At 37.3% G+C, this 72,089-nt stretch overlaps 1 protein-coding gene across 1 annotated transcript; it reads left to right on the top strand.

Moving 5' to 3' along the window:
• The first annotated feature begins 19,026 nt into the window (after positions 1-19,026).
• Positions 19,027-53,643, top strand: ROR2 (receptor tyrosine kinase like orphan receptor 2). The gene is made up of 9 exons (XM_070934525.1): positions 19,027-19,044; positions 19,466-19,613; positions 26,947-27,234; positions 29,194-29,224; positions 41,577-41,704; positions 46,698-47,012; positions 48,467-48,712; positions 51,586-51,788; positions 52,152-53,643. Exons 1-9 carry the CDS (start codon positions 19,027-19,029, stop codon positions 53,592-53,594), a joined length of 2,820 nt encoding a protein of 939 aa, XP_070790626.1. The 3' UTR covers positions 53,595-53,643.
• The last annotated feature ends 18,446 nt before the right edge of the window (positions 53,644-72,089 follow it).

Genomic DNA, 72,089 nt, shown 5'->3' with positions numbered 1-72,089 from the left:
GGGCTCTCGACAGGCGGCTCCCCCTACCAGGGCTGCTCCTGGAAGACAGAAACGGAAGTGTCAACAGCAGTTTTAAGGACAGACACCCCCCCCTTGCGGTCCGGGTTTATGTGGATGGTGAGTATGGAAGTGCCTAATTAACCGGTTGGCTCTCACATTATAAAGCAGATGTTACTAAACTAAGCCAGCTAGTTGTTAGAATTCAAAAAGGACTTGCTCTGAATAAGAGAATGAGAACAATGAGGTAGACTGTAGACAGTCTTTCACCATCAAAGTTTCTTCTGACCAAGATTCAGTGACTCCGAAAACCAAAAGCAGACTTAAAATGATCACTCTAATTTCCGTCCTCAACTTAAAATATGGAAATCAGTTAAGTCCACTGAGTTAGTTCTAGCTCTTATATATCATAATAGCAGTTTTCTAACAAATATTTTACAGTTGATATGTAAAAATTATATTGTTTCATTCATACATGAGTGTGGATAAGCTTATTTGATAAACCAAGATAAGTTATAAAAAAGCCTCGTTGGGTTGATTATGCCTTCTTTTTTTTTTTTTAATTTGATTTATATGCCGCCCTTCTCCAGAGACTCAGGGCGGCTTACAATGCGCTAAGCAATAGCCTTCATACTTTTGTATATTTATACAAAGTCAGCTTATTGCCCCCACAACTGGGTCCTCAATTTACCTACCTTAGAAAGGATGGAAGGCTGAGTCAACCTTGAGCCTTGGCGAGATTCGAACCTGTAGTAATTGCAGGCAGCTGTTCTTAATAACAGGGTACTTTAGACCACAGTACTACCAAGGCCCCTTTAAAACAGGAAATGCCAAATGTCAAGTTACAAAATCAAAGTACTATAAACAATTTAATTTAAAATCTTGAAATTAATATAAATAACTAATGATGCAAAACATTCTGCTTTGAAATGATCTAGCTCCAGGATATTCTATTTTTCTGCCATAAGGTCCTTCTTTTCCTTTAAAATTGACTGATATGTAATTCGGTACTGTCTATTCTGCATTTTTCTATGTTATCAAGAAGTAGGCTGTGGTCTATTTTGTTAAGCACCTTACTGAAGTCCAAATATATTATGTCCACAGCATTTTCCTGTTTCACTGATGTATTCAACTTTATAAAAAAAAAGGCAGATAAGATTTATCTGCAATGATCTGTTTTTAACAAACCGATGCTGGCTTCTAGCAATTGCCATGTTCATCTCTAGGTGCTCACAAATCTACTGCTTGTTTTATTTTTTTCTCAAGATTTTCCCGATATTGAGGTCAAGCTGATTAGCCTATACCGTAATTTCCTGGAACCATTTTTTTCAGCAAGCAGTTAAAAGTTGTCGATAGGTGTTACCACAAACCTTGATAGTATAGTGGTTTAATGCACCCTGTTATTAACACAGCTGCCTGCAATTTCTGCTGGTTCGAATCTCTCCAAGGCTCAAGGTTGACTCAGCCTTCCATCCTTTCTAAGGTAGGTGAAATGAGGACCCAGTTTGTGGGGGCAATAAGCTGACTTTGTATAAATATACAAAAGGATAAAGGCTATTGCTTAACGCATTGTAAGCCGCCCTGAGTCTCCGGAGAAGGGCGGCATATAAATCAAATTAAAAAAAAAAAAAAAACCTCTGTGGGGAAAGCATGCATAAAGAGGGCACCAATGAGCAAACTTCTTACATGTAATTAACTATAAAATGATACTCTTCAGTTTGGTGTTTACATAGCAGGACCTATTGGACCAATCACTCTCTCTCAATCCAATTTACTTCTCAGGATTGAAGTTGTGGGGGAAAAACAGGAGAGAGTAGTATATATGCCTCCCTGAGCTCCAAGAATAAAAACAGCAATTAAACCTTAACAGTCAAATCAATTAAAGAGATTAATAGAAAGTTGGTAGAGATCAGTGATGGCTAACCTTTTTGCCATCACGTGCCAAAAATGGGGGGAGCACGGTGGGGTCACACGCACGCGTGCCCACATCCATAATTCTATGTGCCCCGCCCCCCCTGCTCGCCCCACTTTTGACACGCGATGGCACGATGGTCCTGGTAGTTCTGTTTTTCGCTCTCTCCAGGCTCCAGAGCATTTCTAGGAGTCTGGGGAGGATGAAAACAGCCTTCCCCACCACCCCAGAGGCCTCCGGAGGCCAGAAACAGTGTGTTTCTTGACTTCTTGTGGGCCCAGAAGGCCCAAAAATCAGCTGGCCGGCGCAAGCATGCATGCCGAAGCTGAGCCGCGTGCCCACCAATATGGCTCCACGTGCCGCCTGTGGCACCCGTGCCATAGGCTCACCATCATGGGTATAGATGTTTCAGTAACTGGAAGCTTCAGATAATGGGAATATTAATAGCCAAAATATTGTAGGAAAATAAAAGTTTTTAGATACAAGTTTTAATGTGTGCATGTCTATCACCAAAAGTTGTACTTTCAATAATCTTTCTGGAATGATGCTTCTTTAAAATGTAACCTGACAGTTGCTGTGGCTTAATTATTTTAATTGTGGATTTGCTGTTTTTTTTCTTTCTCCTTCTCAAAATCAGAACCTCTTTATTTTATAATAGAAAAGAGGAATGTCTGCAGTGTGAGCTGCCTCCTGTTAATCTACCATTGTGGGGTGAGTTTGCAGTAATAGCACCAGGTTAGCTGTTGCATGGTGAGGAGGGGACAGCATCTCAACTAAAGATCAGAAGTAATAAAAGCTTAGTGGGTTTTTCAAAAACGTTATCCCAACATCACCAAGGAACGTAATGCTCAATAAGATCAGGAGCTGGCTTAAGCCCCTTGATGCATCAATGAGGGTTTTAAAGATCTGTTTCATTCTAAATTGGCAGGAATTTTCCATTAATATATTGTCAACTTTAGATGTCATTTATAATATCATTTTTTTAAAAAATAACTTATATTCAAATACTTTGGGATAAGCATTTGGGAGAAACTTGCCTAGCTCTTCTTTTTGGCTGGATAACAAGTTGAATAAATCTTAGATGTAATTAATGTAATTATAGTCTAGGATGCTGCAGTGCATCCTATATTCCAGACCAAGAATATTTTAGATACTAATTTTCTCCATGTAGAGGAGACCATTGCCAGCTAGGTAATTTTAGGCTCTGTTTCTCTGTCTCCTTTTAATGGCAGTTATGATTTACTTTGCTCATCTATTATATTTGGAGGTTCTTCTCAGGTTTCTGTATGTAGAAACTTGGGTTTTGTTCCCAGGTCTTGGCCTGACTTGGCCTGTACCATATTGCCTTTGGTGATCAAGACACCTGGTAGTTAAAAACATTTCCCTCATTGCACTCGTTTAAACAGTCACTGTTTTCTAGGGCTATGCTTGTCAGCACTTTACTGACAGCTGCACTAGCTTTTAGACAGAATAGTCTTTAATTGAATGTAAGTTGCTATTCCTTTATATCAGGGTAAGGCATATTGTCATAGAATGTCTGCCTAGTCCTCTGCAATTATTTCCCAAGGCATTTCACAGCATCTACAGTTCATCAAACCAGACTAAAACAATTCTATAAACCCTATATGTCTTCTATTTTTATATTGCATTGTAATTTGCAGCAAAGCTTTATTGCAATTTTATTACAAGAATTTAGGTCTGTAATGAAAAAGTACTTTTTAGTTGTTGATCATATAATCCAGGGCTATCATACTCCCGGCCTGCAGGCAGGATGCGTCATGTGCTGGCCACGCCCATGCCCAGGTTAGCAAAAGGGAGAAAAGTCCCGATACGTCACGTGACACCGCTGTGACAACATGAGTTTGACACCCCTGATATAATCCTTAAAAAATCCATTTTATATATTCCATCATAAAGATCAATTATATTAAAGCTAAACATAATTATAGATTTCATTTTTTATACTATATTTTCTATTCTTCCCTATGAATATAAGTTACTTTATCTCTGTGGAATTTAGTGTGCTTTTTATCTGCCATTTCTTATATGGGTGAAAAGAGAAGCAGATATACACAGAAACAAAGAACAATAATGTCAGAGTAATAATTATTTAAAGCTGACCAGCCACTGTAAGGCTGTGGACCAGGATGAGTCAGCAGGGTTATTGTTGCTTTAAGACTGAGGATGAGTCAGCAGGGTTATTGGCACTTTAAGAACCTGTCTATATAAGGAAGGCCATGAAGGGTCTCTCTCTCTCTCTCTCTCTCTCTCTCTCTCTCTCTCTCTCTCTCTCTCTCTCTCTCTCTCTCTCTCTCTCTCTCTCTCTCTCTCTCTCTCTCTCTCTCTCTCCCCCCCCCCCCCCCCTCATGTATCACTCTCCTCATTGCGTTCCATCTGCATTGAAGTTCTCCATGTAGAGTTGAAGATTGATTGATTGCCTGGTATGTGCCTATCACATGTATTTATGTATATAGAAGTCTTGTATATAAACCACTGTTTGTGAGATAGATTTCTGTGTCCTGTATTTTGCTCCTGGGTTGTCTCAAAATAGTAGTTATGCTGTAAACACTTTGACAAATAACAAAAAAATTATTTTAAATTAAAAAGTTTGAAAAGATTTAGTGTCAGAACTGCCACCTCACACCTGTGCTCTGCAATTGTTCAGTACCAGTCTGCCATGAACCCTGAGGAGAAAGCGAAGGGGAGCCCTTGGGGTGAAAGTGAAAATTGAGAAAGGGAAGGCGCCTTACCCAAGATATGCCTAAGGAGGGAAAAATTTTCACTTGAGGTTTTGGCGCGCATCTTTCAGTTCTGGCTTTGCACTACTATATTTCACTTGGCTTTTAGTAAAACATATCTTTCTCAACTCAGTGGTGTTAAGAATTGTTTTTACTTAGAAACCTAAGTTGAGGCAAGTACGACAAATAGTATACGTGTACAAATAAATATTTCTGCAAATGTTGTTCAGTTTACCATTGTTGTGCTAAACTATTTATAAATTATTATAAATTGGAAAACTTAGTCTCACCTTAGCTGTGAAAGCCAGCTGGGTAATTTGGGCCAGTTACTCTTTCTCTCTCTGTCTCTCAGCCCTCGGCTCAACCCACCTCGCCTGGTTGTGTGGAGAAAATAGGAGAATTAGATATGTTTGCTGCATTGAGTTATTTATATAAAAAAAATAAAGACAGAATTTTAAAAATGGATTGTAAATATAAGATATTGCAAGTCCATTAGAATCCTCTTCTAGCATCTCTGAATGTGTTATGCTATAGCTGTAGCATTCTCAACTTCAAGTGATGTGACAGTTGTGGATAATCGGAGTTATAACCACAGAAATCCGAAGAAATAGAAGTAATTTTGAAAGCAGTAAAATTCTTTATTTTAAATTCTCTATGTATGCTGTTGTTATATTTTATACAAAGTCAGCTTATTGCCCCCACAATCTGGGTCCTCATTTTACCTACCTTAGAAAGGATGGAAGGCTGAGTCGACCTTGAGCCTGGTGAGATTTAAACTTGCAGTAATTGCAGGCAGCTGATGTTAATAACAGTGCTTTAGTCTGCTGCGCCACCAGGGCTCAGATTTTCTTTTTTAAATTGTAGCATGTCAGTTAACTTCTGGTCCTTCAAAAAGTTTGAAGAGAGCATAGATACAGTGTTACCCCTCTACAATCAAAATTCTTTTTAAAAGGCTATGCTTGTTAATAGTGGTTTAGATGTTAAAGAGTATGTTTAGATAACTACTGTATTATTTGTAAAATGTCACTTTGCAGTGCCATCTTTATTTTATGCACTTTTAAAAGTATATTTATTTATTTTCACTGAAGAGATTCTGTGGTTTAGGGACACATTTCTATATTTTTAGTTATATCCCCATACTGATATCAAGATAATATACAATGGATTTGGGAAGAGGGTTCTTTTATCTGGAAGTTGATTTCATTTGCATCTGGTTTAACAAAATACATTGCTTTATCTCAAAAAGCATTTATTACTTCCATTACTTCAGTCCCATTTTGGCCAGAATAATGAGTTAAAAGAAATTCAGTACTTAAGCAGGGTAATAATATTTTTTATTGCTCCAGGAGTCCAATTCTGAGATTAATACTGGGGGAAGGGGCAGCTTTGTCTGTATTGATCAAGAACACTTCCTTATGATACATTCCCATATTGGAGTCAAAATGAAGTGAATTTAAATGACTGCTTTTGTAAAACAAACTCAGTTCAATTTATAGAACTATTGTGAATACATGGACTCCTGTATCTCCTCCCTTTTCAGAACTTTGGCTTCATACATGAATTGGTTTTGATATTATAATTCACTTAAACTCAACATGGCAGCCTTCTTTAATGTCTTCTCTACAGCAGTCTGATTAGCCTTCTCAAGGAACTTGTTTTTGTAAACAATAATGAAAACATCGTTACATGCTCTGCCCATTTTGTAGATGCATATGGTATTGCAATGCACATATTATAAAGAATGGGGCTTACAACATTATGCCATAGTGCTATTTTTGTATTCTGTCTTTCCCTTGCCCTCCCCATGGGCACTACTGCCCATATTGTTGCTTGACACTTTGTCATTTTACAGAGATGCATGACGTTTGATTAAAAGGCTTATGAAGACTTTTGCTTTGTAAGAAAAAGGGTGCTCAAATAGGAACATTTGAAGGATGCAAATTATTTCCCTCTCTATTTTTAAGCATTTTAAAAGGAAATTAGTACAATTAAGTTTTAAAAGTGTGATTTTAAATTGTTGTCTTCTGAACTTTCAGGATATAAAAAGAAAGGAAAAGCTGCTTATACTGATTTGTAGTGCTAGTCCATGTAGCTCAGTATTGCTTATCATATACTGATTGATAAATGAAAGTATACGATATCATCAAAAGAGTAAAAGAATTGAAATGTGCTGGTCACATAACAAGAAGAACTGATTGGACTAAGGAATGGATTCCACTTGATTAAAAGTGTCCACAAAAGAGACCCAAAACAAGATGGATCGACGACAGCAGCAAGTATTGTGGGCCCAATTGGCAAAAGCTCATATAGGTTGTAAACATGTGGAAGAGGCATTCATCCTGGAGTGGATTGACAATGGCTAGAATGAGGATGATGATGATGATAATGCTGATTGACAATAATTCTCCATATTTTTAAGCAAGAGTTTTTCTCAGCCTGTTTTAGAGGTAACCTGAATTGATTTTTGGAATCTACAACATTCTTCATTGGAAATATTTCATTTTACTCAGTGTGCAGAAACTGTTGTCTCTTTTAGGACAAGCAAAAGTGAATATATTTTTTGGATTAGAAGATGGATTGTTGTGATCACATCAATTCTTCATCACAAAAAGCGTTATTTATATTGTAAAATCCCAACAATCCTGGGATAATTTTTTCCCCAAACAAATCCAAACTGTTTAAAGTTACAACAGCACTGCAATCCCACGATCATGTGATCAAAATTCAGATGCTGTCAGATTTATGCAGTGTCCCAAGATCACGTGATTACATGATCACCTTTTGCAATCTTCGACAAGCATAGTCATGGGGAATCCAGCTTCATTTACAGCCATGTTACTAACTCAATAACTGCAGTGATTCATTTAACTATAGCAAGAAGGGTTGTAAAATGAGGTGAAACTCACTTAACAAATGTTTTGCTTAGCAATAAAACATTTGCACTTGATTGTGGACATAAGTCAAAGACTACCCATATAGCATGATCATACTCATTCCTCATTGCAGACATTTACTCAGGAGCATGAAAATTCTTTCTTCACTTTTGCTACTAGCACCACCAGGAAAGGGGATGAGGCCTGCTGACTGTTCCACAGATTCAGATTAGGCAGCTTCTTCTTGAATCTGGACTATAATAGTCACTTTCTCTCTCAGAATTTCTAAGACAAGCAGAAAGATAAGTGCTAACATTCAAGAACAAGTTATATGTGAGTGGAAAAGGAAAAATTGATTGGGAGCTAGCTAAAGTTGGTTATTAGATGAACAGCTATATAAATCTTAAGAAAGAAAAAATGAAAAAGGAAGGAAAGGAGAGAGGGAGGGAAGGAAGGAAGGAAGGAAGGAAGGAAGGAAGGAAGGAAGGAAGGAAAGAGAGATAGACAGATTTGGATTAATTATTCTAAATAATTGAATGATTTTATGTTGGAACACAGTTATTCAATTAAAACAATTTTATTTATTCCTTTGGATTTGGACTCTGGCTCATGAAAGTTTATATTACAAATGTTCTGTCTTTATAAACATATTTCAGTCAGCCATGAATGTTGTGCCCCTAAAGCCTAACTAATCATTAGGCATTTATTCCTTTTATCACATTTTTAAAATATTACATACAAAGGACAGCTTGAAAATTTGGGTGCTTCAGCCTGCCTAGTAATTAACACAATATCACAATTCTTGAGAAAGGAACAAAATTTTTGCTGTTGTATAACTGAAACAGGCAAGTTCTGCTTCAGCAACAGTGTTCAGTTTGTTTATCTGGGGATTAGTGAAAATCCCATAATTCATCACTGGTCTGTCAGAAGCAAGCTTTAGTTGATTTAGTGCTTCATTCTACATTGGAAATGTATACATTTTTACTTTAAATGTTTAATGTTCTTTCTCAAATACTACTTTGTGGCTTCATGTTCTGTTTCAAATGGCTTCAGTTTACTTTTTGAAATGACAGCTCATATTAATGAACTAAGGAATGCTGTATAAAGTATTGCTAGGGAGATAACTGCTAGGACCTAAGAAATGAATGTAAGAGATAGATCTAATACTGATTTTTACTGATATTATAATTTATTTTCACATATAGACTATGATATTGTAATTTACTTCCACATACTGTGTATGCTACACTAGTTCTGTACAAAAATGTTTTGAGGTGATTATTGTCTAAGATTCAGATTTTTCCCCCCACAGTGGACCTTACAGTTAAGGTTATTAAACATTTTTGTTCCAAGAAACTTCTCCTGCTTCCATTACATTGTAATATTTCAGTGTATATATTTGGTGTTGCCCTCTAAATAAACTGAACTACAACTTCAACCATTCCAAAGCCCTATATTTTCTGGGATTTTTAGAATTATGATCCAATTTAAATAGGGCTTCAAGTTAGAAAAGTTTAAAGGAAAGTAAGGTAAAAATAAGTTTTATGTTGTGATTGTGGTGTACCACAGATTTGTCTTTTTGTTTTCTTAGGACACTTGACTCCTGTGAAAGAAGCTATATTACCTTGTTGGGCTGTAGATGAATCATTTGTCATCTCTCTTTTTCTTACCCAATTGTATTATTATTATTACCATTATTATCTTTGTTCTGTCTTGACAAATATTTTTTCTAGTCACTACTTCTGTTTAAATGTTAAGAACATTCCCATTAAATCTTGGCTTTTCAGAGAAATTCCCATCCCACTAAAGTCATAAACACCTCCATGCTGGGTGGTACACCCTACTGAGTGTAATTATGAATTTGATGGCATCTGTAGTAGACTAAGGCCAAGTTCATAAAATCTTGCCTTATGGGATGTTTAAACCACTGGGTCAATTTAAAAGATTTCCTTCCCATCAAGGTTTCAATGTAATAGCTTACAATGTTAGTTCTAGGGTTATTTTTTCCTATTGTGGAATTACAGAATTTATTAGTTGTAAGAGGAAGCAGAAGAGTAAATCCAAAGAAAAAAAGAAATAAACTTTAGTACTACTGTATAGTTAACTCTGCCAACACAAAGGAGAATAGTTAATTTGTTTTAAATCCTGAAAGCCTAAAAACAGCTAGTCGGTGATAGCTCTTTGGTGGCATGCATGTAATGCATGTAGTGTCATGGTTTTTGCTGTTCATTGGCACAACCACAGATTCAAAGGAACATCTTGTATATGGTTTATTTGAAAATGTTTTCACATTCAAAGTCACAGAGTTTTTTCTGTCCTTGCAGCTGTTGAGGTTTAATCTCATGTATGCAAATGCACAAACCTTAAAACAGGCATATTACTGTTTAAACAACTAGTATAAATAATGAGCCGCTCCATTAAAAAGAACATAAATAAATCTAGACAGGTAAGAGTTCTCTAGAGTTGAAAGTTTAGGTTATGCAAAAATTTCAACAGCTGTTATTTGTAGGTCCTTGTAGGCTGAGAGGTGTGAGTGATATGAACTGTGGAAGCCAACATTTAGTGAATGTATATGTTGTCACTTTGCCAAAAGACAGGCATTTTGCTAATGCTGCTTTTGCTGGGTCCTATTTTTGAATAAGGATGCATTTCATAATGAACTAATTGTTTTTAACATATTCATTTTTATTCATTGAAAGGCAACGTTCATGGATAAGAGATTTTATAGATAATGTTATAATATTACTAATAAGATAGTAAATGGTAAAAGACTTGTATTGTTATATATATAAATACAGAGAGAGAGGGGGGAGAGAGAGAGAGAGAAGAGAAAAAAAAATAACAAAAAACCATGAAGCCAAACTAAGGTACATGGAATGTAGCTGGATGGCAGATAGTGTCAGAAATGGTTACCTGTAAACTATCCAGAGTCATTCTGTGAGTGAGATGGGTGGTATCTAATTTTGATAAATAAATAAAATGATCCTGATTCTATAGAACCCTTTCCCCCCCCCCAAAAAAAATAAATAATGTGGCCCTTGTTTTTAACTTCCTTGTTTTTAACAAGGCCATGAAGATTTTCCATCATGAATTCTGTCATGAGTTCTCCTGGATTGATAGTAGCTAAATATTGGGTTAGGTATTACCTACTATAGTAGTTTGATTTTATTGGCTGCTTGTATCCTACTGAAAGTTGATAAGGCAGTTCATAAATATGATAAAATAAAATATGGTGTTCAAAGTCACATTTTGTGTTGCATTGTATACATGAAAACTTCTCTGTTGACTTCATATCTGAATGTATTAATATTTTTGTAGATTAGTTATACTATCACAACTTTGGAGGGATAGAGTCTATATCCATTACTTGCATGTTAAATTTTAAAACATTTTGTAACACATGATCAGGGCACCTGGCACATAGCTGAATTATTGCATATCTTTACTTCCAATAATTAGTATTATTTTAAGTGCTTGCTTATGCACAAACAGAATTAATAGCATAATATTTACCAGCAGATGTAATAGTTCATTGTTCACACAGACCATCTTCATACTGTTTCTTTTTAGAAAACAAAAAACAAAAAAATGCCAGAGTTTGAGCTCACACACTGTACTTCTGGAATTCTTGATGACAACTCAAGGTTTAAAATATTACTTGGGCAAAATTTTGTATGTTTGTTTGTATCACGTTCTAGCTGATGTCTGTTCCCGGCTGATCTGGCCAATAGTCACAGTTGTTGGAAGCAGAAGTCAAATATTTTTCCAACATGAAGGCCATACCTTTTCCATCCCTATAATTGATATAAATAGTCTTCAAGTTATAGTCACAATTGGGTCTGGAATTTCTGTCATTAAGCAAAATGTTCATAAAGTACAACTGATTTGCTTAATAATGGCAACCTAGGCAGTTCTGGTTGCCATCATTAAGTGTATGCCATACTTGTTAGACAAGGCAACTTCTTGCTGGCTTCCACAATAAAGCCAGTGGAGAAGCTGGCAGGCAGTTAAAAGCCTCAGCTGCTGCCAGGTGGGGGAGTGAGTGAGAGGATATGTGTGACGGTCAGGAAGAGTATGCGAGGGCCTCTGTACTGCTTGGCTTTTCAGTTTCAGAGTTGAGAGGTTTCTGAAGTTTTTCTGCCCTGGGTCTGAAATTCCACCCTGACTGAAAATCTTGTTTGGATTTCAGAACAGAGAATTTCCAACTCCAGAGCAGAAAGGTTTCAGAAGATTCTTGACACTGGGGCTGAAAATACTGCTTGGATTTTGGCAGAGCCTTTTTAGCCAGTGGTGAGAGAGAAGCCTGTTATGACCATACGCAGAAGATAGAATGGCCCTCACACTCTTACAGAAGGATCATCTCCCTGAGAGGATTTAACTGGAAGACTCTCAAACAGGGAAAGCAGCATTGCTTAGCAACAAGGAGAGACAGCTGTCACTAACCTCAGAAGAGGAGGTATAACTAACATTTCCTGCCAATCAAGGCCTACCGTGAGAAGAGGAGGGCTGAACAAAGGTCCTAGGCACGATTAATGGTCAGAAAGAACTCCGCCTTGCCACAGGAACAAATCAGAGTCATGCTGTTCCTATATAAAGGGGGGCTGCCCAACACAGAGATCTGTTGGCAGTAATTTTCTCGTTACCTTATCCATCCTGTTATTCAGTTTCTTAGCATTCTCTGCATTCTGCAAGTAATGATTCTGGACCCTTATATCACATTTGTTTGACTCTCTAGTATCTATCTTGTTTACAACTTGAATTCTCTTTTGTCTCTAATTTAAGCTGTTTGAGTTTTGGTGGGCTGGGTATTTGGGGCGTGAGAGACTATGGTTGTTCAGTTGTTTTTGCCATTAGGATTCAAAACCATTTTAGTAAAGATACAATATTTAACTATGTGTCTGATTTCTGTAGGCAAGGCCAAATTTTTTTACTACCAGTTCTATGAGCGTGGCTTGGTGGGCTTAGTGTGGCTTGGTGGACGTGACAGGGGAAGGATACTGCAAAATCTCCATTCTCACCCCACTCTGGGGTCAGCCAAAGGTGGCATTTGCCGGTTCTCTGAACTACTCAAAATTTCCGCTACCGGTTCTCCAGAACCTGCTGGATTTCACCCCTGCCAGGCCAGGACAAAGCCTTTTGACAGATGCAATAGCTTGCAGCCTTCCCTCCTGGTTTCAATTTCAGGCATAAATTGTAAACCCCTTCATTTAGCACTATCATAACTTTGAATAGTCATTTGAATGAATGGTTGTAAGTTGAGGACTAGCCTTACCAATATTTTGTAAAGTTGGGAACTGCTGATCTGGTCAAGAGAATGTGTGTATGTATTTTTAAGTTAGAAATTAGGCAAGTTCTATTAATAAGTGGATGCCTTTGCCTTATATTGAAATTAATCCATTTCCCTTCAAGTGAGAGGTCTTAGAGTTCTAAATTCTTAGTGTTCTAAATTAGTCCATTTCACTTCAAGTGAGAGGTTCTTGGAGCCTAGTAGGAGTACTGAATTACCGAATTACAGCCAACTATTTAGTAGTAGAGCATTCAGTGCCAAACCTCAGTCTATCATATTTCTTTTCCTTTCAGTATTAACTTTTTAATAATACATTTTGCCTTTTTTTAAAAATGGGTATATTTTGTGGAAGTAGATTTCTGTAAACTTTTGGGTTTCCCTAAAAAGGCTCATTCTTTGTTATCTTACTGTGCTGTATCATTTGGTATCATTTGTTTACAATCCTACCAACAAATCAATCCTAAATCCTTTATTGGAATAAATTATGACAATGAAGAAAACTTTTGAAGTCTATTCGAGAAATAACCAAAGAGAAAAATAGCCATTAAATACAATCTCTGATTTCAATGTAGCATTATATATTTTTTTTCTGTATTTTTGAATTTAATATAATTATATTAATATAATTATTACATTATGAGATTGCTTTTAAAAACCCTCTTCTTGGCTACTATAAATTGAGGCCTATCAGATCTAGGCCACAAAAATATGGATGGTTTCTTTCTTTCTTGGGTTTCTATATTGCTCATTCAAATCAACTCTAAACAATCTACAGTATTTCCCTAAGTACAAGTACTTAGGGAAGTACTTGGAGAGTAGTTCTCTAGTTACTTCCATTTGTACAATGTCTGTTCCACATTACAGTGTGACTAAAGAAATGGACTTCCAACTGATACTTGTACTTATGACCATTGCTGTGTTCCTGGGGAAGGACACAGGAAACCATTAGAAATTAGAAACCATTATCCAAGCCCAGCATTTGGCACACTAAATGGAATTGTGCAAAGACTTTTCTGCCTGGGTCCTTCATCTGCTATTTTAGTGGGAGTTGTGAGTCCAAGAAGGCCCTCAGACTGTAGACTTGATTAGCACAGGAGTGCAGATGAAAAGATGGACTTTTACTGAAATTAGCTGGCTTCTAAATAGAGACTTGCTGTGATTCCATCTAAACCTGTCTCTCCCTCCAGTCACTCTTTTTCTTTCAAACATGGAAATGGAAGCTTGCAAAGCAGCCTTTCACAGAGTGACACTGGTGTTCTATTAAAGCCACCTCTGACAGAGCAACCTCTGCATACATTGTAACTATGATACCCAGAAGTTGTAGCATCGTGATAAACTTGAAAGTTGGAGTTCCAACACTGGAGTAGAATAGAATAGAATTTTTTATTGGCCAAGTGTGATTGGACACATAAGGAATTTGTCTTGGTACATATGCTCTCAGTGTACATAAAAGAAAGGATTCATTCATCAAGAATCATAAGGCACAATACTTAATGGTAATCATAGGGAACAAATAAGCAATCAAATCATATTAGGAAACAGTCAATATAAATTGTAAGAATACAAGCAACAAAGTTACAGTCATACAGTCATTAGTGGAAGGAGATAGGTGATAGGAACGATGAGAAGATTAATAGTAGTGCAGACTTCGTAAACAGTTTGACAGTGTTGAGGGAATTATTTGTTTAGCAGAGTGATGGCATTTGGGGAAAAAAGTACAACAACGTTGTGTACTGGACTACACAATGTTGATCAAAAAGGCTACCAATATTTTGCTATGCAATATCTTATTGTACAATTTCCCTATGTTCTCTGGGAATGTTTTATAGAATTTTATGTTGAATCATAGAATTGTAGAGATGAAAGATATCACTAGGATTATGATACCATAAGGAAGCCAATTAAACTGTCCACAAAAGATTGTTTTCTAGGCTCCTCATAAAAATATGGAGACCGCACAATTTCCAGAGTTTTCTATAGGATGCTTATAAATGCTGGGTATTGAATGTGGGAATGTCTGCATATAGCACATGTTTTATCGCTGGGCTGCAGCACACCTAAAAGTATCAGTACTGAAGCTTTTGTCAACAAGTCAAAAGTAGCATCTTGATGACATAGGGCAAGCTCTGCCCCTTTCCTATGTTTATACATTGCCACTACACATGTACAGAAGAGGTGGAGCTTATGTTACAGTGAAGATACTTCTTTCATTATTACCTCTATTCCTCTTTCTTGTGACTTCAAGGACATGTCCATCTAGTTCTTCAGTGTGCTGAGGTAGAGAATCCAGGGAATGGGTGTTAACTCTGCTTCTCTGCCTGGAGACTGAGTCTGTCAACATTACCTTGCCATGTATATGCTTGGTTAAGCATTGCTAATTAATGCCATCTTATAGAAATGGTTCTCTGTGAATATATATTTCAAAGTGCTGTTCATTTTAAGGCATTTTAAGTTGAATAGGGAATTTTTCTTTCATGGAATAGTTTTTTGTTTGCTTCTTTCTATAACTTTATAACTGTGGACATTTGGTGTGGGAATCACAAAATTATTTCAATTTATTAATTTCTATTCTCTTAAAAATAGACAGGAATCCTTTAAAAAACCATTTGCTTGCCTGATTTATGCAGTGCTAGGCCCATAAATAAGATTATTTTCAGGGGTGGGTTGTTGTTTTTTTTTGTTTTGTTTTTGAGAAAGACTGGATTTATGTGTGTTCCTGTTGTGTTGCTTTCACAGCCAGAAGCAGTGAAATAATCAATCACACAGTAATGTCATGGATAATGATTATGTTGCTGGGTGCACTTTAAACCGCAGGTGTGTTCATACTGTTCTTGAGTGTATTTCGGCAGTGATATTTACAGCTGGAGCTGTGAAATAGTTTTTGGAATGTGTCCTCATTTTCAGGAAGTATTTTTATTTGGTATAATGCTTTATTGACATCTACCATCTGTTGGCAAGAAAGTATGTGTTTCACTGTGTAGCTTAATGCTGATCCTCATTCATTAGCTTCCATTTTTTTAAACTATCTTTTTTCTAAACAAAAGATTAACAACAGATGGAGTTTACAAATAGATGTGTGTAATTGTTATCCAGACAGTATATTTAATACTTGGAAAGTAAACTACAAGAATCTTGTCCTGGAAATGACTCAGAATGTTCTACCGTTAACCAGATTACCATTTCTGTTTAAAGAAAATAATATAATAAAATCCCCTTTTCCCATTATTTATTAAGTAATAAATTAAATAATTATATAAATAATTAAAAAGAAAAAAAGAAAACTTTTTTTTGTAAACCGCAGGACAGTAAGAAATAATTCAGTCATCTGCTATTTTCCAATTAAGGAAGACTGTTTTGGAGAAATCTAGTTGTTGTTGAAGTTGTTAACCATCTTCCTCCAAATCCAAACATCTTTTTAAAAGGGGATCAAAACTCTGGGAACAGCCCAATTTCTTAAGTTTATTTTATCAAGACTTGATCAGAAGAGGTCAGAACATTTGGACTCTGCAAACCGCTCCAGAAGTCTCTTGAATCTTCATTTTACTAGCAGTCTCGGTCAGCATCTTCTGTGGGAGGCACACACAGGCTCAGTAGAATGGGAAAAGCTGTGCCAAGCCTTCCAGAGAAGCTCATTGATTCGGCATTTTGAATATCAGGGTTTAATAGCTGTAGTTGTGGCTTCATTTGTATTGTAATTTCCATCATGACACTCAGTTCTGTGCACATTGAGTCTCATAAAATATATCTAAAACCCCTCTTACATCTTTAGCAGATTTAACATCCAGGGTGGCCCTAGCTATTCCTTTAATATTTATTAGATCCCATATTCTTCCAGCAGTTTAAAGATAGCATACTAAACCTTCTTTCTGAAGACTTCCACATAGCCTGGAATTGTGCAATTTAAAATCTTTGTATGTCATGTTCTCTTCTCTCAACAGGCAGGCAGGGCTATTTTTTGTAGTCCTAATAGCCAGTTATGCCCTCAAAAACCTGAAATATGAACGACTGGTTCATTTGCTACAAATTTTCATTTTCCAAATTCCTGCATAAGTTACTTTGTTTCCCAGATCTGAATTTGTTCTGCCCCAACCAGTTTGATTTTCAGATATACATACCCATAACACTGTTATTTTCAAGATTAACATTATGTTAAAGGAGGGCTCCCCTACCCCTAGGCTGCGCACCGGTACTAGTCCATGGCCTGTTAAGAACCAGGCTGCACAAGCAGCAGGTGAGTTAACATTCATCTGCGTATGCACAGGAGCTAGGTTGCATGTAAAACCATCCCCTCCTCTCCCCCCCATCCGTGGAAGACAAATTTTTCTTCCAAAATTGGTCCTTGATGCCAGAAAGGTTGGGGGCTGCTGACATAAAAGACAGAAAAGGGAATGCAAATTAATAAAATAAATGAATCAAAGACATGAAATAAGATAAACATAGGTAAAATTAGTCTTTAATTTTCTAAAATTAGAAATTACATCATTCACTAAACCTCCCAAACCTTTCTACTCTTGTAAATCATCTTTGCTTCTTCCACATCTACACACCATTTCCTACATTGCCTTTAGTTCTTTTCACCTTTCCCTGTTTGATAATGTTATTTATCCCATGCAACAATATATTTCTCAGTCTTGCTCTTGATTTGTTCCTCCTTCTTCAATATTTGTTTTGAAATCCAGTCTCCATTCATTTCCTTTGCATGACCAAACTATGTACTATTGTTGTATTGATCACTGACATTTATTCAATTTGCATATTGATTCAGCATTTTCATTCCTGCCATCATTCCTTTTTGTTTTATTTCTAAACATTTATTTACTCCCTTTCCACTGCATTCAATGTGCTTTTCCACAATATACTCAACTTGTTTCCACACAACAAAGTAGAGAGAAGCATGTTGGCCTACATAGCCACTTTAGCTTCTGCATGTGTGAAAAGATCCATTTAAACAAGTAACATATGTTTTGTTTAAACTAACTGCAGCAATGAAGAGTAGTGCTAAAGTGTTACAGCCCTGTAGAATTTAGCTATATACTCTTTTCAGTTGCCTAGGTCAAGAGTTCACTTTGCATAGCTGTCTATGTATAGACTTTATGACCATTGTATAAATCAGCCAATGAAGGGACAGAATGGTCTTATCCCACAGTGCTATCTTTCAGATAAAGGTCTGAAAAAGAAATTATCAGTCAATTGTGTTTGGGATACTTTGATGGGTTAATGTATCGACCCTTTTGGTTTGAGGAATCTTTTTTTTTTTTTTTTGGTACGATTTTCAAAGAGATTTATTGACTTCTGGATACCAAATTCCATAGCAGCATTTGTGCAGTTCACACAAAGAATTGTTTCAATTCTTTCAGTTCAATTCTTGCATTCGGGTCACTTTATATAGTATTTAAGTGTTTGGCATTATTCTAACAAGTATGCTAGACAGTTTGTGTTATTTATAATTATTTAAGGCTAAATTTCAGTTACTAATAAGGTAGCTTTTATATTACAAGTACTGTTCTTCGCATCTCATTGTGCTCTAATTTATATGAAAGAGTAATGAGTAGTAAATCATTGCATTGCTGAAGAAGTAATGAGAATAATGCTTCATTAAGGCCTGACTTTGCTTAAATTAGTATAAGTTAGTATACTAATTTATACTAATTTAGTATGTTAGTATATAGAATATACTAACTGAAGTTAGTATATTCTGATAAGAAATAATTACATATTTTAAACTTTAATTTGAGATGAAGCTGAGGTGGCGCAGTGGTTAGAGTGCAGTACTGCAGCTACTTCAGCTGACTGCTAGTTCAGCAGATCAGTGGATCAAATCTCACGGCTCAAGGTTGACTCAGACTTCCATCCTTCTGAGGTAGGTAAAATGAGGACCCAGATTGTTAGGGGGCAATATGCTATTTAGTATACTGTCTTTGGTGTAAGCCGCTCCCCCACCACATCTGAATATAGTTCAAGATCTTTTCAAGATCTAAATAGATGTGTGTGTGTGTCAATGTCCATTGGGACTTGTACAGCAGAGAGCACACAACGGTTGATGGAATTCATGAGTTACAAGTGATGGAACTAATGAGCTCTAATTTTCTAATCATATCCTCTTTTGAAACATTGTAATCAATGTTAACCATTTGTATTACACTTATATAACTTGCCTTCTGAAAAAGCATCTTCGGAACAACCATGACCTGGATGACTGAGAATCTCCATAGACTGTAAATGGGAACAAATGCAAAGGTATGCTGGGGAGAAAAGTGGTTTTTAGAAAAGAAGATAAACTGAACATCACATACCTGGGTTCGAAAATTTATCAGGGTCAGCATTTTCCACTTCAACAAGTTTTAGTTTCACTGTTTTTGAAGTTTAAATTATAATTGGTCTAAAAATTGTATTTCTAAAAGTACATTGCAGTTGAATGTTATTGTATTGCCTTTTGCCAAGTATTGGCCCCAGTATTCCATTAAAAGCCATTTTTCCCCCCACAAAAGCTTTTTGTTACTTTAAATGTACTCTCCAAACCTCATAAAATAGTCTACATATTTTTTGATAAAATGTTGCCCAAATTCTTGTGCAGATTATTGGATTTTGATAATTTAATTTAATTTAATTTAATTTAATTTAATTTATAATAATTAGCATAGGATTCAAAATTTTCCAGAAAATACAATTGCCGATCAGAACTCAGTTTCATGTTAAGTACTTTATATTGTTTTCATTGTCTTATACAGGTGAAGTACAGTTCCCAGATTCTGATGATTCTTTGGGCCAAATGGATGGACATGTTAGACCCGTTCCAACACACAAAGGTATTAGAAATAATTTCATTTTTTAATGACTATGTTGTTAAAGTATAAGATCTGAATGTTTTATTTTTATTATCTACTATTATCTACTATTACTAGTACTTATTTATATATTCATATGATCTATAAAAATAATATACCTTGAGAAGTTCTATTTCTATTTGTGTGGTTGCTAAGAGTCAGCCCAAACTTGATGCCATAACTAATTTATTCTACAGTGGTACCTTAGTACTCAACTGCTTTGAATCTCATCAGATTTGGTATTCAACACATTTTGATATGAAAATTTTGTCCCGGTACTCACCACTTGTTTGATACTCAATACACAATCTAGAAGTTGTCGTTGTCAACTGCCTTGTGACTCACTATATTATTCCTTATGGGAAAAATTGTTTGGGACTAATTTTTTTTTTGTACTCATTACACTTCCCGGAACCAATTAACGATGAGTATTGAGGTACCACTGTAACTGAAAATTGCTGTGTGTTCAAAAAAGAATGGCATATCAAATAAAGCTATTGTTTCTTTATTTCAAATAAAGCTATATTTCTTTATTTCAATAGTAGCTTTCAAGCTTTTGGGTCCGCAGGGAGGCGGACCCAATTAGATGGATCCGCCCCAGGCGTCTGATGGATCCTGATAGGTTCCAGACGGAGCTTGGGCCATTTCCTGAGGATCTAGCACATGACTCGGCCGAGGACCTGGTAGCCGCCTGGGATCGGGCGGCTGGTGGGGCCTTGGACCGAGTTGTGCCTTTGCGGCCTCTGACCCGATGCCGATCCCGTGCGGCTCCTTTACTGAGGAGCTGAGGGAAATGAAGCACTGGAAAAGACGCCTGGAGAGCAGTTGGAGGGCCAGTCTCGCTGAATCTGATCGAACACTGGTAAGGTCGCATATTAAGGCCTACCTAGTGGCGATAAAGACGGCAAAGTCTAACTACTTTTCCGCCTCTATTGCGTCATCAGGGAATCGTCCGGCCGCCCTGTTTAGGGTGACCCGCGCCCTGCTCCATCAGAAGGCAGGGCGGAGGATTTCGGACAATACCTGTATGACAAAATCGCTCAGATCCGGGGGGATCTGGACTCTGACTGGGTAGATCAGGGCTGGGTGATGAGGAACAGTCTTGAGAATGTTATCTGGGAAGAGTTTGATGCTGTGACTCCCAATGATGTGGACAGGATTTTGGGGAGACTTAGTGCGGCCACATGTTTACTGGACCCATGTCCCTCCTGGTTGGTACTGGCTTCCCGGGAGGTTACACGAGGCTGGCTCCAGGGCGTCATTAATGCTTCGTTGAGTGAGGGTCACTTCCCCGCTGCCCTGAAAGAGGCGGTGGTGAGGCCTCTCCTCAAGAAGCCGTCCCTGGATCCAGCAACATTTGCCAACTATTGTCCTGTTTCCAACCTTCGCTTCATTGTTGAGAGTGTGGTCGCGCAACAGTTTCCGCAATTCCTGGAGGAAACATCCTATCTAGATCCGTTCCAGTTGGGTTTCAGGTCTGGGCACAGCACGGAAACGGCATTGGTCGCGTTGGTGGATGATCTCTGGAGGGCTCGGGACAGGGGTTATGCCTCTGTTCTGGTCCTATTAGATCTCTCAGCGGCTTTTGATACCATCGACCATGGTATCATGCTGCACCGGCTGGAAGAGTTGGGGGTGGGAGGCACTGTGTTGTGGTGGTTCTCCTCCTTTCTCTCCGACCGGTTGCAGTTTGTGTTGGCAGGGGGGCAGAGGTTGACCTCGAGGCCTCTCATCTGTGGAGTGCCGCAGGGATCGGTCCTCTCGCCCCTTCTGTTCAACATTTATGTGAAGCCGCTGGGTGAGATCATCCGTGGCTTTGGGGTGAGATACCACCAGTACGCTGATGACACCCAGCTGTACATCTCCACCCCAGGCCACCCCAACGATGCCCTTGAAGTGATGTCCCAGTGCCTGGAGGCTGTGCGGATCTGGATGGGGAGGAACAGGCTCAGGCTCAACCCTTCCAAGACTGAGTGGCTGTGGCTCCCGGCATCCCGATATAGTCAGTTGACTCCATCGCAGACTATTGGGGGCGAGTCTTTGGCCCCCACTGAAAGGGCTCGCAATCTGGGAGTCCTCCTGGATAGGCAGCTGTCTTTGGAGGAACATCTAACGGCTGTTACCAGGGGGACCTTTTATCAGGTTCGCCTGATTCGCCAGTTGCGTCCCTTTCTTGATCGGGATTCCTTGTGCACAGTCACTCATGCCCTCGTCACCTCTCGCCTTGACTACTGCAACGCTCTCTACATGGGGCTCCCCTTGAAGAGCACCCGGAGGCTCCAGCTGGTCCAGAATGCAGCAGCGCGGGTAGTGATGGGAGCAACATGGCGCTCCCATGTAACACCGCTCCTGCGCGAGCTGCACTGGCTCCCGGTGGTCTTCCGGGTGCGCTTCAAGGTGTTGGTTATCACCTTTAAAGCGCTCCATGGCATAGGGCCTAGCTATCTTGAGACCGCCTGCTGCTACTGACGACCTCCCATCGACCCGTGCGCTCCCACAGAGAGGGCCTCCTCAGGGTGCCATCAGCCAAACAATGTAGGCTGGTGGCCCCCAGGGGGAGGGCCTTCTCTGTGGGGGCTCCCACCCTCTGGAATCAGTTGCCCCCGGAGATAAGAAGAATCCATGACCTCAATGCCTTCCGTCGTTCCCTGAAAACCTATCTTTTTCAGCAAGCAGGGTTGGCTTAGAATAAATTTTTAAATTCTTTTAATGAGTTTGTGATTCTTAACTTTCGGGCCAAAATTTATATATATTTTTAAATGTTTTAATATTTGTATTCTATGTTTTTTATCTTGGCTGTACACCGCCCTGAGTCCTCAGGGAGAAGGGCGGTATATAAATTGGAAATTAAATTAAATTAAATTAAATGTTTATTATTTTGGTCATTGAATATGACTACTCAAACTCTATCCTAGGCCAAGTCCTAAATGGGTTTTGTTTCCCTTCGGCCTCATTTTCCAAAATATAGTTAATTAAAATGCATTATCTTCTTTTGGGAAGAATTAAAGCAATATTTTTCCTTATATATTCTTGTCTTTCCCACCTTTTTGTGAAAAGGGAGAAGCAGTTACCTCTGTCGTAGAAAGTAAACCAAGATATCCCCCCCCCTCCTTCGTGCATGTCAGGGGACTTCAAGAGTTGAATTTTTTGAGGTTTGGGGAAAGGATTGTTGCCAGTAACAAAAGAAGCAAATACTGGAAACTGGGGGAAACTCTTTGATTACGATAACGTTGGCTCTGAAGAACATTAGTTATAACTTGGTTGAACGTTGTTATGAAGCATGCCTTTTAGTTTTAAAGATGTTTTTAACTTACTTTGTTTCATCCAATCTAATATCTGATGCCCCATGAACAGCAAGTAGCACCTTTCTTAATAAAAGACCATCAGAGTTTGCTGCTCTTCCTTGCAGTTATTGGCAATTGACTAATAATTTATCATGTCTGTCTCCATAACAATAGCAACTTCAGTTAAACTACAGTTACATTGTGTTATATCTTTCAAAAAAAGTATGTCTTACTCTGTTCAGTCACCCACTTGCCCAACAGATCATCCAGATCAGTTACTTCAGTATAAATATCACACTGGAATTTTCTCATGTCACTAATCAAGAAATATTTTATATGTTGACAATCTGTGTACAAATCAGCCACTATCGAAATCCCTGGGAATATTTATGTTTTTGGCAGTGAGTCATACTTAAATGTTGTAGTGTTTGGATTATTTTACATGAAGGAATAAAATAACTCCAAAATAGAGCCATGAATTTAGGTTATTATACTAGAACATCTACAGTAGTATCAACATCCACAATCATTTTCCATTTATCTGGAATTTGAACTGTTTAAACTTTGTATTCCTACACTATCTCTGACATGCATTGGCATGGTTCTAGCGTCTCAGAACTCAACTCAGCCCTTCTCTTTATAAACTATTTTGAGCACATACTACAATTTGGAATGTTGTTCTATGGAAATTATGCTTGGCTATATGCCAGCCAACTTGCCCTCTCATAGCATAGTCTGCACTGACCCAGTTTAAAATCAACCTGCCAAGAATCTGAGCACTTTAGAGTAATGTGTAATGTATCTAAAATTTTGAAGCACATAATTTGAGGTTATTATTCATACAGCTCAATATTTATTTAGAAATTCTGGTAAAGATCTCTTGTTGTGGAATACAATATTTTGTCATCCAACTTGTTTGTTTCCAATGCATAACTGTTAATTCAATGCATTCCATGTGTTGAATCCAAGACTTAGCTTAAATTCACATTTGGGCACCTGCTGTAATTTATACCCCTTCGTGAGTTTTATAGTCTGCTTTCTCTTAGGTACCTCATTAAATAAGTAAACAAACCATAAATGCAAGAACAATATGTCAAATTTGTAACAAGAACAACAACAAAAGAAGAAGGAAACTGAAACTGAATGCAGCAGACTGTGAAATTAAGTTTTGTGGATAGTTGTCATGGAAGAATCATTGTGTCTGAGTATGAATATATACATTGGCATATCTGCCTAGATAGAAAGGGGAATGATGAAATAGATCTAAGTGAAGGTGGTTTGATCTTGCCTAGTAGAATTGATTGATACATGCACAGAAGTGAAGGTGGTGCTGTAATTATGAAGGAAAAGACTAAAATGTGCAATTATAAGGTAAAGGTTTCCCTTGCACATATGTGCTAGTCGTTCCCAACTCTAGGGGGCGGTGCTCATCTCGGTTTCAAAGCCGAAGAGCCAGCACTGTCCAAAGACTCCGTGGTCATGTGGCCAGCATGCCAAAGGCACACGGAACGCTGTTACTTTCCCACCAAAGGTGGTCCCTATTTTTCTACTTGCATTTTTTACGTGCTTTCAAACTGCTAGGTTGGCAGAAGTTGGGACAAGAGTAACGGGACCTCACCCCATTACGCAGCACTAGGGATTTGAAACGCTGAACTGCTGACCTTTCAATCGACAAGCTCAGCGTCTTAGCCACTGAGCCACTGCGTCCCTGTGCAATTATAGTTCTTGCTTAATGACCACAATTGGGATTAGCAACTCCCTCGCTAAGCGGCGCAGTTGTTAAGCAAAGCACCGCATGACTACACAAGACTTATCACTCACAGTGTGGTTGTTAAACGAATCATCCACAGTTGTTACGTGAGATGTAATATGACCACAACTTCCAGTTTTACTGCCAACTTCACTACTGTGCCTGTTGGAAGCTGGTTATGAAGGATGCAGATGGCGATCATTTGTGTAATGCTATTATTATGGCCATAATTTTTTGCAATTCCACAAAAGGTATGAGCAAATTATCTATCTGAGAGGCTACCATAATTGGGAGATACCTTGTATTTGGCATGGAAAGCTACAAGTTGTTTAGACTTGCTTAAAATTAATGGGCATTGTGTAATTGGGACGCACCCTTTTCTTCAGTATTTAATATAAGCAGTGTCAAAACAGCGTGAGAATGTTTGGAATTTCAGCAAGTACTGCACCATTTGCTGCCCCTTCCCCTGCAACTATGTCAGAATTGTAATTTCTAGAATTCTGGATGAAATTTTTGGAATCGAAGCCCTGACTCATTTTGAAAACACCAAAATCGGGAAACTTACACTATACAATTCACCTTTTAACATACATGTTACAGCTTTTCAAATTAATATTGCCTGCACCCGACTAACTCGGGCATGTGCAGTAGAATGACATGTATGTCAGTAGATTGACATGATTCAGCTGTAGAGAAAGAAAAAAAGTCTGAGTAAGTTTGATACAGAGAACTTAATTATTGATTATGCATACTGTATATTAAAGAATAATCAGATATGTTACATACTAGTAAAGAAAAGGAATGTTGTTGGTCAAAATATTTATGAAGCCAATTCAAGTATTGAATTAAACTTAACCTTTTTTTCAATAACTGCAGTAGTTTACTAGTTCTACAAAAGACATCCCTTTCTCATGCTACATGAGAAAGCTCAAAGGATTTAAAAATACATTTAGGTATGGAAATGGAAATTGAGATTGTCTGCCCTTAAAGAACTAATAAGTTTAATATCCAAGCTTTGGAATGCTTCTAGAATAGCTTCTTGGATTTCATCCAATCAAAGTTCATAGTCAAAGTAAAAGCTGTTGTAATATAACTATACTTGATGCTCACTTCTGACCAAAAGTTAATTTTCCACAGAAATATAACTTATGTTTAATAATACTTTGTGTTGTTTCAATTAAGGTATTAAATGTAACATTAATGTATTCTTCCTCTGTATATATTTAAAATTATAAAATTATCTTATGCCTGTTAATTCATATTTTTAATTACTTTTTTTTACAGAAATTCTTATATATTTTGTATTATAATAGTACAAAATTAATTAATCCTGAAGAAAGCTAAACAGTACTGGGTTTATTTAATACTTGGAGGACGTACTAAAATTTCCAGAAGTGCTTTGCCCTTGCCTTTTTCCATGGGTTGAGAGAAAGGGACTGGCCCAAGATCACTCAGCAGGCTTCATGCCTAAAACTCAGAGTCTCCCAATTTTTAGCCTGGGGTCTTAGCCACTACTCTAATCCAAGGGAATTCTTTACCTACTATAAGTTTATTTTAGAAGTATCATGAGATTATAAATGTAATTCAATGTTCTGTCTCTTTTTGGTTTTTCAAAAGTGAATAAACATCAAGATATCACTTGGGGCATCAATTTTTTTGGGATGAGTTAAATATGACATTAATTTGATTGTAATTAATCTGATTCAGTATGGCTCAACAGCTGCTACAGAAAGGCCAAAGCAGAATCAGAATAATTTTCTTCCTGGGACTAAGAGCGTTTGTTTGGGGTTTTTTTGTCCATACAATGTGTGTTTAATTTTGCACTTTGTAGTACAGATATACTATATATGTAGCAATATCTAAGAGCTCTTTTTAATTAATTTCATAAACATGCATCTTACAAGTTATACATTTCATAGGGTTTTTATATTGTTGTGATTTGATACCTTGCTATCAGATGTGCTGGAGGATACATTTTTCTCTTATATAGAAAGACTTTCCCCCTTGTGGGGACAGGAATATTGAATCACAGGCTCATGTTTTATTTCAGTGCTAATATCTCTTTTTAATTTATTTCCTGAACAGACACAATATTTTTGCATGGTTTTTTCCAGCTGAAAAAGATGCTAAAATAATCCTTACCATGCTCAGTTTGTAACTGTAGATGGTACAATTTATGCTTGGCTAATGGTAAAGTAGACTAAGTGCAGTCACATAAATAGTTATCTGCTCATCTCAGCTCAATTTTTAATGCTTCTGCTTTCTGTTTAATTTCTTTTAGGCTACTTTTTGACCTTTTTGGAACCAGTAAACAATATCACCATTGTCCAGGGCCAGACAGCAATTCTACATTGCAAAGTAGCAGGAAATCCATCACCCAATGTTAGATGGCTAAAAAATGATGCACCAGTGGTTCAAGAGCCAAGAAGAATCATTATAAGAAAAACAGACTATGGCTCACGATTACGGATCCAAGATCTTGACACAACTGATACCGGTTATTATCAGTGTGTAGCCACAAATGGGATGAAGACAATAACTGCAACAGGAGTTCTTTTTGTAAGACTAGGTGAATAACTTTATTTTAAAATGGGGAATTTTGTAATGAGCTTTGTTGTTTTATAAACTTTTAGTTTTCACAATCACAATATTGTGATTATTGTGATACTTCTTTCTCAGTATGTCTATGCTGAATTTGATACCATAAATTAGCAATAACAGAAAGTAGATAGAGATGGAATAGTTAGCAAATGTGAAGTTTAGAGAATGTGCAGAAATGTGAAAGATGGTCATGAAAATATCCTTGTGAAAGATACAGACAAATAGCCTTTCATTACTTCATTTTTCGTAGAATTGTTTGAAATCATTATCTTTTTGTGCTCAGACCAATAAGTACCATTTCCTATCTAGAACTTACAACTTTGATCATGTGATGTAAAAGTTGCATAACTTGAAAAAAAAACTTAAGTAATTCACTTGGACAATGGATCATATTCAGCCACAATGCGGTTTTGTTGAATTTAGTGATGGGCTTAATCTCTGCATCCAAAAAGTGCTGGGTTTAATTCTTTACATCTAAAATAATTTAAAATACGTCATTTTGAGTTTGACAATTAGATGGCTACCGATGAGCTGCTCTCTGTCAGAACAGAGTTGGATTATAGCAATTTATTTCTTCTGGGAAAGCTCACATATAGGTTCCCTTGACTAGGGGATTGTGCCTCTTTCTGAACAAAGCAGCATGCAGGAAATCTGTCATTAATTAGTTCCCTTCTATGTCTTCTAAATGGGTTGTCCAGGGGTGAAATGCTCCCAGTTCGGACCGGATCACTCAATCCGGTAGCGATGGTGGTAGATGGTTCGGAAAACCGGTAGCAAAAATCCCTGCGCCCCTACCCCCCACCATGCCCAGCTAAGCTGCAGGATCATCAGAGGCTTTTTTTTTTTACTTTTAAAAGCATTTTTTCCACAACCTCTTCCGATGAAAAAATGCTTTTAAAAGTAAAAAAAAAAACCTCTGATGATTGCGCGGCTCAGCTGGGATAGTCATAGGTTTTTCAAAGCATTTTTTTCTGTAACCTCTTGGCCGAAGAAGTGGTTAAAAAAAATGCTTTGAAAAGTCTCTGACGATCCCAGCTGAGTTTCCTGATCGGCAGAGGCTTTTCAAAGCATTAGAAAAAATGCTTTGAAAAAAAAAAAAAAGTTGGCCACGCCCACCCAGTCACATTACCCCCCCAAGTCACGCCCACAGAACCGGTAGTAACAAACCGGCCCACAGAACCGGTAGTAACAAATTTTACATTTCACCCCTGGGGTTGTCCCTTTACTGTCTTCTACGCTTTAGAGAATTCTTCAAAGATTTGATGTGCTTGCATAAAGAAATTGGGGAAAGAAGGCTCTAGTGTGCTAGAGATTTTTATTTAACTGATATATTTCTAGTTCTACATATCTAGGGATAATTTTCACAGTAAGAGTATGTCTAAAATATAGCCAATCCTTTAATTCAGGAGTCTCCAACCTTAGCAACTTTAAGCCTGGAGGACGTCAACTCCTAGAATTCCCCAGCTTTGCTGGGAGTTGACGTCATCCAGGCTTAAAGTTGCCAAGGTTGGAGACCCCTGCTTTAGCTGGCAATAGTTTAAAGATAGTTTGCCAATAGTTTGATAGGTATTGGACCATGCTATTTGGGGGATGAGTAGTCTTCATTATAGTATCTCTAGACATTCTTGCTCATTAAATACATTTAGACGTGCTTTTATAAATTGTAAGGTTTGAGCCACAATTCTCTGCAGTCATTATATAGATCTTATCTTACAAAAATCACATTCAAATTGAATTTTCTGATTGAAATAAATAAAAATACAGTATTTTACTGGTTAGTGTAAATTAGAAAGTTGAAAAAAATTACCAAAGATGGCAGTAGCAAACTAATTCTATACTTTTATCAAAAGCCTTCATAGTTAAGTTCAAGTAGTTAGTAGTAAGTAGTAGTAGTTTGTTTCTTTAATTATTGTTTATTTATTCCCAGGTCCAACACACAGTCCAAATCATAATTTTCAGTAAGTATTGTTTAAGATTTATTTATTTATTTATTTATTTATTTATTTATTTATTTATTTATTTATTTATTTATTTATTTATTTATTATTCAACCCATTTATTTCTGGATTTGTAAGTTTGCTCATTGTAACTGAAAGATTTTGGTAAAAAATGTTGAATTTTAGAACAAGTAATATTTTCTTATGTTTGTTTTTCTCACATGAAGAGAGTCTATTTTGGAAGAGCAGTTCAATATAACATAGTGATAGCATTTTGTGTCATCATATCCAAACCAGATTTACCAAAAAAATGGCCTTCACTCACTACAGTTTTAATTTTCACCAGATTTAGTGTACAATATCTCTAAAAGTCAAGAATTGGAATGATTGTTGTAACATAAATAAATTACATCCCAAGGTCTTGGGGTTTTTATTTTTGTTGTTTCTCTAAGTTTTAATTTTATGTGTTGTGTTATAATTGTATCTGAATTTTAGACTGGCTAGGAATTAATATGAATGTACTGTACGTTTATGCTGTTTATATAATTTATTTATTTGTCTTAGACGCAAAAACTATGCAGATTTGGAAAGTGAAGAAGTGATATTTGGTGGTGTAAACATGCTATTGACAAAACTGTTTTAGGACATACTGAATATTGAAATAATAGAATGAGACCAACGAGTGCATTTACTGCATTCAAATATCATATCTTGCTTTACAGTATTATACAGGAATAGGAGTTGAATACAGGTGTCCTTTTTCAGCAGAGCTATTAAGTAGGTTAGATTTCACTTTTGATTTACTGCAGTTGAGTGTTCTGTTCCAACCCTAAATTACAACTAATCCTAACAAGACAGTTTCATTAATTTATCATAGTTTTAAGATTAAGCCGTTTGTCAAGTTCATAGAAAACAAATTGTGATGAATCTTAACTGTAACAAAAGCTTCTTTTCCAGAGAAGAGAAGAGCTAATTACAAAAATGTTATGAATGGAATTCAACTCATGAAATGGCCCTGCTGCCAGATAAGGAATGTTTAAACTTTCTTATTCTCCTTTTGCATACTGAGGAGCAAGGCTATGGTAGACTTCCTCAAACTGGGAACCCTCCCAGAAGATGGTTTTCCCAGAATGATCATCAATGGCCATGTTGGCTGAGGAATTTTAAGAATTGAAATTCACACTTCCGTACATGAGAAGGTTATCCAGATTTGAAAAATATATGCTAGAGACAAATAAAACCATGTATTTTGGGGGGAATAAACTTCCCTTGTAAATCCCTTGAATGAAAGAAGTCCAGATTTCCCTTTCCAATTCCAGATTTCAAGAAACCAAGATGCTCAGTTTTTAGTAAATTACGCTAATAAAAGAAATCAGACAGACCATTTAGAGCTGCACAAGTTGCTCCAAATAATTTTGGGAATGTTTTGACCTGCCTTACAGGAGCAATGAAGATATATTTTGATGTGTGAAAGATATTTTATACCAGAATTGTTATAAATATTCTTGAATGCAGGTCAAAGAGGAAGTATTTCTAGTTTATTAAACTTAACTGAATTGAATCTTCTCAAAAATAAAAGAACAGCAAAGAGACTTTAAGGATTTCAGTGTTGTTGGGGAAACAAAAGAGGCTGAACGGAAAACTCCATTTTTTTCCAATTCATAAATAAGATTATATTACTCCAGCAACAGCAATTACTTCTGGAAATGAGCATTCAATTGACACAAGAAATTAGTCTTGTATCTCAAATAACAATCCTGGTAGTCAAACAGAAAGCAAGCAGGTACAAGAAAAATTGCTTTTCCATAGATTATCATGCCTTGAAAAAAGTAGTTTAAGATTATCTCAGTTGATTGTACTCAGGACATTGAGAAACCATGTGAAAATATATGTGGTGATGGTAATAAGAATAGTAGTGAATCATTTTAATTGCTACAAAGGCTCTCTTTCCAAGTTGTATTATTCTTCATAATCAGAATTTTTGCGCAGCCTGTCCCAAATATCCTGTTATGATATCAATTACAATAGAAATAAACTCAAAGTTGATTAATGTTATAATCTATTTTCAACAAAATCAAAACAATTGTATTTATTTTCCATCAATGTTGTACTCTCCTCATGAATTTCCACAAAAGGCTGGTTGCAAATTCAGCAAATTCATTGATTAGAAGCAACTTTTTTTTCCAACAATGAAATAATTTTATCATGTATGTTAGGCTAATTGTTTTTTTAAAAAAAAAAACAATTTGCTATTCCCCAACAGCAGGAAAAAAAAAATAGTGCCCTTTATATGGATGCATAATGCAATATATTGCATTATGTTGCTGGTTCTAATTAAGACTTATTACTCTGAAAGAATATTAAGGCATTTTCTTGTATTGTAGCAAAAGCAACATTTCAAAGATGGGAGTTACAGTAGGGACAATGAAGAATTATCCAAAACTAAATACCATGCCAGAGGAGATGACATGTGCAATGTTTGGATGTTCTTCAAGTTATGGCAGTGAGATTCATAGTACTACATGTGTGCCAGTGTGGGTGAAAGTATGTGAAGAAATATTGTAGTATGCCTTGTATCCAACTACAATGTGCAAACTCCAGCAGATGGCCCAATGGAGTTAAGGACTTTCAGAGGAATGAATCGTTTATTATAAAATATTATCATAGTCCCCAAAATTGTTAAATCAGTAGGAATCAAAATTGAAGTTTCATTACAACATAGAACCATGATAATGAACCTATGGCACACATGCCGGAAGTGGCACACAGAGCCATCTCTCCAGGCACGACAGCCGTCGCCCGTTGCTCTTCCAGGTTGCAGCGTGCTGGCCAGCTGGTTCTTGTGTGCATGGGAGCGCCGGAAACCGGAAGAGCAGCTCCGTGCCAGGAAGCTGAGTTTCTGCTTTCTGGTGCGTGTCGGCCAGTTGGTCTTTGCGTGCGCACGCGCACCAGAAACAGGGAGACCAGGCACCCATGCACACGCCGGAAACTGGAAGCTCAGATTCCCTGCACGCATATGTGTGCCAGGGAACTGCTCTTCCAGTTTCTGGCACTCCAGTGTATGTACACCGGAGAGTTGCTCTTCAGGTTTCCGCTGCTCCCCCACGTGCGAGTGCTCCCATTTTGGCACTTGGTGTCAAAAAGGTTTGCCAACATTGACATAGAGCTTTCAAGTACTTCCTATGCTTCGTACATGCAAATTTTAATTGAAATATATTCTGGGAATAGTTATTGGAAAATTAGGTTTCAGAGGCTTAGTGTTTTTAAATACATCTTCATAGCAATATTAAACAGTTAATAATGTACCACAAAACAGAAAGTTTCTGAAAAATTTAAGAGGTCCTTGTCTGTTTCACAATCTTTTATAGAGCAGTGTTTCTCGCAACTTTAAAATATTTGGACTTCAAGTACCAGAATTCCTCAGCTAGCAGTGCTGAAGTCCACACATCTTAAAGTTGCCAAGATTGAGAAATACTGTTATAGGGCAGCTCCTTGGGGTAGTACTTTGATCCATAATCTATGCAAGAGAAATGAGAAAAATGCTCATAACTGATTAATTGAAGTCAGAGAATACATATAGATACCTGTTCACTAATGTAAACTATGATGTGGCAGTGGTTCAGCCAATCAACAACCTGTCTTTGTCTAATTTTTATTCGATTATGCAGATATTATACAAGCATTGATTATAGTTTATATCCTTCATAATTATTCTTACTTATATCTAAGTATTGGTAATAATTTTATACTTTAAGATGGCGGTCCCCAATCTTTTTGGTTGGGATCAGTTTCTAGAAGACAATTTTTCCATGGACCATGAGGAGGGCGGATGGTTTTGGTTTTGCTCACTCACACTCTCCCACTGCTCACCTCCAGCTGTGTGGCTCAGTTCCTAACAGGCCATGGACAAGTACCGGTCCATGGCTTGGGAGACCCTTGCTTTAACATACTTTTGTTTGTTCAACAAGTTAGTTATACAAACAAGGATTTGTAATTTATTTTTTTTTACCAATTATACTTAGGTTTCAACTATCATTATGATTCATTCCTAACAATGAGCCTGGAATAATAAAAATTGAAACTAAATCCTGGTTAAGCCTTTCTTCTAACCCTTTTGGAAGAGAATAGGGGAGAATATGAGCCTGAGGCGTTGTTTAGTCTCACAGAAGCTGATCCACACAGAGCTAAATCAAGGCTTAGCTTTGTATTGCCTTGCTTGCACATAAGGCTGTTTGCCTTCTTTGTTCTTTCTGAAATTAATTCATCTTGCAAATTCTGTTCTGCAGGTACAGTTGTAAACTAAGATTGGAGAGATTCAGAGGGAGAGTGTATAGCTTTCCAGGAAGTTTCCTGCTGCTTTAATTTACCAAAAAAAGAAAAAAGGCTTGTGTCATGATAGGGAGCAAGTAATAAAAGCAGGAAGCTTTTTTTTTTTTTTAATAGAAAATACAGAGGAGAAGGTCACTAGGAAGAGCTAAGCAAGTAATGTTTGTCAGTAGAAAAATTCTAAACCTATTATTTATTTATTTTATTTTTATTTATTTATTTTTATATGCCGCCCTTCTCTGGAGACTCAGGGTGGCTTACAATGCGTTAAGCAATAGCCTTCATACTTTTGTATATTTTACACAAAGTCAGCTTATTGCCCCCACAAACCGGGTCCTCATTTTACCCACCTTAGAAAGGATGGAAGGCTGAGTAGACCTTGAGCCTGGTGAGAATTGAACACGCAGTAATTGCAAATACTTTTTTAGGTCAGCTATACGTAGAGCATATTACAGTGATCCAGTTGGGAAGTCACTAGGACATGAGTAAGTAGGAACAGGGTCTGCTGGTCTATGAACAAGCAGGAAGTTGTGCAAAGGCTTTCCCAACTATGGATGCCACCTGTTCCTTTAGGAGGAGCTATGAGTCCAGTAGAACATAGTTTAAAATATAATTTAGGTGTAAACTATTCCTGAAGATCAGTTTTATAAATTATCTAGATTATACAATCACTTCTAAGAAGAAGCAGCTTGTAAGATTTTTAAAAAATGATGTTATGTATGTTCTCATTGTAGAGTTCAGCCGATAACTGCATTCATATGCTCTTTGATTTGTTGATGACACCCTGTTACAGTAGATGTGTTAGGCAATTAGCAAGCATATGGTCCATCTCTGTTTAATCTGACAGATAATTTATTAGATTCATAATGCTTAGTTCTATTGTTAACATTTGACAGATATTTCTAAGGTAGAATTTCCATCCCACATATTTAATTCTATTTAATCCTCTGATCTTTCTGGCATAGACCTTTGCCAACTTGGTACCCTCCAGACTTGTTAGGACTGTGATTCCCAGATTTTTTTAGTACAAGAGCATATTTTTAAATCAGAGGTGAGTACATGTTTGATCGCTGTTCCATGTTTTATTGGACCATTCTTAAATTTCTGGTTGTAGGGAGTTAATAAGCTAATTAGAGAAAACAGAATTGCTGCCTGCAAGCATTGCATTGGCAGGGATTTTGCCATATACCGGTATATATTTTATTATTTCTTAATATAATTTTTTAAAAAAACTTTTAAACAAGAAGATAACTAATAGAAACTAATAGAAAGTAAGTAAAGGGGGAAAAAGTAAAATCAAAGAAAAAGCCAAACATGCAAGAAATTTTTTAAAAAATGAAGAAAAATATAAAAGAAAGTAAAAAGATATAAAGAAGAGGCTTCTGGTATTCTTCACAGTAGTTGTACATATGAGTAATTTTTAAGTTCCCTTTCTAAAGTTATATCATATTGCTCTTCTTCCTACAAACTGTCCAATCTAATCAGCAAACCCATAAATCATAGATTCCTTTTTTTTTTTTCCATTTTTATAGAAAATATCCACAGGAGGCTTCCATTCTCCAATAAATATGTGTTTTCTCTAAATGAAAGAAGTTGATTAATCCATTTCAGAACTTCATCAACCATTTTTGTCTCTGTGCATACAGCAATCTCAGTAATCATAGTTTAAAATAATATTCCATGGCTTTTTTCTAACTGTTTATCCATTAATCCTGAAAGGAAAAGTTGTGGCTTCAATTGAATATTGATCTTTAGAGTCCTCTGTATCAAAGTATGTATCTGAATCCAATTTTTTTAGCTTATTTATTTTTTTAGCTTATTTATTTTTAATCAGACAAGTACTCTACTTGCATGCTAAAGTATTTGAGTACACTTAAAATACAGGTAGTCCTTGTTTAGTGACTCCTTGTTTGGCAACCTTTTTCATAGTGATAAAAAAATAACTTTACAAAAATCCTCACATTTGCAAGCTTTGTAAGTCTGTAAAGCAAAAGAAAGCTGAAATAAGATCTTAAGCATAGTTTCAGTTTCACTTAATGATCACTTCACTTAACAACCAACTTGTGGATCTCAGTTGTGGTTGCTAAATGAAAACTCCCTAGATAGTTACCACAGGCTGATTTTTAACTGCATTAGTACATATAAATATGCTTACCTTTGTTATGCTTCATTACTTAGTACATGGCGCACCATACAAACTAACCCTTTGTAAGCTGCCTGAAACTCTTTAGTTTAACTGCCAAGACCATTTCCACAAGCGACTGTTCAATCTTTCTGGATTTCCTGAATCTAATAAGTCTTTTTCATTCTCTATTTCATATTAACAGCCCTTGCAAGAGATGTATTTCAGGCTAAAAGTATTCTTTATGCTAACATCTTTGAAGTACGTCCCAAGGATAAGAAATGGTATACGTGTAAGAAAAATTAACAGTAACAAAAGCATTTCACCACAACATAATAAGTGCAAGTAAAAGTTCGTGCCATTCGTAATGCAATAATTAAAATATTCTTTAGGTATCAGTGCATAAATTATTCGTAGTGTAAAAATTCTCATGTTTGAAAATTTAGCTAAAACTTGAACAACATGACTCAATTATAGTGTAAAATCCATTTCAGTTTGCACTCTGAATCAGTATTAAGGCAACATGAAAAATAAGTTTGTCTGGAAAGTTTGAGAAGTGTTTCCTTTCTTTTTGTTTCAGCTTTGGATAATTTAGTCCTGATCATGTTAATGAGAGTTGTGTATGCATCCTGCTTTGTACTTTTACACACACACAACACACACACATATAGCTCTGTTGGTAAAGGCAGTGGAAAGAATTCCAGGAAGCATGCTTTGTGTTCTTTGTATTTTTTAACACTTTTAATAAAAAAAATATATCATAGAAGTAGTCCTAGTCAAAACGTGCAAAATTCTGTAAAATTCTCTGAATGTTCACGTAGCAGGGAAAAGAATTCAAAATGAGTATTAAACCCACAAGCATTCTTCCAAATATACTATTTCAATATTAGGTATGGCTATCTTTCTATGTTGTTTTCTGATTAACAAAACCTAAAATGTTCTGTAATATTATTTACCTAGTCTTCTGAAACTTCGTTGGTTTTCTATGCAAAGGCAAGCATTTTAGGTGACTGAATGAATCCATCTGACACTGCTTTGTTAGGATTCTAGCCAGTGATGGGATTCAAATAATTTAACAACCGGTTCTCTGCCCTAATGATTTCTTCCAACAACCAGTTCACCAAACTGCTCAGAAAGTTAACAACCGGTTCTCCCGAAGTGGTGCGAACTGGCTGAATCCCACCACTGATTCTAGCTCACACAATAACTAGGCTTGGGTTTAAACAAAGTGAATGCAACTCTTCTATCCTGCTGAATGAGCACATGAATTCAGAGACAGCAGGACTTGGGTTACCAACTTTCAGACTTTTATATATTCAGAAGAAGATTTGGTGAAGTCTTGTATCTTAGTTACTTCCTCCTGTTTTTGAATTTTCCAATATTTTAAAATTTTAACATGCAGAAATAGAACAAAAAGAACAAAACAACCCACAAAAAAGACAGAAAAAAAGAGAACAGAGTATATTCTTAGACTTGCAGAAAATAGCTCATTTTTAATGTAGCATTTACCCTTACCTACATAGAGTACTATTGGTCAATCTTTTAAATATGTTAATAAAAGAAGTAGTTCATAAATAGAGAGCAAGCATTATCGTCTTCTTAAAACTGTAAATCCAGTCTGATCCTTTTTTTAACTGTAACAGAATAAATGTCTTTGCTACATTCCATATTAAATTAATTTAGAGTTCTTTGTATATTAATAAATTCCACATTTTCAGTATTTAATTCAATAACACATTTTTAAAACCCATTCATGTCCCCAAAACCAAATTAACAAACTTAATAATATTAAATTAAAACAGGACAATAGTGGATCGAGCCCACATTATAGATGAAAAGAGTCTTCCCCATTGCTTTATATTTCCGGCATAATGAAGTTGACAACCAATTTTGCCATCTCCATAAACAATGTACCAAAGGTGCTTTTCAAAAGGCAACTGGGCTTTCTTTGTTTTTTTCTTGAAGACGTTTCGCTTCTTATCCAAGAAGTTTCTTCAGTTCTTCCTGAAGAATCCAAGAAGCTTCTTGGATGAGAAACGAAATGTCTTCAAGGAAAAACACCTTTGTCTTTTGAAAAGCACCTTTGGGACAACCATAATCTGGATGACTGAAAATCTCCACGGATGTCCATAAACAATGTTCTTGTGCTGTTAAATTAGTTTCATTTTTAAACCATAAATTAATACATAATCTTTAAAAACCTATAAGTACATATAGTCTTTGACTTATTTGAAGCTATAGTGGCACTGAAGAAATGATGGTTATGACCAGTCTCCTGAGTTCCAGCCCTCCCAGCACCTCTGAAGTCATGTGATAGCGAAATTGGTTGCTTGACAATTGGGATACACTTATGACCAGTTGCGGTGCCCATGATTATGTGATCACTATTTGCGACCTTCCTTGCCAGCTTTCCCAGAAAGTCAAAAGAGAAGCTGGCAGGGAAGGTCCAAGGCACTGGGAAGACACACTTACCTTCACGCCCTCCTCTAGTCCTTCTGTGCTTACATCATGCTGGCCCTTGCACACCCCTGCACACCTTCCCCAAGTCTAGCCATGCCTCCTTGTGTACCCTCCCTGCAGCTCCCCATGCACCCGTGACTCTCTTGCATCCCTGTGAATTATCTCCAAGCCTCGTTGCAACTCTTTTGCATCCTCAGTCATTTTTGCAGGCCCTTATAAAATATATTTCTATATAATTTTCAGAATAGAATTATCTTAGAATGTAAATTTATATTTCGGTCCCAGCATCTTCCCAAGTACGTCTTGCAAACTTTATTATTGGAAACACAGCATAGTTATGAACTAAAACACAAACAACATGATGCCAAAGGTATCACATACTAAGAAAATATGGCCAACAATAAAAGTAAATAAGGGAAGATAGCAATTGTACCATTTTAAGGTAAGTGTAATAGTGATTTTTTTTACAGTACATTGATAATGATTCAAGATGTTATGTAAACAAGCAGATGCAAATTTCTGCATTTCATAAGCATAGGAAAGATGTTAGAAAATGAGAAAGTCTCTATTCGAGATACATGGAAATTTGGGGTTTCTAAACAGAAAATTATTCAGTTGCTCTAATTCATGTAACTTCATTTATCTTAAAACAGCTTGCTAAAGAGCGCACTGTGAAAATTATGCTTGGGAAAAAAATTGTGTTTAAACAATAACCAAAGTGGCCAATAATAATTTGGGATAAGGGAAATATTTGTTCTTTTCACAAAGAGTTTCTTAGTAACTTACACATTTTAAAAATATACTACTGTTATTAACATACGAGACATCTGAATTATTAGAGTTGCGTAATAATTTCTTGGTGACAAGAACAAATTTGATACTTAAGTTTAAACAGAAATCTTTCTAACAAACTATTTTTTGAATAAGCTGTAATCAATTTAAATTCACTTTTATAGACTTTTTATTAGAACATAGGATATAGCGGTTACATTTTGCATTAGAGGTTCCCTGAGCAGGAATTTCAATTATCTTATCAACAACTGCCACCTAGCACTAAGTATGAGAAACTCAAAGCAAGCTTTTTAAGATATAGAGCATGTGAGAAAAAGAAGCATCTGTTTCTGTGGCTTTAAACTGCAGAGGGCATAATAGGGGGAGGTGTGTTGACAATGAGCCATCAACTGCTTAAAGCATCTTCATTCTAATGTGCAATAAAGATCTTTATCTAGCAATGCCTTGTTGAATGTCTGGGTAACTTCAATTGAGTTCAGGCAAGAGTATCCTGACAGCAAGAAGCAACTGATTCCTTCAGCTTATTGGACTATTTACTTTTTAAATCTTTTAGATGAATTATTTTATCCTAACAGTTTGAAAAAGGTAGATCCTCAGCTGCTACCACCTAGTGTGGCTCAGGTACAACATCTAAAATCATTATTAGTACAGGTAGTTCTTGATTTACAACAGTTTGTTTAGGGATCGTTCAAAGTTCCAACAGCACTGGAAAAAGTGACTTATGACCAATTTTCATACTTATGACTGTTGTAGCATCCCCATGGTCACATGATTTATATTTGGATGCTTGACAACTGACTTTATGACTGTTGCAGTGTCCCCGAGTTATGTATTCCCCTTTTGCAGTCTTCTGACAACCAAAGTCAACAGGGAAACCAGAGTCACTTAATAACCGTATTGCTAATTTAACAACTGCAGTGATTCACTTAACAACTATGGCAAGAAAGGTTGTAAAATGGGGGGAAACTCACTTAACAAATTTCTCACTTAACAACATAAATTTTAGGCTCAATTGTGTTTGTAAGTAGTTGAGGACTACTTGTACAACCTATTATTAATAAGAGGATCAAATGGGATTCTTTCTTGGAACAAAATACCAACAAAATACCATCCAGAACTAGCCCCCATCCTCCCCCCATAAATCTTTCACATGCCACTATTGATTGCAAATACCTTGGGTTAGAACAGTGTTTCCCAAACTTTTGACATATGTGTACCCCTTCTATAGTTTTCGTAACGCTGAGTACCCCTCATAAAAAACATATGCTTTAACTCTAACTGTTAGATAACACTGCAATTCTCCGGCGTTTAAACAGCTCTGCGGCTCAACTGTTAATGTTCCCGCAGTTTAAAAATGGCCGAACCTGAGCTGCGCGAAGGATGCGCAGAAGTTCCCGCCATAATGAGTTGCGATACGATGTACGATGGCCCCAGTTCCCGTGTAAAAACTGCGATATGCGCCTATTTCTTTCCTTGTTCTGTGGGCGCAGTTAAGCACGGTGCAGTGGATATTCCCATGTGATCCCCACCAAACTCCGGTGCAACGCATACCCCCACCAAACTCTTCCCATACCCCTGGGGGTACGCGTACCACACTTTGGGAAACACTGGGTTAGAATATAGCAGTGATGAGGCCAAAGGCAAAAATATCATCTAATTTAATAGATAAAGGTAAAAAAAAAAAAGGAAGGATTTCCCCTGCCAATTCTAGAGGGTGGTGCTCATCTCCAATTGTCAGCTGAAGAGCCAAAAATGCCCCACAATACTTCCATGATCTTGTGGCCAGCATGGAAAGCTACTGTGTGACAAAGTGAACTCCCATTACTCACCCCAGCGCTTGCAAACATAGCAATTTGAAAGCATGTAAATGCAGTTAGATAGACAGATACCACTTCAGTGGGAAGGTAACTTAATGGATATTCTGGATGAAATGGTAACTCCTAGGTATGAGGGCCACTTGTCTTTCCAGTTCTCAATATTTGGCTGTTCAAGACATTGAGAAAAATGGCTTTTAATCAGTGCTGTCCTGGAGCAACTTAAATTGACTGTGTTAAACTCATTTTGGAAAGTTGGACAGAGTTCAGCCAAGATACTAACTCAACATATCACTTAGGTTCTGTAACAGAAAAAGAATTTGGCATTAGTGTAACTTAATGGGAATGGGAGAGAAGGAAGTTAAGCACTGATTTCGTTCCATTTACCTAATCCCTAGTTCAGAATTATGCCATATTTTAATTACATCTTGACAAGATCTATTTTGCTGTCCATTGTAAGAATTGAAGAACTGCAGGACAAGGTAGGAGAAGAGAAACAACTGCTTGCCTAATTGCTTAGCTTGTCATTTGATACCAGCATGATGGGTGAAACATGACACATGCTGCTATCTTTTTAATAAAATAATCTGTCATGTTGCATTAGCTTAGTATTTCTAGGATAATACTTGTTTTCACTTCGCAGATGTCTTTCCCATCCACCCCTTCAATTAAAATGTTCCTTGGTGCCTTTTTAATTTCCGAAACAATGTCAAGTGAATCTGAAAAGAAAATTGATGTCTCAGAGAATTAATAATGTCAGTTTTACCACCCATTTCCTTTAAAAAGCATACTTTAAACTCAGTAGGGACATAGAAATATCTGTAGACATAGTTATAGGCTTCCAATTTGTGTCTTGCAGAGAAGATTACCATGAAGATGGGTTTTGCCAGCCTTACAGGGGAATTGCCTGTGCACGAATCATTGGGAACAGGACTATTTATGTGGACTCCCTTCAAATGCAAGGGGAAATTGAAAACCGAATTACTGGTAAGTCAGTTCTACTTCTCTTCATGTCAGAGAATATTGTATTTCATGCAGAAACTTAAATCCAGTTTAAACACCATCATAAATGGAAATCAAGCCAGGCAATTTTTGGAAGAAATTGAGGCAATGTTGCTTTTTTATTATGAAGTAATTTTTTCAGTAGTCACCAATTTGATATTTGTTGGAAAGCTTTTTGAGGATTAGGGCTGCACTTTTTAAAAAAGTTTTAAAAACATCCTTTTTTATAAAATAAGTTATATTTACTTAAATAATGGTTGCACGAGTTATTGTAGGACATTTATAGTCTTTGGAAAAAAAATGAGTGAAGAAATGGATGATGCATCTACTTTGTCTTTTACTGTGTCTGAAAAAAAGAAAAGAAAAATGTGTTTCCAAACACTAGAAGATCTATACATGATCTTTTGGCTCTTTAAACCCTTTGACTTTATAACTTTTATAGAGAAGAGGATTTTTCTTATCTTGTTAGTCTCCACTCTCATGCATAAGGAATGCAAATGACACCCTTAATATTAACATATGCAGATTAGAAAATTAATTCTCTTTCTTTGTTCATAGTCTGATTGCTATTTTCAGAGTTGTGAATTTTAAGCAAGGAATTCGATGCTTCATTTTTGTAAAGGATCTTTGCTTAGTTAGATGATACTTTGATGCTATCTCTTTTGTTGATCACTTAATGGAATATAATCATTTCCTGTTTAGAGCTTGTTACATGCATTCCCAACATGAAATCTGTGGATTACATTTCAAGTGTTGTGGTGTTTATATTATATCAAATGCTTTTTTTATATGAAAATATTTATATCTATGTGCTTGGAAAGGGGGTTACATTTAGTGGATAAATGAGCGTGATATATCGGCCTTCCTATCTGATTTTTCCAGCTTTAAGTTCATTTCATCTTGGCCTTGAATCTGTTTTCTGAGGTAGAATGGGGCTTTGTCTCCACAACACTGTGTGTAAATATCATTGCAGTTCTCTTCTTATTTATGGATTGCATTTATGTGCAGTACAAAAATTTGTATAATGCACATTTCCTGCAAACAGTTCTCTATAGATTTATTCTGAATGTTGTTGTCATTAATATGTGGCCTTTATATGCACCTTTTTGTTATCTAAGTATTAAGTAATATAATTCCCCCAAAAGTAAAAGTATAACTAAATAAAGTTGTGGGTAGTTACCCAAAGGCTGCTATTTTGTGATAATTCTTGAGGGTTTATAAGTAACTGCAGCTGTTCATAAAAGTCTGTGAATGCCAGAGTTCCAAGTATCACATATAGTGCGCTGTCATCCATAAACATGTGCTGATAATTTTGTTAGTTTTTAAGATGCCACAACTTAATTATTTCTATCAGGATAAAAGTTTGCTGTTTACATTTTTAAAATTATAATTTTCCTAGTAATAGATGAAGATTACAGGCACAAAAGGAGAGCTGAAAATGAAAAGACTAGTAATTAAAAAAAAATACTGGATTTCCCCTCTACCTGAAAGTTGTAGTGATTCTGTGAGAGCGGTCCTTTTCCTTTCAGTCCAGGAGACCAGAATATTCTAAATCTTTATATTCTAAACACACTGTTACTATATGGTTTACAATATTTTTTTTTTTTGTTTGCATGTATATTTAATGCTTACGATAAGAATTATTTTATAGGAGACACTCTTAGATTTCTACTTATTGTCCTTCCTCACTTGCCACCCTGATGCATTTGTAAATACAGTTATTGTAGCTATATTTTGGTACTTTTCATCAAAGTGAAGTTCTGTTTACTAACAGATGGACTATTTTCACTAAATTTCCATTCTTATGCAACTCTCTGTGTCAGCTTCCCCACCTCTGGGATAAATTTTCAGGAAAAATGGAATGGTAAATCAACAAAACTGCATACAGGAGAAGCCTACTATAATCTAAAGAAGTTTTATGTCTGTGATAAAGAAACGAAATATAGGCCTTAAATCATTGCCATTGCAGGTTCCACTGATAAGCAGACAAACAATCTTTGCAAAAAAAAAGTTAGCACTATATAGGCACAGAAAGATCAGTTGATTATTTGTTCTATATCTCTTTGGATATATAAAATCTTCCTCACGTGGAATCGGGGAAATTTCTCAAAAACATTTTTGTATGAAGGGAAAAAATTATCATAAGTGAATGTACTCTGTCCACTAATTTCTTTCTTGGTTAGCCCAGTGAGATATATAATTCTGAGAATGGAAATTAGTGACATCTACTGTCCAAATAGGAAAATTAGCTAAAAGATATTACGTTGAGCTTTATGGTGTTAAAACATTTTAGTGGGCAAGTGAAACAGTCCTAATAGCTTTTGGAAACACAAATATAGTTTAAATTGTACATGGGTTTCTTTTCTCCTTGCCTACTTTGCTATGTAAGGATGAAGCTTCCTTTACTCGTCTGTAGTTCAAAACGTTGTATCCGGTGATGAGACTTGGTATCTTCATATCATCCAAACCTGTAGAATTCATTTGTATAATATTTCTTTGAGGACTCAACTGGAGTCAGCTCAGCTTCTGGGGGCTCCTACATCATCAGGAGGATCTGCAGGGTATATAAAGTCAGTGTTTAGGAGATTAAGCCATGGAACTGGTCCTCGTTCAGATTTTTCCCCCCCTGGATTTCTATGTTCCACTGTCAAACCCACCCTGCTCAGAGTAGTTAAGTAGTTTCAGGCTAACTTTCAGAGATAAATATACATCTTTCTGGTTTAACTCAATTTAGGATTTAGAGAAAATATCGAAATCCTAATTCACATTCTTTCATGAAGTTACATAGGCTTGAACCAAACAGTCTATGGAAAGTGTCAGTAGCAGCATCATGACTGAAGGATGAAATTGCTACTAGCTATGCATATGAATTATGCATTGATTCCTTCATATGACCAACAATCATTGAGGCTGAATGAAGGCAGTAACGGTCCCAGCACTTACAGTCACAAAATTGTTTATCAATTTCCTTTCTCTGAAAAAAAAAATCAAAGTTGATATATAGTTTCTCAGGAATCAAATTGTCTGACAGAATATTTTTATTCTGTGGTGTTTATGTGTGTGCGTGTGAGAGAGAGAGACAGAAGTTATTTTCACCTGTGTTGGCTTTTTCCTTATATGCATTTTTAAAGTCTGTTTTGCTCAATAATGTGTCATCATTGATTAAAGTGAGTTCAGTAGCCCATTATACTCTTTAGTTCAGATTACAGAAGTCATCAGCAACCACCTAATTCTTTTGTATATGCTCATTTTTAAAAATTCAGTACAGTCATAACTCTTGCAATTAAAAAATCCATAACAGAGAATGCTAAATAATGCAACCTAAGCGCTAACAACAATTGCCTTTATTTTACTTAAATAGTAGATTCAGGAGCTTTTAAATTCAACAATTAGTTTGTTTGAAACCTGCCCAAAAGTTTTTGGACTTTTTATGGAGAAGTGGTATTTATGTAGAAATATTGAAAATTCAAAAGGGTTCACAAATGTTTAAGCACCTCTGTATGTATTCAAAAAAAACATCAAATAATAAATACCAATATTTGGTATGCAGTTGTTGCTGAAGCAGAAGAGGAGGCAAAGTATGTCAATATTCAAGGCTATGGCTTTAAAATATGAATTAATGTTAATAGTATAATTGAGCTTAATAATACCCATCCCTTTTTAGCAAAATGTGGTGTCCACCCAGTGCTTGAGGATTTACTGGCTTCTGTTTTAGAGTAGAAAATGCATCTTTAATACTAATCCAGTGTAGTAATGAAAATAAACAATTTAATTTTAGCTAGAATTAACTATGGCTTAGTCCTAGAACTTGCAAAAACTCGGCTACAAAACATGTCAAGTGAGACTACAGAAATGCATGCTTTTAACAAACACATTGTGCTTTTTTCTTATGACTCAATGAGCACAGTTCATTCCAATACATTTTGGATTAAACAAGTATACACACGTGGGATTTTCAGGCAGGTTTGAGCCTCTTTATTTCCAATTAGTAGAATATTATAAACCTCTTCCTTTGTAATTCAAATCAGTGAAAAGCTGTATAACAGAATCTTACAGTGGATTATTTGTGAGCTATCAATAGGCCCTGGTAAACTGACAAGTTTTTGGAATGAAAAAAATCAATATAGTAGATTTCCTGGGAAGTCAAATTTATGTAACAGACATCTAATCTGATAGTAAATTGCCTCCTCCCCTTTGCTGTGAAAGCAAGGCTTAGAATTCTGAAAGGGATTAGCCACTTCCTCAGTTCTAGAATGATGCCACAAAACAAAAGACTTAACAAATTAAAAATATTTGAAAACTAGATAAAGTTTGTTCTAGTTATGTATGAATCCCTGAAATATTTCCTCATCTCGATACTGACTGGGTTGACTGGATGCTAGAAAATTGATCTTCGCAGTTAGTACCATATACCATTTTCCTACTGCAGAATCTTGTTAACCTTATGTGTCAAACTATGTATGATGCGGTGGCTCAGTAGGTAAGACGCTGAGCTTGTCAATGGAAAGGTCAGCAGTTCAGCGGTTCGAATCCCTAATGCCGCGTAATGGGGTAAGCTCCCATTACTTGTCCCAGCTTCTGCCAACATAGCAGTTCAAAAGCACGTAAAAAATGTAAGTAGAAAAATAGGGACCACCTTTGGTGAGAAGGTAACAGTGTTCCGTGTGTCTTTGGCATTTAGTCATGCTGGCCACATGACCACGGCGACATCTTCGGACAGCGCTGGCTCTTCGGCTTTGAAACAGAGATGAGAGTCAGGAACGACTAGCACATACGTGCGAGGGGAACCTTTACCTTTACCTTTACCTTTATATAAAGACTTTGACAGTGTATCTGATCTCTGTTGCAGATAGATTTTTTTATTAATGCCCTTAGTAGTTTGGCTTGAAGTCATTTCAAATACATAAAAAGCAGTATTGATGTTCCTTTATTATAGAAACTGGATCTTGATTATTGGCTTCTCTGTCTGTTTTTTCAGCTGCATTTACTATGATTGGCACATCCACTCATTTATCTGATCAGTGTTCCCAGTTTGCCATCCCATCTTTTTGTCACTTTGTGTTTCCACTGTGTGATGAGCGTTCCCGGACACCTAAGCCTAGAGAGCTGTGTCGTGATGAGTGCGAAGTTCTAGAGAACGATCTCTGTCGGCAGGAGTACAACATTGCTAGATCCAATCCTCTCATTCTGATGCAGCTCCAGCCACCTAAATGTGAAGACTTGCCACTGCCCGATTCTTTGGAGGCTGCCAACTGTATAAAAATTGGAATTCCTGTAGAACGGCTCAATAGATGTAAGTTATTATCACGTTTCCTTTCTGCTTTTGTCGTCTATTGTTTAATGCAGAAATGGGGAATGATGGCCCCCTTTATGACTTGTGGACTTCAACTTCCAGAATTCCTGAGCCAGCCATGTTGGCACAGGAATTCTGGGAGTTGAAGTCCACAAGTCATAAAAGGGCCATAGTTCCCCCCTCCCTGGTTTAATGCAAAATTAGTATGGATTTTTCATCAGAGTGCCATTTCTGAATGTATGTATTTGCTTGATTTCCAAAACAACACATTTCAATGTTTTGCCTTTTGACTGCTTAGAATTAGCTTGGAGGGAGGATACAATGATGAGAAAGAGTGAAATCTTTCCTCCAGCTTCTCATCTATACAATGTAAAGGAATATTGCCAGAAACATGCAGAGGCTGCCTAAAGCACCTGACCAGACCTCCCTGAAAGCAAGGAATGTCCTTCTTCAAGCTAACTGCTTTAAGTTGTGCCTGCTTCAAACCCTCCAAACCCAGTGCGGTGAGGGTATAAGCTTGCAATGTTGTTAAACAGTGAAATAAATTTGGTGAAGAAAGGAGATAATCTTTTGTAACCAGACTAGATACAATATACCCGTGATGGCAAACCTATGGCACACGTGCCACAGGTGGCATGCAGCGCCGTCTCTGTGGACACACAAGCTGTCGCCCCAGTTTAACTCCGCCGCGCATGTGTGCGCACCTCCCGCTAGCCAGCTGGTCATCGGGTCTCTGCAGTGCATGTGTGGAGAGCGGGGTGCATGTATGGGGCTGCGCGCACATGCGGGGGTGCTGCAAGGACCACGTGCACATGGTTGGGGTGCGTGCAGGGGCCATGCACGCATGCGGGAGGCGGGCATGCAGGGGGCTGTGTGCACATGCACCGGGGTCACACACTTGCATTTTGGGGGTTCGGCCACATACTTTGGGCACTCGGTCTGGAAAAGGTTAGCCATCACTGCAATATACAAATAAAAATGGTGCTCGGTAGTTAATACATTAGCAAGACAAAGATCTAAGAGGAAAAAAGCAGAAGAGAAGGAAGAAACTAAATGGGGCAGGAGGGAGGAAGAGAGCTTCAAGGTGGTGAATCCTCTAGAATACTTTGAGCAAGTCAAGCAGTTGAGACAAAGCAATGTTGACATGGGCGTTCTAGTTAATTTCTGGACTCTTCCTTAGGCATAAAGCTTATCGGAAACTCATACTTCCTGGCTAGGTTACTCTAGCTTCTTTCTACAGGCTTGATTATTTTCTTTATTTTCTACTTTTAGAAAAAGCAGCTGACCTTATCCCAAACCAAAGAAAGGAATACTGTAGAGCAGAGGTTTTATTGTAGAGTTACACATTGTACATAGCAAAGAAGCACATTTACGATGCAGAGAGAGAGAATGGGAACATTTCTTATTGTTTCATATGTCTCTTGTTAAAAATACTTTTTTTTTTTTTTTTGCAGATCACCAGTGTTACAATGGCTCTGGTGCTGATTATAGAGGAACTGTCAGTGTCACAAAGTCAGGCCACAATTGTCAGTATTGGGAGTCCCAGCATCCTCATCCCCATGATTTCACAAGTACAGAGTTTCCCGAGCTTGGAGGTGGGCATGCTTATTGCCGCAATCCTGGAAGCCAGATGGAAGGACCTTGGTGTTTTACTCAGAACAAAAACGTACGCATGGAACTGTGTGAAGTACCTGCATGTAGTATGTATTACTATTTTTTTTTACCATTTCTAGAATAAAATTATTCAAGCATGAATTATTCTTGCTTTGTGTGAAGTGCAAAAAATGCTTTTTATTGATGTTTTTATAAATGAAATCAATTCTTTTCCCATCAATGCATAATGTATGTATTCATTGACACTGATGCTAAGACACCTAAGGACTTGGCGATATGTGTGTGTGTGTATGCATTTCTGTCCAGTAGATACAGCTATCCACCTGTTTAATCCAAGTATTGCATTCTTATTCATAGACAAATGTTAAAGTAAAAAAATATATATGTGGGAACAAAACATGTCTATTATGCCTTTAAGATGTGTGAGAGGAAATATGATTAAGTTCAATATACAATTGTTCATCTCAGAAATATAGGACTTAGGACACAGCCACTTCTTTGCATTTTTTACTTATGTACTGTTTGGATGAGTATACTGACTGTTGCCCTTCAGCATAAGAGCACTATATATATTATGCAGGCAATTATAATATTTTATGTTTTTTAATTTCTGCTAGTTTTATTAAAATGAGTTGCTGGCCCTAAACTGAAAATAGATGGAAATGGTGGAATATGACGTTACAGACATTTATATTGAAATAGCCTCTTACACTGAATGTTTGCTGCTTTTAAGTTTTTCACTGGGCCCCAAATGGGTGCCTGTGGGTAGGACTACGGAGAGATTAAATTATGATTTAATGTTATTTCCAAATGCGGTCAGGACCGATTCTTTGTACTGTGACTTTAAATTAAAGATTCTTTGTGTGATGTGTGCTTCATATTTTATTTCACAGATACGTGAAATAATAGGAAAGTCCCATCAGCTGCCATTGATTTATTTTGATGCTGAATTAGACTATCAGATCTTTGGGAATAATAATAATAAAAATGGGAATGAGGTCAAGGCTTTGAACAATGGGTCATTAACGTTCATTATGACTAAAATCAATTTATTGTTTTGAACTTTGATTTAATTAAATTTTTCCTTTTTACATCCTGTTTGTGGCATCTTTGCTCTTTCCTAACAAAACAGGATATAAATATTGAAGTTGATGTGGGTCAAATAAGGTTGTACCACTGACATTTATTTGAGTGCTGGGTTTGCTGTAGCCCAAGATCCTCTTAACTTTAGGAGAGTATAACCAGATATCTCCCCAAAATCTTCACCTGCTTTCCATTTACTTTTTGCCTCCACCCATTCTTCTCTCTATCCTTTCTTCTTCATTTTCTGCTTTCTCTTCCACACTCTGGTATTGTGCAGTACAAAACAAAGAGCAATTATTCCCTGCTCCTGTGCTTGGGAAAAGACACTCTGTGCAGGGAAAATAAAATGTAAAATCAGAGTTTAAAAAAGGCCATTTAGATCATTAAATCCAAATCCCTACTCAGTGCAGGAAGTCCAAGCCATTCACTGAAGGGAATCTCTCCACTTCTTAAGGTAATTGAGCTTCACTGTCAAACTGTTTTAACCAATAAAATGTTTTCTTAAGGTTTGGTTTTAACATGAACCTGTTTTCATTCTGCACAACAAGATGATAGAGAACAGATCAGAGTTTGTTCCTGTTTTCTCCAAGCACAGTATGCCTTCTGTTTTATAGGAGGATAGTGAAAGGAAGCAGTTATTTTCTTTTCAGTGCAGAAATGAATAGAGGGAGTGGAATCAGGTCTAATTGGACAGCAGAAGAAGAGAACAAGTGCTCCTTCATTTTACATGGAGGAAAGATTAGGAGAGGGGGTACAACTCCATCCTACTCTTACCGAATCATATACTGTCATTGGGAAAGACAGTTTGGCTCATAAGCAAACTTCACTTCCGATTCCTGTTGTCTTTCCAACATTCTATTTACTTCAACAGGTTGACCCACAAGTCTAAGCTAAAAACTAGATCTTAGATTTTGTGTGTGAGAGAGAGATAAAAGCCTTTTTTTCCTAGCCTTTTCTACTTTTTAGCTTACTGCTTTTACTCTTATTGTATCGCTTTTGCTTTTTAATGATTGTACTCCATACTTCTTATGGACATTCTCTCCTTATGCTGATTTATGACTGCAATGAAGGTTTGATTTGATTTGATCTAATACTTTCACTGCGGATCAGTTTTGGATGCTTTTCCACTGTGCAATCTGTGAGCAAAAAAATTATGTGTGCATCATAATCTTACAATAAACCACTTGACCCCAAGAAAGGTCTATGACTTAATGATGTATTAATGGTAACACAATCCATATAGATAGTGTTAAAATTCATACTAATCACTCAATCCCCTGCATTTTATAGGCTCTTTGTGGATTACACAATGTAATCCATTGTGTAATCCATTGTGTAATCACACTGTGGATTACATTATATAGATATGTATAAATTCGTTCTCGATTAACGACCACAATTGAGCCTCAAATTTCTGTTGCTCAGCAAGACATTTATTAAGTGAATTTTGCCCCATTTTACACCCTTGTTTGGCACAGTTGTTAAGTGAATCACTGCAGTTGTTTAAGTCAGTAACAGGGTTGTTAAGTGAATCTGGCTTCCCCATTGACTGGGCTTATCAGAAGATTGCAGATAGTGACCACATGACCCTGGGACACCCCAACGGACATAAACACATGCCAGTTGCCAAGCATCCAAATTTTGATCACGTGACCATGGGGATGCTGCAATGGTCGTAAGTGTGAAAAAGTGTCATAAGTTATTTTTTCAGTGTCATTGTAACTTCCGGAAGTTACTAAATGAATGACTGTAAGTCGAGGACTACATGTACATATTGCAGTGAGCTATATACATTGTCTCTAGCCTTGGAATATAAAATTATTTGCATTGCTTTTGAACTGAGTCTGAAAATCCACAATCCTTTTTAATCTAACAGGCCCACGTGACAGCAGCAAAATGGGAATCCTCTACATTCTGGTTCCAAGCATAGCCATCCCTTTAGTTATTGCCTGCCTTTTCTTCTTGGTCTGCATGTGCAGAAACAAGCAGAAGGCCTCTGCCACCACTCCACAGCGTCGTCAGCTGATGGCCTCTCCCAGCCAAGATATGGAAATGCCTCTCATTAATCAGCACAAACAGGTATCTTACCCAAATGTATGCATACAGTACGCACAGGTTATTTTACATCATAAACATAACATTTGATATTCATTACTCGAGAGTCTTCTGCTTTGACATTTTCATTTGGATTTTCTTCACCATATCAAACCTTCCAATATATTCTTCCAGCATGTATTCATTTCTCAGTTGTTTGACTTCAGACCAGGTGCAGAAATATCGCCAAGGTAATAAAAGCCCTTGAAACAGATGTTGTGCATTTAAGCAGGTTAATATAAATGTGACCAAAGCCTTTAATTTTAACTAGGATTTTTATCGCTGATTTGCTGCTAAGGGTTTCTGATATAGTCGGCCATCTTATCCCGTTACTCTTTTTACTTTCAGAATAAACTAAAAGAAATCAGCCTTTCGACTGTGAGGTTCATGGAGGAGCTGGGTGAAGAGAAGTTTGGAAAAGTTTATAAGGGTCACTTATTTGGCACGGCTCCAGGGGAGCAAACACAAACCATTGCCATCAAAACCCTCAAGGATAAAGCAGATGTAACTCTCCGAGAAGAATTTAAGCATGAGGCAATGATGAGATCAAGATTACAGCATCCCAATATAGTTTGTTTACTGGGAATAGTGACCAAAGAACAGCCGATCAGCATGATTTTTAGTTATTGTGCTCATAGCGATCTTCATGAGTTCCTTGTGATGAGATCTCCCCACTCTGATGTTGGTAGCACCGATGATGAAAAGACAGTGAAATCAACATTGGAGCCAGCTGATTTTTTTCACATTGTAACTCAGATAGCATCCGGAATTGAATATCTCTCAAGCCACCATGTGGTCCACAAAGATTTGGCCACCAGAAATGTGCTTGTGTTCGATAAACTCAGTGTGAAAATATCTGACTTAGGTCTTTTCAGGGAAGTTTATTCTGCTGATTATTATAAACTAATGGGAAATAATCCTCTTCCTATTCGATGGATGTCTCCTGAAGCAATCATGTATGGCAAATTTTCAGTTGATTCAGATATCTGGTCTTATGGCGTTGTGCTGTGGGAGATTTTCAGCTATGGCTTGCAGCCTTACTGTGGCTATTCCAATCAAGATGTCATTGAGATGATTAGAAATAGGCAGGTTTTGCCATGTCCAGATGACTGTCCTGCATGGATGTACTCACTGATGTTAGAATGTTGGAATGAATTTCCCAATAGAAGACCAAGATTCAAAGATATCCACAACAGATTGAGAACATGGGGAAACCTGTCGAATTACAACAGTTCTGCACAAACCTCCGGTGCAAGCAATACTACACAAACCAGTTCCCTCAGTACAAGTCCTGTTAGTAATGTCAGCAACACCAGGTATGTTGGGCCAAAGCAGAAAAGTCAAGCGTTCTCTCAACCACAGTTCATACCAATGAAAGGACAAATAAGACCAATGGTGCCACCTCCTCAACTTTACATTCCTGTCAATGGTTACCAACCAATGCCAGGTTATGGAGCATATTTGCCAAATTTTTATCCTGTCCAAATCCCAATGCAGATGGCTCCTCAACAGATAGCTCCTCAGATGATTCCAAAACCAGCTTCCCATCATAGTGGGAGTGGTTCCACTAGTACAGGATATGTAACAACTGCTCCCTCCAATGCTTCCATGGCTGACCGGGCTGCTCTCCTGACCGAAGGAGTAGAAGAGGTACATAATGGGACAGAAGACATTGCTCAGAATCTGGTCCAAGAAGAGGAGGATGAAGAGGGCTCTGTGCCTGAAACAGAATTATTGGGTGATAATGACACTCTTCAGATGGATGACACCGAATTTCAGTCTGAACCCTAAGGACGTTGCCTTAGCACAGCGACAATACGGGACTTCTTTTTAGTTTGCTGAAGACTGTAGTTCTTCTGATTTATACAACCAGTGTTTTACTTCAGACTCCTATCTACAACTGCTAACCCAAGATCTACATAAAGGCAGCAGTATTGAATACACCGTTTTGATGGATTATTTTTCCAGAAGAAATTTGCAAACATGATGTAGAATAGCTATTTTAAAATCTAGGGTTGATTACAGCTCTTGCAGGGAGGCTGCTTTTATAAAATACTGTTGCTGTGCAACATATAGTAGAAATGCATTGCACCTCATGTATATCTTGAACTCTGATTGTATTTTTAATGAATTCTGGTTAAATTGATAACCAAGCAAAGTAGCTGACATGGAATTGATCTGTATGTGAAGAGATGGCCAAAATGCTTCTTTAAAAAAAAAAACACAACATGTTTATCTTGCTGATGCATTAAACTTTCAAAGGAATTAATCAGAAATGGGTAACGTACAGGTAAAAGCAGAATGGCAAACAGTTTTTCTCAGTGACCAATCCTTTCATAATTATTTTTTATAATTAAATGGAAGTTTGACCTGATTTAGCAGGAAGCATATTTTGGTCCCCAAAGAAATGACAGACATAAGCTATGGTGGAAGTTAGGAGATTCCATGGGTTGATTATAAGATGGGCCGCTATATAAATGTTTTAAATAAATAAAAATAAATGTTACAACTTTAGTAACATTCAAAGTAAACTTTAGTAATGTTCAAAGTAAAATTTAGTAAGGAATAGATCACCACATTTCCCTGGTCACCACAGCTTTCACTCAATTTTCCTTTAAGACGGTGCTAGAGATCAGAGTGATCAATCAGAATTGTCAATTTATTTTATTTTAGGTACTAGACATATGCACATACATTCTTCATTTTTTTTAAAAAATAGTGATTGTAGATTCTTAACCAAAATAAGTGACTTTGTACAGAATGTATTTTTTTTGTGATCAATGCCTTATTGTGAGATGAATCATGTACAGATTTTGAAATGTAATTTATGTTTTCGTACAATTTTATGTGTTTTTTTCTAATTGCAATATTTTGGAATTTTAAATGCTTATATAATTATGATTAATAGTATTTTATTGGGATTGAAATTTTGTACACTTTGGTATGCTGATAAAACTGGTCCATACATTTCACAGAAATTTTTGTAGCATGAGTACTGCCCTCAATATTGTAGCCAAGTATAAATTAATATATTGGGCTGTACATTAAGTACATGATCTAACCAAGCAACCCATCAGTAGTGATTAATATTAATGTGTTGGGAGGGAAAGAGAAAAAAGTAAAAATGGAAATTCACATTTTTGTTACACTTTACTTATTAAACTGTATTTTTCCTAAGAAAATTTGGATTGCCTTGAGATGTATTATAATAATCTGAAGCCGATGGTAGCAGCAGGAGCTGTTTTACTGGTTTGTTGTTTCTCTTGAATTGGCCTATGCACTGGTAGTTAAACAATGAAAATCTCTCTTGCTTTTTAACATAAGTGTGAGTTGGCGACTATTAATGAATCATTTAAATAAATTGAAATTTACTTTTTAAAGTGCATTGAAATCTGATATTATAAAATCAGATGAATTTAGGAATTCAATTCTTTTTTTAAAAGTTACTTAAAGGAATTTGAAACAAAGGATAAATGATATTACTGTTTTTTCACTTGTCCATATAAATAATCTTATAATGTAAAAATGCTGAGATTGCGCCATATTTTTTACATACCGTGCAGACTTATTCTCTGGTCTCAATTTCTATATCTCTAAAATTCCTTGTCATAATATCACTATCAATGCACAATGAAAGGGAAGAAGGTAATCAGTGGAAAAGAAGATAGTATAAATAAATCTTTGCTTCCTGGTGCTGTATTATCTCAAAGTAATCTTGATTTTTTTTAAAAAAACAGAAAATCATGATATGAAAATTATGATTACTGGTATATCGGATTACCATCATAAGTCATTTGTATTTTTTAAATTCTTGACTAATGTCTGTTTGAATAAATGCTGTTCATTCTTTAAATGAATGGGAACAGTATCCATATTTATAACATTGTTCAATTTGCCACAAATATATTTTATTTGCTGTCTTCATGGGAAAATTTGCCAGAATCAGAACATATATTCTAGCAGGTTGTCAGTAGCAAAGAGAAATATAAAAGCAGCACCAGAATTATGAATTATCACAGTTTTTAAAGCAAGCCATTAATCCATGTTGTCAACATTTTTTTCTTGAACTGACTACACCTAGATATCTAAAGCAGGAAGAGGAAATTGACTGAAGACTTTTTTGAATTCCTGCTGTTTCTGAAGGTGTAATGGGGCTGTATGTGTCCACCTGTATGAAATGTGTGTCTTGGGCCCTCTAATTCCCATGGGGTGCCCTCTAAACTTTCCTTCCTAATCCCACTTTTCTTACCCACTATTCCTGTATCTCCCACCAGCCACTGTATCCCAGGTAAAGTTTTTTCTTGTCATTGTATTCTTTGCAGGGAAGGGAGGGAAGTTATAACTTCCTATTCTCCATAACTGGACAGCAGGAAGAGTACAGGTAGTCCTCAGGTTATAACTGCTGATTTAACAGTTCAACCTCACAACGGCCTTAGGAAAAGTGACTTATGGCCTATCCTCAAAGTTACAACCATCACACCACTTCCATGGTCTCATGACTGCAGTTTGGATGCTTGGCAACCAGCCTGCATTTATGATTGTTGCAGTAACTTGCATTCATGTGATCACAATTTGGGACTTTTCCAGCTGGATTCCAACAAGCAAAGTCAATTAGGGAAGCTGGATCCACTTAATCATGGTGATTTGCTTAATGATCATGGGGGAAATGATCATTAAATCAGATCCAGTCACATGACGATTGCTTTACAATCACACCTACTTAAAATTGAAATTTCAGGCCCAGTTGTGGTCATAAGTCGAGAACTACCTTGAGCGGAATGGAATGAAATGGAAATAGAATAGAATAGAATAGAATAGAATAGAATAGAATAGAATAGAATAGAATAGAATAGAATAGAATAGAATAGAATAGCAGGAAACCTTACACCTCATACCACCTGTACATATGAAAGGCTATATATATCCTTTTCTCATAAAGACCACAGCAATTCAGTAAAAAATGACTTCATTTTATATATGACAAGATCAGAGTAGTAAAAATGTGAAAATTTAATTTCTAGCCAATTCATAAGACTTGTGGGAATTCACATCTGATCCATACTAGCCAAGTGGTTTCTGCCCCATAATTTTACAACTGGGTTTCCCCCCAAAAAAGCATCCTTTTCATGTATGAATCACATTGCTCATTTAGGTCAGTTCATTTTTCCCCATAGAGTTGACTCGTTACAACTTTATTAACATTGGTTCAAGAGCTTGTGCTATCACTAGCCATGCTTAGCAGCTATTTCATTTATCCATATTCTGTATTTATGAGCTTCAAAGCCTCCAGCTGTTGTTTGCAAGCTCTTCAACTTTACATTCTTATACACAACACTATAAAGACTATTAAATTCAGCTTTGGTCTCCATTCATAACTCCGCAGCTGCTTATGGCATTCTGTAGCGGAAAAAAACAATATAGGTGAATTTCATTGTTTGTTTTATTGTGTACTGGAATGATAGGGGAATTTCTTTTTTGAAATGCATTTACTGACATTGGCAAAAGCTCTGTCCATGAGTAGCTTTACTGATCGTATTTTCATATCCCTTCTGTAAATTAGACCTGAATATAGTTTTTACAGCTGGATCCATGCCCAAATAAGCATTATACTGTATTCTTCAATTTATGTAAGTCAGCTACTTTTTGAAACCACTTTAGTCCTCAATTTCAACTGATCATACTATAAAAAAACACCTAACCTTAAACCTGATACTTAAAAGTTCTAACCATTAGCTTCCATTATCTCCAATGAAAGGAAGTTCCAGATAGCTCTAATTTAGGGAATTAGATATGTATCAGAATATCAAATCACCCAATTCCTGACTGAGAACACTCAGTTAGTGGAATGGTTTACCTCTGGAAGTTGTGGATACTCTTATCACTAGAGGTTTTCAAGAAGACACTGGACAGTCATTTTTCTGGAATGGTTTAGGGTCTCCTGCTTGACTAGAAGAACGTCAAGATCCCTTTTACCTGTATTATTCTATACTTTATGTTCTACTTTCCAGACAGGCTATCATCCAACAGAGCCTGCTTTGTTTTTTACATCAGCCGATCTCAGCTAAGGGCTGCCACCTACCTAGGCTAGAGCCATAAAAGGCTGTAAAAATAAAAGATCAAACTAATCATTTTATATTTAACAATTCCAAGAGTATGCATCCTCCTAATATGATGGAGAAGAAACACAAAAAGTGCAATCTTTCCTCAATTTAATTACTTTTGAAATGAAATTTCTACTGAAGCGAAACACTTGAGATTGTGTGTGATGCATTAATTTTTGCTCTCCACTTTTCAACCACCACATATATTTGATTGTTGAATAAATACATTTTACCATTATGTTTATTTAAAATTATTTAATACTCAGTAGGTCCAGAGTAGTTAATATGGTTGGATTATATTTCAAATTAAACATAGATTTAAGATGACAGGCTGATACTGTGTGGTAGAATGCACTGGGTTATTTAACTAATGAGCTGGGAATAAATTGCCGAAATAGTCAATATATAAAATGTCTTAATAAATGGAATTGAATTCCCTATGATGGTTAAAGGGAATTTTTAAAAAACATGCCCTGTAGGGAGGGAAGAAGCACTGAAAGAGAAGAAGATGACAACTGGCAGGAATTATATTGGATCATAGATCAACCTTTTTTTGAAGAGACAGGCATTGATTGCTTTTTAATAGAAGTACTCCTATTTTATTTATTTTTTTACATGGGGCATGATGTTCCTCTAACACAGTGGTTTTCAACTCAGCAACTTTAAGAGGCATGGACTTCAATTCCCATAATTCCTCAGTCTGTCAATTCACCATCCCTTTTGTGGTCCACCAGCAGCCTGCGGAGCTGGCAGCAGAGTCAGACAGTGAGGAGGCTGGGGAGGGACATGGACATGGACCAGTCCTGGAGTCTAGGGAAGGCTCGGACGAGGGCTCTACGTCGGAGGCAGAGATGGGGCCAGGGCCACCTGACACCGGAGCCTCCAGAGTCGGACATCAGAGTGGCAGAGGAACAGGGGGAGCCTGATCCTAGTGCGCGCATACACAGAGCTGCCAGAAGGCAAGAACAGTTAAAACAAAAGGGACGACTTGGGAGTAAGGCTTGGAGATGATTGGCACCTCCCATAAGACATAAAGGAAGAACAAAGGCACATGGGCCTTTGCAGGAAACAACCTTGTGGATGGTGTCGGTTTGTACTTTGAAGCTCCATTTTTGACTGTGTTTCCGTGTGGCCTTGCCAAGATAATTGCCAATTAGGTCTTTGGCAGCATGTCAAAGAAGATAAAGGTGGATGTTTACCAGCCTTATCCGAAGGACTGTGGCAGACTTCTGTTGGACTATTTATAAATGCTTGGTGATTCAGCACGCGCTGTGAATGAAAGGAATTCACAGCCGTTAAAATAATAAAAAAGGTTTTTGGGACTAATTGTGTGCTTTTTACTGTATCAGGAAGCCTAGGTCAGAACAATCCCTGGCTGGGGAATTTTTGGAAATGAATCCATATTTCTTAAAAGTTTCTGAGATTGAGAAACCCTGCTCTAGAATCTGCTGTGAGAACTTCATTGTGACATAGGAAACTAAAATTTGTGAGATGGGGCTGACTCAATCTTATCTGATTACCAAGGCTCAGAGTCACTTTGAACTGTGGGATGAATGGCAAATAAATTTAATAATAAAAATAAATAAATAAACCAATTAATAATATTGGCCCTCTATATAATTCAACCGATTGAACGTGGGAGTAATTTTTCACATTGGCACCTGATATTTTGGATAACATTCTTTGTGAAATAAATGCCAAATACAAACAAAGGCCAAATACTGATGTTTATGTGTAGAGTCTGTTACCAGTAAAGTCAAAATTAACTATAATATCAATGTGTGGCAAAGTTTCAAAAAATTGAAAGGGGTGAATACTTTTTCACAGAACTGTGTATTGTTTAAGGTATACATTGGATAATTAGTTCCTTCATTTAAAAACAAAATCTTTCTATCCTTCAGTTTCAGTAAATGTCATCTACAGAGTCAGTTTTAGTGATTATTTGCCATAGGTATGGCACAGAGTAGCAGTCCGGTTTTCAAGTACGACAAATGTTTCTTTCCACCACTGTTCATATAGTACTTCAGTCTACTGTACTTTTATAGCAAATTACAAAATTCTGTATTGGAGTGTGACAACATTAACTAGGGCAAGGCTAACCTTACATTTGCAAAGAGCGTTCTATTATGAATAGCTGAAAGACTAAAGGTTGATTTTATAAAAGCTGAAAGGAATGCACAAAATACAGAGAGTGAGTGCATACAAATAGCTATTTTAATTGTGGGTTTTTTTTCCAAAAGCATAAAAAATTGCCATGAAAAATTGCTATTTCAGGAACTTGTACTTAGTAGTCCTTACTCAAGTAGAAAAAGTTACATGACTTTGTTAGCAAATTTTTGGACCTCAACTCTAAAACTATTCTAGGTGGCTATTTTGCTGTCCAAAGAGGTTTTAGTTACACTGATCAGAAGAATCATTAGGTCATTCCATTTTACTAATACTTTTTTTAAAAAAGCAGCATTACAGAGTCTTAATTACAAAAGATACATGCTAGAAGTATACAAAATATTTCAAATTCCATGTCAAATTTGAAAGGGTTGTTTCAAATTCAAAATAACTGCAAATGCTCCAGGACGGTTTCAACCTCAAAACATTTTTTTTCAAGATTGAAATGGGATTGTCTTGAAGATAAATCAAGAAAGATGGAAATTTCCCATTTTGAATACAAATGATTGCCATTTAATCTTGAACTATTTTCAATTTATCACACTTTATGCACTCAGTACATACATCTTTAGGTTTTCCTATTTGAACTATATGGGTATACGTATTTTTGTACATGTTATTTAAATGAAAAAAAAAAAACATGTGAAGCCTACACAAAGATTCCTGGTTTCAGGTCTCTGGAAGCCATTATCTGCCCATAGATATCTGACATTCAAATATTGTCCAAATGTGTTCCAAATGATAGGAACACCACAACAATCATTCCTCAGCACAGTCTGAGTTTCTGGAACTTTTATGTCAGTCATTTGGGTAACCGTAGCTTCTTCAAACCTAAGAAAAATTGGCCAATTTTAACTTTGACTAAGGCCCTAAGCCCTACATGGCTCAGGGCCAGGTTATCTTCGAGACCACCTTCTACCGCATAGCTCCCAGCGACCGGTAAGATCCCACAGAGTTGGTCTCCTCCGGGTCCCGTCAGCTAAACAGTGCCGGCTGACGGGCCCTCGGGGGAGGGCCTTCTCTGTGGCTACCCCAGCTCTCTGGAACCAGTTACCTCCTGAGGTCCGGACCATCCCCACCCTATTGGCCTTCCGAAAAGCGGTGAAGACCTGGCTTTTCTGGCAGGCCTGGGGCCGTTGATCTCGCTCTTGCGATCCGGTGAGATCCGGCCATGAATGGTATGAATGAGTTTTAATGTTTTTAATTTTTAAATGTTTTTTATTAGGATTTTAAATGTATTGTGAGCCGCCCTGAGTCTTCGGAGAGGGGCGGCATATAAATTGAATTAAATTGAAATTGAAATAGATTCCTATGCACTTATTTAATTAGATGACCAAAATGTAAATGTGTGAGTGTCCTCCTTTTCACAGTGAGCTGTAGATGGCATAGATTTTAAAAGCATAGATTTATAAATCATATGTTTGTAAGCACAAAACAAATGCTGACGTTTGTTCAGAACTGATTATAGAATAGAATAACAGAGTTGGAAGGGACCTTGGAGGTCTTCTAGTCTAACCTCCTGCTCAGGCAGGAAACCCTATACCATTTCAGACAAATAGTTGTCCAATTTCTTCTTAAAAACTTCCAGTGTTGGAGAATTCACAACTTATGGAGGGAAGTTGTTCCACTGATTAATTGTTTGAACTGTCAGGAAATTTCTTCTTAGTTTTAGGTTGCTTCTTTCCTTGATTAGTTTCCACCATTGCTTCTTGTCCTGCCTTCAGGTGCTTTGGAGAATAGCTTGACTCCCTCTTCTTTGTGGCAACCCCTGAGATATTGGAACACTGTTATCATATCTCCGCTAGTCCTTCTTCTCATTAAACTAGACATACCCCATTCCAGCAACCGTTGTTTATATGTTTTAGTCTCCGGTCCCCTAATCCCCTGATTTATGACTGCTCTTCTCTTCACTCTTTCTAGAGTCTCAACATCTTTTTTATACTCACCCTATACTCACCCTTCATTCAAATCCTGGTCTTTCCAGGGAGCTTTTCGTATGAAACTCTGTTTTGATACTTGCAATTGATGTGCTTTCCCACAAGATGGGGTAGACACTCAATAATTGCAACCTGCTTGCACAATGTGATTTTCTGCCTTCTGATTCTGATGGGCAGGTAGGCCTTCCTTGTAAGCAAAGCAATGGCAAAGCGATTACAAAATAATTTTCCCAGCTGAGGAATGGCATTTCTTGTTGTACATTAATAACAGATAAAACATTTGGCAAGGAAGCACATTACCCTCCTGTCTGTTGACTTGGGGCTATAGGATTGTTTGCTTTGCTGAATGATTTTTCGTGTAATATACATGAATATTCATGGGATCCATATGAATTAAATTACAAAGGCATCTGTTACACCACGAGGGACTTATTGCTACACTGGCCATTTGCTGCTCAATTGGAAAACACAAAACGTTGAAGAACTCTTCATCCAGATGAAATGCTAAATTTCATAATCAATTCCTGCTGAAGGCACTGAGGTATTAAACATGACAAGATTTTTTATGCAAATTGACAGATGGTTATTTTAAAAGGAAGAAACATTAAAAAACAGACAAACCTGAACTCTGGTCCATTTTCAGTGGCCTCCCTGCTGTATCTAACACAGTGCTTCTTATTCAATTAAGCTTCCTTGTTAATGTCTGAAAGAAAGCATAGAGCTGAGTTGTTTCATAAACAGTGAGTACCAAAGATGGGGACCATCTCTTAAACAAAAGAAACCCATACACAAGATCTATGGGGAAATCAAGGCAAAGAGCCCCAGTATCTTATTTATGTTTCAAGTAACTTCTACTATTCTTCTCTGGGTTCTCAACTATTTGCTTTCCAATAATTTTACTAAAGAATATATTACACAAGTAAAACTCACACAACTGCAAAATAAATAAATAAAGCATTAAAAAAAAATGGGAAATCCCCTGTCTGTGTAGTCAACATTAACAGTTAATACTATATCTTAAAATATAACCAAACATCTCTTCATTTTATACTTCCATTTCTATAAGTCCATCTCTAGAATCTTACCCCTCCCTATTAAACAGCAAAAGTCCAGCTTTATCAGAAATAACAATATAAATATTACACATTATATCTATTACTGAACCACTGCCAGGGAGCCCTTTCAATCACAATTGTTGTCAATTGTCAGCAGGGTTCTCACAGACAGAACATGAACACAAAGTAAAAGGTGATTCCTAAAAGTAATCTTAAAACAAGAATACAAAAACTATCTTGGTCCCACCCATAGGGGTAACATGATAGCAGTGTTCCAATATCTCAGGGGCTGCCACAAAGAAGAGTCAGAACAATTAATCAGTGGAACAACTTGCCTTCAGAAGTTGTAAATGCTCCAACACTGGAAGTTCTTAAGAAGAGATTGGATAACCATTTGTAGGAAATGGTGTAGGGTTTCCTGCCTAAGAGGGTTGGACTAGAAGACCTCTAAGGTCCCTTCCAACTCTGTTATTGTATTGTATTGTATTGTATTGTATTGTATTGTATTGTATTGTATTGTATTGTATTGTATTCTATTCTATTCTATTCTATTCTATTCTATTCTATTCTATTCTATTCTATTCTTAGAATGCAACACTACTACATTCAATTTGTGAAATGCTAAAACATTTTCTAACAAATTGGATGCCTATGGAACTTCATCAAAAACTGCAGCACAACCAACACAAGTTATGAAAAGGATAACATTGCTGTGCATCAGAAATGTTTCAGACATACCATCACAGCACCCAAACCAAATATCACATCACCACACAAACCAACTAAAGCCTTCCAAAACATCATAAGTAAAACAAAAGACCCAGTAGCCCAAGAAGAAGAAAAAAATAGGATTTATTTATTTATTTATTTATTTATTTATTTATTTATTTATTTATTTATTTATTTATTTATTTTATTTCTATACCGCCTTTCTCCCATAGGGAACATCAGGGTTTTGAGGGCACGGCGGAAAGCACGGAGATCAGGGATATTTCGTATCTCGGGCAGTTCATTCCAAAGGGTTGGAGCCCTCACAGAGAAGGCCCTCCCTCTGGGAGTCGCCAGTCGGCATAATTTGACTGACGGTACCCTGAGTAGTCCCTCCCTGTGAGAACGAACTGGTCGGTGGGAGGCAAAAGACGATCTCGTAGGTACCCAGGTCCTAAGCCATGGAGTGCTTTAAAGGTGATAACTAACCAGGCTTAAAATTTTGGGCTTGGACAATCTGGAATTGCGCCACCTGCGATCCGATTTAAGCATAGTACACAAAATTGTCTGCTACATCTTGCTTGTCAATGACTTCTTCAGTTTTAACCACAATAGTACATGGGCAAACAATCGATACAAACTCAAGGTAAACTGCTTCAACCTCGATTGCAGGAAATACAATTTCAGCAACAAAGTGGCCAACGCCTGGAATGCTCTACCTGACTCCGTTGTTACAGCCTCAAACCCTCACAGTTTCAACTTCAAACTATTTACCATGGACCTCACTCCCTTCTTAAGAGGTCTGTAAAGGGGACGTGCATAAGCGCACCAGTGTGCCTACTGTCTTACTGTCCCCATTTATTTGTATTTACTTCCTTTGTTTATGTTTATGTTCATGTTCATACCTATACTTGTTATCTTGTACATGTTTGACAAAGAAATAAATAAATAAAATTTGAAATGAATTTGTAATTTAACACCAGCTGTCTGCAATTAAAGTAAGATCAAATCTCGCCAGGGTCAAGGTTGACTCAGCCTTCCATCCTTTCTAAAGTAGGTAAATTGAGGACCCAGTTTGTGGGGGCAATAAGCTGACTTTGTATAAATATACAAAAGAATGAAGGCTATTGCTTAGCGCATTGTCTCCGGAGAAGGGCGGCATATAAATCAAATTTAAAAAAAAAGAAAAAAAGAAATAGACTTCCAGTAACAAAGGGGCTGGATTAATTAAAATGACTGCTAATGAACAAGAAGGGCTTTTTTAAAAAAATGGTGACTGCTCAGCTTTTCCACTATTTTAATTGCACAGTACAGGTAAGCCCTTAGACTTTTTCTAAAGTTGATCTGTGGCTCCAGGCCCTTCCTTTCTACACAACATAACACTGATCTATTCATGTCCCTTCAGCTTCTACTTGTAAAATAATCCTTGCAAGGAATACTTAAAGGAAAGCCGAGAAAGAAAAACCACATGCTTGTTTATGAAATACTAAGAGGATAATTAATAAATGATAAGAAGATGAATAATTAAAATGCATTTTTTTGAAGGAGGCTCGCTGTAAAAAGTTGTAAGCAAAAATGGAAAACGGTATTAAAGAAATGATATTTTTACAGCTTGTGTTTTAGGCTTTTTCATTGAAAGTTTGATTCAGAAGTTACTTATGATTAAATGTACATTCACTACATTAATTGTCTCATTCTGAGCAATCATTGATGATCAAAGACCTACTCAAAAGGGTTTTACCCAAAAATAAGTTGCATCCAATTTTTGGACTCCCATTGTCTCCCTTGGCTTTTACATAGGACCGGGGTTTCCTATTATCACACTGTCATCCTGGAACTTCAGAATCTCCAGTAGCTGCATAACAGAAAGATTAATTATACCAAAGCAATTAATCTCACTTTAATTTCATCATAGGAAAAAAAAAAACTGTCTCAAATGCCAGAAGGCATGGAAAATAAAAACTGGTCAGTTATATCATTGGAAAAATAGAAATGCCTCATTTGTATACAAGTAGTCTCAATTTACAATTGAGCCCAAAATTTCTGTTGCTATGCAGGATGGTTTCTTGCCAGCGTTGTTAAGTGAATCACTGCAGTTGTGAAGTTAATAACATGGTTGTAAAGTGAATTTTGCTTCCCCATTGATTTTGCTTGTCAGAAGATCACAAAAGATGATCACATGACCCGGAGACATGGAAATTTTATTATTTGTACCTTCCTGCCAGACTTATCTCCCTCAGAGTTTCATTGAAGAGAGTGTTTAATCTATATATATAAAAGCGAAGTACCACTCACGCAATCATCACAAAATTTCCAGAACCGTAAAGCCTACAAACTTGAAATTTGGCACATATGTTCCTCTTGGCTTCTAGGTGCTTGCCAAGAAAGGATTTTTCAAAATGACCATCTGATCATTAGTATTTCTTATATTATTATTAATAAGCTCTGATGCTAAGGAGTTAGACGTTATACTCCCCCTCCCCACCTGAAAATAACTCTGTTCCAATTGCCACTTGTGCGTAGGTGTGGCCAGCACCTGACTCATCCAACCTGCGGGCTGGAAGTTTAGACATTCTACTCCCCCTCCCCACCTGAAAGGGAGAGAAGTGGTAAGATAGGAGATGCCTCTGTGGGGCAAGCCTGAGGGAGAGAAGGGAGAGGAGAGGAGAGGCTTCTGTGGGGCAAGCCTGAGGGAGAAAAGGGGAGAGAAGAGGCTGATTGTAATTACTCATTAATTTTCAAGCTGTAACAATTTATCAAGCCAGATCACATAGTTTCATAGCGAAGCACGAGTATCCAGCTAGTTTTCCTATAAATGCATTGTCTCATTTATTTAAAAAAATTAACCTGTTTAAATAAGGAAGGATGGGCATTCTGAAAAGAGATAATAATCTAAACAAACTGATTCTTATTAGTCTGCAGTGGTGAAATTCAAATTTTTTTACTACCGGTTCTGTAGGCATGGCTTGGTAAGCATGGTGTGGCTTGGTGGGCGTGGCTTGGTGAGTGTGGCAGAGGAAGGATACTGCAAAATCTACATTCCCATCCCACTCCAGGGGAAGGATACTGCAAAATGCCCATTCCCTCCCTACTCCTGGAGGAAGGATATTGCAAAATCTCCATTCCCAGCCCACTCTGGGCCAGCCAGAGGTGGTGTTTGCCGGTTCTCCGAACTACTCAAAATTTCCGCTACCGGTTCTCTAGAACCTGTCAGAACCTGCTGGATTTCACCCCTAGTCTGCAGGTCAGAAATTTTTTATATTCTTATAACACAGCTGATGTAAATGTTTCAGTGGTTCTTTTTGCTCAATGTTTGAGCACATTCTACTGTGCTTTGCATTGTATCTCATTAAGATAGTGTGATTTCTTTTTTTATTGAACCCATTTTGAATTTGTTTAGCATGACATGAAAAATGAGATTAGACTTTGTGACCAATAATTTTTCCTGTTGCTTTTAAGGCAAACATTGTCTTAGATACGTGAATCCCAGTAGCTGGGAAGACATTGCAAGATCATTTTTTTCAAATTCAGCTCAATCTGAAGGCTTTTCAGTGCTTCCAATACAGGTAATCCTCGATTTACGACCACAATTGAGCCCAAAATTTTTGTTGCTAAGTGAGACAGAGGTTATATGAATTTTGCTCCATTTTACCACCTTTCTCAGCACAGTTCTTAAGTGAATAACTGCAGTTGTTAGTAGTATGGTTATTAAGTGAATCTGGATTCCCCATTGAGTTTGCTTGTCAGAAGATCGCAAAAGGTGATTACGTGACTTGGGGACACTGCAACCATCATAAATATGAACCAATTGTCAAGCGTCTGAATTTTGTTCACGTGACCATGGGGATGCTGTAACACTCGTGTGAAAAACGGTCATAAGCCACTTTTTCAGTGCTGTTGTAACTTCAAAGGGTCGCTAAATGAACTCTTGTAAATCAAGAACTACTTGTACAATGCAAATTGCAACAGAGAAATGGGTGTATATGAAATATTTGAAAGTGCAGAGCAATGGTAATGAATGACAGATAATTGTTAATTGAAAGTGAAATTAATGTAGAGACTATACACCAGGGATGAAATGCTCCCAGTTTGGACCAGATTGCCTGATCCGGTAGCGATGGAGGCGGGTGGTTCAGAGAACCGGTAGAAAAAATCCCTGCGCCACCCCCCCCCCCGATGCCCAGCTGAGCCACACAATCATCAGAGGCTTTTTTAAAATTATTTTTAAAAGTATTTTTTCAACAACCTCTTCGGTAGAAAAAATGCTTTTAAAAGCCTCTGATGATCCCAGCTGAGTTGCCTGATCGGCCGAAGAGGTTGTAGAACAAATGGTTTTAAAAGTTTTTTTTAAAAAAAGTTGGCCACGCCCACCCAGTCACATTACCACCCCCACCAAGCCACGCCTACAGAACCGGTAGTAACAAATTTTAGATTTCACCACTGCTATATACCTTAGAGCATTCAGCATTATAATAACTTTCAGCAAAGGTCTTTCACACTGTTAAATGTGCTCTAGTTAAAGAACTTGGCTCTTTCATTGCATCCTGTTAAGAATGGCTAAGAAATGTGTGATGAATTGCCCAATCAATCATTTCATTTAAATGTTCCAGGGGTGATTTAGTTTTAGAAGCTCACCGAATGACTTTGGATCAGTTTTTATCTCCCACTGGAATCTACCTCAGAGGGTTGGTAAAAACAATGGTCAGAAAGTGATATGTGTTCTATTCAGGGAGAACCAGTAGCAGAAATTTTGAGTAGTTTGGAGAACTGGCAAATACCACCTCTGACTGGCCCCAGAGTGGGGTGGGAATGGAGATTTTGCAATATCCTTTCTCTGGAGTAGGGTGGGAATGGAGATTTTGCAGTATCATTCTCCTGCCATGCCCACCAAGCCACATCCACCAAGCCACACCATGCCCACCAAGCCACGCCCACAGAACCGGTAGTAAAAAAAAATTGGATTTCATTATTGGTTCTATTGTTCTTGGAGGAAATACAAAATAGGAATCTTACAAATGAATAAAATAATATCTGTTTCCCTGAGAAGAGAGAAGAGAAAATTTGATTTGTTCATTCTGCTTTGGAAAAGAAAGGAACACCAAGATTATTAAGGAGAGGTTGTTTATTAAGGGGCACCTGCAAGCTAAAATGGCATCTTTGATCACAAAACTGATGTCCTGCCTTGCTTACATGTGACACGTGTAAAAAGAGATGGTGGTTTGATCACCTAGTTATGAGGGCTTGACTTTTTTGACAACTACTCCTGCATTCACTCCCCAAGGAACAACTACAAAATGCCATTTTGTCTCTGTACATTGGAAAGGCAGGCATTAAAATTTAAAAAAAAAAATACTATAAAGATTATATCATGTAAGTAGTACCAGGTATATTTCTAGTTATTCAGAGAATGGCATGAATGATCATGAGCTGAGCAAAACACCAGGCTGCCCCACTCCACCAGTCCTGTCATTAGCATATGCAATTTTCCTTTGCTTATGGTAGCCATTCAAAGGGAATTTAACACTCCAGAAATGACTATTTCAAGGTGATTTGTCCAAAGGCCACCTAATAAGATACACTGTTATAAAAGCATATTTAGCTTAACAAGGTAACCATTGATTGGCTTGTCGTAGGAGAAAAGTGATCTTACAGTGTTTGGGAGGACAGGATACATATTTGTTGAGTGTTCCCTACTATCTTTTAAACATTTTTGGGGATTGGACACACCCATGTGTCAAGATTACTTCAAGAGTCTCCTTTCTCAATAAATATACATACTTTACATCCTCATGAGTGAACAAAGGCCCTTCATGCTCTTACAATTCTGAGAATCAAAATGTATCCACCGAAATGAACAAAATTTAATTTTTTGAACTCAGCGAAAAGGGGAATCATCTTTGAAACGGTTGTTTTCTCTCTCCCTTTCATTTGTACTTTTACCTCCTGTTTTCTCTCCTCTACAGTAGTTGTGTGAATTGTGTTTCACAGTTTCCCTTGCCTGTGACTTCGTGCATTTATTATGCTGATTGCTCAAGCATTCACAAAATGTCAGCTTTCACAGGTGATGAGTTTCAATCTAAGATATATTAATTACTATGAAAACACCTACATGCCTTCTTATGAAAGTTTATAGCCACAGGCAGGAGATTAGTCTGTGTCTAAGAAATAGGAAAAATGATGTTTCTATGTTTTGACATTCACAGTTAAGGCTTGGCTGAGTAATTTTGTAATATTTTGCCCCTAAAGTTTAGTAATAAGTATGATCCTGCCCCCACCCCAGCCTTAAAAAAAAGCATTATTAACCAAGTAGGCATTCATTTTTCAATGCTATCATGATAACAGGATTGAGCACTTCCTTTTATTGTCTATTTCAATTATTTAATTGCATTTCTATAACTGGGAAAAATCCTCTTTCCTAATATTTCTAATATGTTATTCTTATGCTTTTGTTGTTTAAAATCATTTTTTTTATTATTATTATCAGATTTATATGCTGCCCTTCTCCCGGAGGACTCAGGGCGGTGCACAGCCAAAGTAAAAACATAAATACAAACATTAAAATACAGTTAAAAAGATATATATGTGTTTGACCCCATAGTTAAAAAACAATAACAAACCTATTAAAAACATTTAAAAATGTGTTAAGCCAGCCCGGTTTGCTGGAAAAGAAAGGTTTTAAGGGCATGGTGGAAGGCACCGAGGTCTTGGATTCTTCGTATCTCTGGGGGCAGCTGATTCCAGAGGGCAGGTGCCCCCACAGAAAAGGCCCTCCCCCTGGGGGCCACCAGTCTACATTGCTTGGCTGATGGCACCCTGAGGAGGCCCTCTCTGTGGGAGCACACAGGTCTGTGGGAGGCCATTGGTAGCAGAAGGCAGTCTTGAAGATATCCAGGTCCTATGCCATGGAGCACTTTAAAGGTGATAACCAACACCTTGAAGTGCACCCGGAAGACCACTGGGAGCCAGTGCAGCTCACGCAGGAGAGGTGTTATGTGGGAGCGCCATGTAGTTCCCGTAACTACCCACGCGGCCGCATTCTGGACCAGTTGGAGCTCTTCAAGGGGAGCCCCATGTAGAGAGCATTACCGTAGTCCAGGCGAGAGGTGATGAGGGCATGATTGACTGTGCACAAGGAATCCCGATCTAGGAATGGCCACAACTGGTGGATCAGGCGAACCCGATAAAAAGTCCCCCTGGCTACAGGCGTCAGATGTTCCTCCAAGGACAGCTGCGTATCCAGGAGGATGCCCAAATTGCGAGCCCTCTCCATGGGGGCCAATGACTCGCCCCCAATAGTCAGTGGTGGTGTCAACTGACTATATTGGGATGCCGGAAACCACAGCCACTCAGTCTTGGATGGGTTGAGCCTGAGCCTGTTCCTCCCCATCCAGATCCGCATGGCCTCCAGGCACCGGGACATCACTTCAAGGGCATCATTGGGGTGGCCCGGGGTGGAGATGTACAGCTGGGTGTCATCAGCGTACTGGTGGTACTTCACCCTGAAGCCACAGATGATTTTACCCAATGGCTTCACATAGATGTTGAACAAAAGGGGCGAGAGGACCGACCCCTGAGGCACCCCACATATGAGGCGTCTCGAGGTCGACCTCTGCCCCCCTGCCAACACAAACTGTGACCGGTCCAACAGAAAGGAGGAGAACCACCATAACACAGTGCCTTCCATCCCCAACTCTTCCAATCAGCGCAGCATGATACCATGGTCGATGGTATCAAAAGCCGCTGAAAGGTCTAACAGGACCAGAACAGAGGAGCAACCCCTGTCCCGAGCCCTCCAGAGATCATCTACCAATGCGACCAATGCCGTTTCCATGCTGTACTGTCCGTGTGATATAATTCCAAGGTTCACCGCTCTAAAACCCATCTCTTGAAGGGTAGCTGCTCATATAACCAAGAGAAGCAGAGGGTATCCATTACGGAACGTAAAGGCAAAGTTTGAACTTCAACTTTAATTTTGCCATTCAAATAAAATGGCCGCTGCTTGAATGGGAATTTGTGACTTGGAACAGTGACCTCACATCTTGGATGAATAGTTGGGGTTTTGTTCAATACCGAAATAGCCCGCCTCATAGACTCTGCTTAGATTTCAAAATTCATAGAGTAGGAAGAGAGATTTAGGCTGTCACTTCTGACATTAATGCAGGAATCCAAATCCCGGCATCCCACACAGATGACTGTTTAGCCTTTGCTGTGACACAACCAATGAAGGGAGTTTCCCCTTTGTATGAGTTGTATGAGAACCACTGTCAAATAGTTCTTTTTAAAAAGGTTTTGGTTTTCCTAACACGCTTTCAGAGTGTG

Source organism: Pituophis catenifer, unplaced genomic scaffold, assembly GCF_029215685.1.
Source record: "Pituophis catenifer annectens isolate HBS135680 unplaced genomic scaffold, rPitCat1.0.hap2 SCAF_2, whole genome shotgun sequence".
Classification (NCBI taxonomy): Eukaryota; Metazoa; Chordata; class Lepidosauria; order Squamata; family Colubridae; genus Pituophis; species Pituophis catenifer.
Note: the sequence above shows the minus strand (reverse complement) of the source record. Positions and strands in the feature narration are given on the sequence as shown.

Excerpts from the sequence above, each read along its gene's own strand:
- ROR2 (XM_070934525.1), top strand. Across the intron at positions 29,225-41,576 it reads AGTCCAAATCATAATTTTCA|AGAAGATTACCATGAAGATG; the intron begins GTAAGTATTGTT and ends TGTGTCTTGCAG. Across the intron at positions 41,705-46,697 it reads AATTGAAAACCGAATTACTG|CTGCATTTACTATGATTGGC; the intron begins GTAAGTCAGTTC and ends CTGTTTTTTCAG.